The 70,924-nt window shown below is 47.8% G+C and overlaps 3 protein-coding genes and 1 pseudogene across 4 annotated transcripts; 1 reads left to right on the top strand and 3 right to left on the bottom strand.

Moving 5' to 3' along the window:
- Window positions 1-4,465: 4,465 nt before the first annotated feature.
- Window positions 4,466-30,608, bottom strand: LOC8033016 (BSD domain-containing protein 1). Of its 2 annotated transcripts, XM_029977421.3 has the most exons (8): window positions 30,533-30,608; window positions 30,322-30,379; window positions 25,454-25,570; window positions 18,137-18,292; window positions 15,325-15,625; window positions 9,740-10,186; window positions 6,486-6,586; window positions 4,466-4,680 (listed from the first exon to the last, which is right to left on the bottom strand). In XM_029977421.3, the coding sequence occupies exons 1-8, from the start codon at window positions 30,544-30,546 to the stop codon at window positions 4,651-4,653; spliced, it is 1,224 nt and encodes a 407-aa protein (XP_029833281.3). In that variant the 5' UTR covers window positions 30,547-30,608; the 3' UTR covers window positions 4,466-4,650. The 2 variants fall into 2 exon arrangements, with proteins under 2 accessions (XP_029833281.3, XP_042142856.1); XM_042286922.1 differs by lacking the exon at window positions 6,486-6,586 and having other exon boundaries at window positions 30,533-30,600.
- A 6,627-nt stretch (window positions 30,609-37,235) lies between these two features.
- LOC8033015 lies at window positions 37,236-58,105 on the bottom strand. The gene is made up of 3 exons (XM_040210692.3): window positions 57,586-58,105; window positions 51,583-51,892; window positions 37,236-38,386 (listed from the first exon to the last, which is right to left on the bottom strand). Exons 1-3 carry the CDS (start codon window positions 57,936-57,938, stop codon window positions 38,030-38,032), a joined length of 1,020 nt encoding a protein of 339 aa, XP_040066626.3. The 5' UTR covers window positions 57,939-58,105; the 3' UTR covers window positions 37,236-38,029.
- Window positions 58,106-60,446: 2,341 nt separating this feature from the next.
- LOC121046604 lies at window positions 60,447-67,435 on the bottom strand. The gene has a single exon (XM_042286909.1). The coding sequence runs from the start codon at window positions 62,687-62,689 to the stop codon at window positions 61,613-61,615; it is 1,077 nt and encodes a 358-aa protein (XP_042142843.1). The 5' UTR covers window positions 62,690-67,435; the 3' UTR covers window positions 60,447-61,612.
- LOC8033014 lies at window positions 61,039-69,984 on the top strand (annotated as a pseudogene).
- The last annotated feature ends 940 nt before the right edge of the window (window positions 69,985-70,924 follow it).

Raw genomic sequence — 70,924 nt, 5'->3', positions numbered from 1 at the left:
TGGAAAAGGCGGCGCATACTAAGAAGGTGTAGTGGGATCAGGCACTGACGAGCGGCAAGCGTAGAAAGGTCCCGGATTTACGCGGCGGCGCTGCGGTCGTAAACGTGCTCGAGGATCCGATTGGTTCCGAGCGTTCTGAAGGCCTTCGGCAAGTAAGTTTGGCTAGCGGTTTGGCCAGTTGGCGGTATGGCAGCGCGAAGTGGCTCCCATTCTGAACTGATCTTTACTCTGTGTTTATCGTCGCTTGTAACCAATCAAGTGTCATGACCAAAATAGCGTTTAATCACGCAGCAAATGCGATGCGAGCTGCCCTGGCTGCCCGCTTCATACAGCCTATCCAGAACATGCTTTAGTGGTGCCCTCTTGGGCCGTCAACATAAAGTGCGGCAGCCATGAGCGCTTGTTGAGCTCACTACCCCTCCTCTAGTTCACGGCCACTAAAGCAAGTAATGGCAAATTCGCGTGGTCAATCGTCGGCAACTTATTTTGCCGGAAAACCGGCAATAGTGTTCGCGTGGTCAGTTTCCGGCCGGCGCGCACCGTTCGGGTGGTGGTTCTCCGGCAAGCACCGGCACATCCGAAATGAGAGAGAAGGTCAGTGAGAAAAAAAAATAAACGAAAGAACGAAACTGATCTGAAGTAACTTTAGCAGCCGCTACGAAAGTCAATCCAAGTCGTTGGGACATGAGTGACGGCGGCGACAGGCTCTCGCTAGCGGTGTCGCGCGGGCAAGAGGCGAAGTAAACTGCCACCGTCTGGCGTTTCGTGTTCGGGTGGTGAGGGTCACGTGGTGTGCCGCCAGCGCGTTTCTGGTTGCCGGTTCCGCCGGCTCGTTCTCGCCGGCGACTGACCACCCGAATTCGCCATAAGGACCTCACAAAGGAGGTTATTTTTTGCCTGTTATTCTAATTTTAATTTGCTTATAACTAGGGTTCGGAGTTTTCGGTTCAAACTGTTTAAAGTACACCGAATCCATTTTCGGAAATTCGGTTTTAACTGAAAAAGGTCAGTTTGTAGTTTCGGCGTTTTCGGTTTAGACTGCTAAAAGTATGTCTAATCCGTTTTCTAAAATTCGGTTTTAACCTAAAAGGTCAGTTTTTTAGGGCCGCGTCGAGGTGGGGTGGAGGGGGAAGAGAGAGGGCTTTACAAGGTTCGACATTGTGCGACGTCTTCATAATTTCCCTCTTCCAAGGTTTAACATGCAAAAAAAGAGTTCTTGGATTGGCCTTCGCGGGACATCTGTGTCCTTTCTGTGATCGGGCTTAGCAAGTCAAGTTCCCAGTCCTAAAAGAAAAGTTTGGATGTCGGCTAGTATAAGGTTTTTCGCTTCATGCACTTCAGAGGACATCAAGGAAAGCCATTAATACCTTTCTTAACACTCTCTCTCAAACTTCCCTGTGGTTGAGAACATAAATACAATTGATTTTTTTTCCCATTCCGCTGGTCACTGTACGGTCATCACCTCAGACGGTCACATCGTCAGAATGGAGGGAAAAGAAGTGCGCTCAAAATTATGCCCGCAAATTCCGCGATTTTGAGGCGTGTCCTCACGGAAGTTGTAGCAAACTCGACGCATGTATATGTGTCGTTATTTGAGTGATCACAAATGTCACAGCTACAAGGATCATCTGATCCGGTGTCCGATTGTGTTTCTTTCATATTCACCGAAAAAAAAAACGGTAAACTTTTTTGGGAATAAATATACACCGAAAAAAAAACGAAAATTGAATTTTAAAGTAAACACCGAAAAAAGTATGCCGAATTTTGAAGAAATAAAAACCGAAAATGCGGAACCCTACCTATAACTTTTAAAATAAAGCGAAATTCGAGAAAAGAAATGTTTCATTAAGTTACTACGTTCAGTGCGCTCAGGTTCGGTACAAATTAAAAACCAGTAAAAAAGTCCATGCAGGGCCCTTTTAATGAGACGCAGCTCTACGGCATCAGTATGCAGTCTTTGGAGAGGGTGCTCGCATTCGACTGTCCTCATCAACTGAAAACACACTCCCAATAAGCACTAGACTATGCTGACAAGTAAATACTATGTGGTTTGTGAAGTGCCAAGAAACGATTGTGGGATTAATCTCCGACAAGTGTGAACAATGAACACTCACAATCGTCTGCACGCAGCAAGCTCTGAAGTTTCTCTTATGCACATGGCAGTTAGAAAATGATGTTTAGACTACTTTGATTTCCGCTATAAATCGAGCCACTCAACAGCCGCAATTGAAAACTGCACGTCTCAAAACTCGTGCTGAACTACATTCTGCGAAGTGTACAGAGTGCAGCACAGCAATCCATCATTTGCCTTTTTCTTTCAACTGAAGGAACGTCATCGAAACTACCAGTGTGGTGGCATGTGTTCATCCTGAACAGTAAATTGCACGGCTGAATTTGGTGACTTCATAAAGGAAAGTGTAAATGTTGCATTTGCGCTAACTCGTCGTGCAGCATACGTCATGACCAGAAGGCTTTTCTTGCTGCGCATGCCTCAAGTTGACAGTCTGTGATTGACAGTAAACTCTTTAAAACAATACTAACTTTGTATGGGAACCCTGCACAGATGTTGAGTGCTTGTGTTGGTTGTGCGAAAACAAGCGAGGCTATGAAAGTGTTGGCAATGACGCGCAGCCGTTGGTTTGGCATCGTGGCGCAAGGAACCAATGGCGTGCCGTGCTAAGCGGGGGGGGAGCCATACGCTAACAGTCCCCCCCCCCCCCCCCCCCCTTCCTCTGCTTCGTGGCTGCAGGGTAGGAACTCTGTATTAGTAGAATAATCTAGAGCAAGGGTCTCCAAACTTTTTGACTAAGAGGCCAGATCGGAAACCTTTCTCAACTTAGAGTGCCGGAAAATAGTTAAGACAACATAAATGAGAAGATACTAAATAACTAAGCCACAAATATACATTTAAGTACAAAAATTTAATCTAGGGCCAAGATTAAAAAAAAGAAATGCAAGATGAATACATATACCTTCTTTTTAAATGTAATATGTTGCTGACTATGACATTAGAAAATTGTAACCCAGAGAACTTGCCAGACATAAATCGAAGCGCATCGGAACTTTGGCATATTAAAACGGGGCAGAAGACTAGAAAGAATGGAAGGTCTGGTGATGACAATGTGAAAGAGTTATGACACAGGACACTAAGCCCGAAATTCATGAGAAACGCTAAGGAATTTTGTCATACAGTTACACAGACCAGGGAACTTGAATAGTAATAGACGCTTTCCGAAATTCAATATGGCCACTTGGATCACTATCATCATCTGTGGAACGGAGTCTGTGCCATACCAATAGTGGCCTTCTAGTTACTGATAAAGGAAGATGTTGAAGATTCTCCCAAGCGGATGATGTGAGGCCTGTATATTCGGGGGTTAGTACGATGCGACGTTTGAATGGAACGTAAGAGCTATGCAAGGGTTCATTTCTAACTCAGATTCAGTAAATCTGTGGGCAGCCTACGATCGGCTAGAAAGCCCTTTGGTGTATACCATTTTATCGAGGTGTCTGTTTGGGTTGAAGCTTTTTTTCTCACTGTAGGGTCTTGGTCGCCATTGAACTGAAAGTGATCGAGAAAGAACTCGCATTGAACTAATCCTTGCCTGCCGTTGACTTGCGAAAGTGGCGGTGTCCGATGAAATACAAGCTCATTTGCACCATTGGTATGGCAAGACCCAAACTCCTATACAAACAACCAGATGGCACTGAATTTTGGAAAGGGTCTATTCTGGGGACGATGATGTACATAAAATATTATGGAGAGATCTCGTATTTTGATGCAGTTTTCTCTCGAGCTTTTTCATTTCTTCGTTAGCCCTTTTAATGCGCGTTGTAGAGCCTTTTTCTTTTTTTTACACATTTAGTTTTGCGTTGGTAGAGCGGGTTGGGTGTCAATGGAAAGACCGTGTCCATTCGCCTCCACGAGCCGAGGTTTGGAGAATCCTGATCTAGAGGATTTGGAGGCATTTTACGGTCAAACTGTATGCGTGGACGCATATATGTCATGACATCCAATTAATCTTCCAGCGAAGTGACTATAGAAGAGAATAAAGTGCTTTATACAATCACAATTCCTTTGTGATACGTCATGCTGAATCATCATTTCGACAGAAAGAACTGCGCATTCAAATCCCCATCACATGCTGTCGTAACTTCACTGCAGTAGACCCTCTTCAAAAGTCGATCTGCTCACCCTTTTAGAGCCAAACCCAATGCTCTAATGGAGGCATAGCACGGCTTCTCAACATAAGGGAAAGCAAACGTCTTTGAAGCCATGGGGCAGAAAGCGAGGAATGGATTCTAGTAGGTCCGTAGTGTCGTCTTCGATTCACCAAGTCGAGGTTGCTCGACTTACTTTGGTCACCACCATTAAAGCGGCAGTATTGGAGCTTTTTAGGCCGCCTCTAGATGGCTCCGAGTTTTGAGAGGGGTTGACTGATGAAACATCTCGGCCAGGCGGCTCTTTTTTTTTTTTTTTGTCTTCAACTTTATTAAACACTTAAATTTTCTCTCTTCTTGGCTGGAAAGGGGGATGGTACAGGCACTCTGCCATGGAAACAACAACAGCCTGCGTGTATGGTACAATTTTCCGTGTTGGCTTAAATAAGGATATACGTCTTCCGCTTCACGCTTTCCAAAGTGACGTCCTCATTCCCACTTTTCCCAGTCGTCTTCAGCCTGAGGACAAGAACACAGACAAAAATTCGGTAACTGTGATCGGTGTTTGGGCGGCATCTAAAGCTTCGGCGTGCTGTGCGACGTAAGAACAGTTAGGACAATACCTCCTATATAATGAGGCCACAGTGCTGAATTTTTTGCGTCGCCTGCAAGGCGACGCAAAATCTTGAAGTTTGTGCTCCGCTGTATGCGACGCAGAAAATACAACGCTATCGCCTCAATAACTAAGTGCTGTCTAGAAACACAATCTCGCTTACCGTACGCTAACTGCAACTGCTTGGCTGTAACTGAGATCTCCCTCTTAACAAGGCCTTAGTCATGCACTTCTGGCCACTTGGAACAACCGCCGACGACAATTGAAAGCTTTTTGTGCCACCAATCGTTGCAGACGCCATGAAAGCGTCGTCTACCTTTCGTGCAGCTAGCTCAAAAACAACCATGCTGGGTCCAGGCTTCTCCCCGGACTCTAGGACAACCACGACACGCAGCGTGCAGGGGCGTACAGAGGTCCACCTGGTTCGGCTCCGAGCCAGTCGGGGGTGGCGGTGATTCGGGGTGTGGTGGGCCACGAGAGGCAGACGAAGACGGTGCGGCCGGCTCCTAGACAACGACACCATAGTGCTGGATTCTCCATGTCGCCTACTGACGGTGGCCAAAGTCGGGCAGAGGTCGGATGCGAGTACTGCGTCGACCGGGATTCGTGTCCTCGCCGACCGAACACAAGTCTCGGCCGAATGCCAACGCAGTGCTTACGATGCCTAAAACGCGTCTTTGAACAGTGTGTTCAACGTCCCATCTCGCCCGCAATGCAAGTGGTTCTGAAGGGGAAATAAATAAATGGCGCCGTAAGAGCCGACGTGCGGTGCCATTGGACATCGCGGTCCCGGTGGTTGATTGTAGAATTGCTGGCAAAAAAAAACCCGTTGCAGCAGATACAATTAGCATCTACCGCATTCATCTGCATTGGTGCGCCACTGTCGGGATGGCAGTGGGCAAGAGCACGACGCTTCTCAGAGGTCATTGGGCAGAGGTCGAGGGACCACTTTTGAGGACGCGGTAAACACCGGTCGGGATACGCTCCGGGGGTTCGATTTCGGGCGCCGCGAGAACGAGTGCGACATGTAATTTGCCTCTTGCGTGCGAGCAAAGGTGGCGTTCTTAGACAATTCGTCTACCGTGAAGCGTGCCATTCTTGGATGAAATTACGTCGTGTGCTAACAAACCGGGAAGAAAGTTTATCGTCTGCTACGAACCGAGCGCCATGGCGAAGTGAGATCGGAAGCGAGCTGAAACTGCGATCGTCCGCTATTTCACACCAGAAGCCCTCGAAGACCTGAGCTTCGTTCGCAAACCTCGAGCTGTTCCGCTGCCGTGCACAAGCCGACAAAGACCGGTGGAAGAAACGGCACTCAGCGCAGGCACGTCGGAGGCTGCGAGACCCTTCTCACTACTTGTACGACGGTGGGACGTCGTCACCAAAATACTGACTGACTGCAAACCTGCGAGAAGCTCTGAAATGTCTCGTCGGTCGATCATGCGCGAGCTGTGGTGCCACGTCCACAGCTCGCAATCGCACAGCTCGTATGCCGGCAACCATTGAAGCTCTCGCCTCGACCGAAACCAAAACCCCCGGGCTCCGTGCTTTCGTCCCATCCGTGCCCCACATTGGCTCCCGGTAGACGACGTAAAATATCCAGCACCGTGGCCGCATTGTCGAGGAGGCGAAGGTGCAGCTCCACAAAAGCGACAGAGGGAAAAAGGCTGGGTGGGGGGAGGGGGGGGATTTGTGGGTGGGCGTGGTTTACCTCCGACGACGGCGGTTTAGAAACCGGCCTGGCAACGGCGGTGGCGATGCTCGCGTCCTCGGCTCCCAACTCAAGCTCAAACTCCTCCCAGTCGCTAAGATCTGCTCGAGGCAAAGCACACGGTTTGGGGGAGGGGAAGGAGGAGGTGCCGGAGGAGAGAGGGGGGAAGGCCAATCTTAGAACTGGTGCCGGTCGCCGCCCCCTTCGTCCGCTCGACTCCGGCTCGCCTGTGGGGCGTTATACGTTTGTGGCAGTTTGATTGGTTATTCTCGCAATCTAGTTCCAGACGGAATTGCTAGAGTCGTCGACAGAATTAAGACGGCAGAGGGGGCCTTCGGTCGTCCCATCTCGAGCACAAGCTACCTGCCTTCAATGATGCTTTGGCGTCCTGCAAACTTCGAGCTCGCATGCACGCGCCTCCGAATCACAACAGAAGGCAACGAGCACGTGCTGGAGGTCGGGCACCTGAAAGACGCGCCCTGCTGTTCGTGACTATTGCGCCCCATCTACTCCAACAGGCGTAATGATATGTACAGGGTGCTTTTTCCAAGAGTGACACTAATTTTAAAAAAAGAAAGCAGTGAAAGCTACTTGTATGCGTTTTGTGCAGGTGAGTTATACAGCAAGGGGGACATAATGTTCGAGGCTAGTCATAACGATCGGTCGGCTAACTCAGTAAAATTTGTTAATTAACTTTTTCATTGCTGAAAATAGACATTTGGTTCCAGTTAGAAACCAGCTGATTGTGATTTAAGACCACTAAATTGGTCATACCTAAAATATTAGAGAATGTGCTAAAGGTACCGCTCACGCAACGGACACAAGGCTGGGGCCGTGGTGAGAGACGGGTAGATTGTGCAGGCGCCTTATCGCACCGCTAGCCTTGCTCCTGCTGCACGAGTGGAACCTTTAGTTAACTACTGCGCTTTTCACGTGCTTCAAGTCTTTGTGGAAATTACTGATTTAGTGGTTTTCAAAGACATGCAGCAAGTTTCTAAATGGAACCTTGTCTATTCTCACTCATTAAAATGTTAAATAACAAATTTTACTGAATTGGCCAACTAATCGTTACAATTAGTCCTCTACACTATGTCCCCCTGGATGTATTACTCATCTGCACAAACAACAAAAATGTAGCGTTCACATCTTTTTTTTTGTAATTAGTGTCACTTTTAGAAAAAAAGAAAACGCCCTGTATATATAGTCTAATTAATGGCTGAAGTGTGCTGCCTTGATCTGACCTGGGAATAGAAAAATCACAGCGACTAGGGAAGCAGAAAGGAGTTTTGTACTTGTAAACCTAGGTTTTACGATTTTCTCCCAACCGCCGAGGGCGCACATTAAAAACAATGCCGAGATGAGTCGCATTCGAAAAGTGACAATCTGGTACTGTAATTCGAGGGTCAGTAGTTCAGCCCTGGCACTGTGCTCTTTTGGGAAGCATTACTTCCTGCCGCAAAGACACAGAACTTGACTGACCTCCCTTGTGGTCTACACTGCACTGACATACCAAGACAAACGTTCGATGTGAACTCTAGGCTTCCGCGTGGAAGACTGCACGAGAGGTGTGAGGGTCATGATTCAAGTACAGGCACCGAGTACCGCAGCCAGGGCCACAATGCACGGGAGCACACACAACACAGAAGTGGAGGGAAACATTGACAGCGGTTAGTACCACGAAGAACGTCCCAACAAAGAACTTCGAAACAGGTGGTTGCCCCCAACCGAGGGAACTGCTCGAGATCTTTGGTATACAAAAGTTTCTGCTGACATACGAGGGTTTTCGTGGGGGCTGTATGTGACGCCGTGTCGGAAACTGGAGCAAAGCTGAAAAGTCGGTGCTACACCCGGATCAAGTGTGGGTTACTCCTTGGTCCTTAGATCTGGTCCGGAAACACCGTTGACTCGTGCCTTGGAAAATGTTTTCTCCACAAAGTTCACTGACACCCGGGGACACGGCTTGAGACTATAATGTGCATATAGGGAGGCAAAGTAGTCTCAAAAGAAAAATTCAACAGTTTTTTTTCTTAAGGTTTGCTTATAACAGTACAAACACACATTACTTGTACCAGGAGGCATTTCAGCACTTTTAATAGCTAGAGGTTGCAGCGATAGCCAAGACAGTCAGTCTACCATTGTCGCAAATTCCCGATTTCGACATCCGCTTGCTAGGATCGTTAGCCTTCATCTTTGGCCAGTGGCATCCAGCGGCAATTGTTTTGCGCGCATCAGCGGCCTCGGATGCATTTCTGTCGACACTATTTCACAAAACACTGGAGAAGCCACAAAGCCTTATTGAATGCTCTGCAAGATTTTGAACCAGGTACATATGAACGCCTCTCTAGTTTCCCTTTTAGGCCACCTAAGGCAATCGATTCCTTCTACCATCGACGGCGAGCCTCCGACATTCAGGTTTGTCCAAAAGAAAAGCTCTTTCATACCGAAGAGATAGAAGACATCTATCACACAAGAGACATTGGAGACATCTAAGACAGCTACCATACCAAAGGCACCTAGGGCATCTACCCTACAGGACACATCTACCATACAGAGTCATCGGAGACATCTCCAATACCAGACATTGGAGAAATCCAATACATTTACCATACTGGAGACATAAGAGAGATCTTCCATAGACACCAAAGATACCTTCCACAAACACCGGAGAATCTTCCATAGACACTGGAGACATTGATTATACAGGAGACATAGGAGACACCTTGCATAGACACCAGAGGCATCTATTATACTGGAGACGTAGGAGACTGTAGGAGGGTAGTGTGCTAGGCTAGATGGTATGATGACATGTTAAACATAACAGTGCACAAAGTACAGGGACAAAGGAAAGGAACACACACGGCACATGGGTTTCTCAACGCTTGTGTGTTTCTTTCCTTTGTCCTCGTCCATTGTACGTTGTTATGTCTAACATGACATAGAAGGCATCTTCCAAATACACCGGAGAATCTTTCATAGACATTAGAGACATCTATCATATTGGAGACATAGGAGACACCTTCCATAGACACCGGAGACATCTACCATACCAGAGACATCTAAGACCTCTACCATACTGGAGAAATGTTCCATAGACACAAGAGATACCTTCCACAGAAATTAAAGAATCTTCCCTAGACACTGGAGACATCTATGACACTGGAGACATAGGAGACACCTAAAGAAACTGGAGACATCTAGGGACTGTGTTTACACTAAAGATGCCAGTCTATGAAACAAGCAAACAAATCACCCACCTCTCCCGCTGGACTCCTCTCCTGAAGATGGCGACCCCGTGCCTCCACTGCCCCGGACCTCCGTCACCGTCGCACCTCTCGCATTCGTCTCCTCCACGGAGCACTTTGCGCCATCACTCCCCGCACCCTTCGCCACGGCACTGCTGCCCTCGCCTCTGGTGCACATGGTTGCCCGGATTCCCGTAGCCAGAGACGTCGCGAGGGCAGCACCCGTTGCCGTCGCGACCTCTCCCTCCTCGGGGGTGGAAGATCCGTGGGCGGGACTCGCGGTGTCGCACCCCGCGTCCCCCGCGGGGGACGGGGTAGCCTTGGAGGGGGTCGGGGAGTTGGAGCCGCTCTGCTCTGCCGACGGGGCGTTGGGGGTGTTGGGCGGGACCACCATTGGTCGGCTGCCCAGGAACTTGCTGCCGGGGTCGCTCAGGGAGTCCAGCAGCTGGTCAGAGTCCACTGGGTGATGATGATGATTAGGCATTGAATGGCACAAAATGCAACACAAACCATGCTGCACCAAAAAAAAAAAATTAAATGGTATATTTTAAACTGTGCAGATGATCTCTAACTGGTGTGATGTAGATCTAAACCAAAATAAGATATGAAGGTTCACCTCCCAGCATAAAGGCTGGATGAGTTTACTGGGATAGAATGGACGCAGGTCAAAGTTACCGGACGAGCAACACAAACTCATCGAGCACTCGTTGCTTGTTACATGCAAGCTGTCGAACATCATCCAACACGGGTTTTCAGACTTTCCTACCCCAAGGAACCTGGCTTGAAAGGCAGCTGAAGAACACCTCCCAGTCTCACATCGATGAAACAAAGGTCTGTAGGCTTCTGCAGTGCTTTAGTACAGGGAGTTCCCGAGAAAAGAGAACAGTGTTCTTCGGCCTGGGTAAATAAACTACCGTATTTGCACGAATATAACGAGAGTTCTTTTTTAGAAAAGTTCACCTAAAAACGCGCCCTGTGCTATAATTGGAATCAAGATCGGTCGTGCGTGAGGTACGGAGGAAAGCCGACCTTCGGGTGTCATTGGGGAATGGAGAGAGTCAGACGAAAACGGACAAGCGGGGAAGGAAGTTGCAGCACTCGTTAAAGGAGGAGGAGGATTCGCGTGCGAACGTATGGCGGCATGTTTCGCCATAAGCAACCGGAGATGTGGGAGAAGGAGAGGACCAACTTGAGAGAAAAAGCTCATGAGAAATGCGAGGAGAGGCGAGGTGTGCGGGGGAGCGAGCTGTTTTTTTTCTACTGTGGTGAGGAGCGGAGCAGGGCTTCAAGGACGTAATGCTCGAAGCTTGCTGAATCACGCCGGATTTGGTTTCCCTTGTTCCGTTGCCTGTTCTGGTTTCGCTTGTTCTGAGGCGCCATAACTCTTGCTGTCTGCTCGGAAGTCTCTCCTGGCATTTGTGTTACGATGGAGAAAAGGACGCATTACACCGCATCCTTCAAGAAACAGGCAATTACCTTGTTTGAAGCAGGGTGTCGAACCGGAACCGAACCGAACCGAAAACCGGAACCGAACCGGTATTTTTTTCGGAACTGAACTCGAACCCGAACCGTTATATTGTTATCGCGATGAACCCGAACCGGAACTGAACCGGAAAAAAAATAACGGTTACCGGCTCATGTCAAAACGGTTCGGCCACGCGCTGTTGACAATGAATGTGCTATCAATGCCATTTGTTTTTTAAGTGCCGTCAACTGACACACACCTCGCTTACATATTTTTCTTCTCCACCCAGTCTTAGGAATATAAACGCTGCATCCATGAATCTTGACAAACGCTTCATCCATGAATCTTGACATAGTTCTACTTGTAAGTGGGTTTGTAAGGAGGTCGCGGATTTTACAGCTACTGCGTCGGACCCAATTAGATGAATTCCGAATGCGTAAACGTCGGTGAGAAACCATTCCGGGTAGAAATCCCTGAGCCTTACACTATGATGTATCTCGTTTCGTATGTGCTGATTTCAGATGTTTTATTTGTAATTTATTTTGATGTTGCAATTTGTCATTCATAATTTCCAAACCGGTTCGCGAACCGGTTTAGCACCCCGAACCAGTTCGCGAACTTGTTCGCGGATCGAATTAATCGAACCGGAACTGAACCGGAACAAAATAAATTTACCTGAACCTGAACCGTAACCGGACCCATATTTTTTTCGGTTCGACACACTGGTTTGAAGACATTGGAAATTCGAGCGCGGCCCGACGTCTAGGGATCAACGAGTCTACCATTCGAGGGTAGTGGAAGAACCGTGACCAGATTTTTCGAGCAGCGCCTACCCGGAAAGCCTTCCGTGGGCCGAAGCATGATTGTCACTCTAAGCTGGAGAAGAATCTAGCAGATTTCATCAAAGAACTTCGTGGCCAGTTTTTGCCGGTCAATGCCGAAGTGATCCAACTAAAACCGAGAGAGCTCGCACGGGAAGCTGGCCTGTCTCGCAACACTTTTAAGGCGAGTCGCTCGAGGATGCAAAAGTTTATGCTTCGCGCTGGATTCTCGCTTCGCCTGAAGACCTCCATCTGCCAAAAACTCCCAGCAGATTAAGAGGAGAAACTCCTAGCATTCCAGCTTCGCGTCATTTCCCAGCGCAAGAACCGAAACTACCTCATCGGTCAAATCGGGAACGCCGACGAGACTCCATATTTTTGGACATGCCATCCAACTACGTCATGGATGTTCGCAGCTCTAAGGAAGTGCGTCTTCGTTCAACAGGAAATGAAAAAAATCGGGTGACGGCGATGCTGGCATGTACAGCCGATGGTCATAAGCCGCCACCTTTCCTTATTTTTAAAAGGAAAACACTTCCGAAAAATAAACATTTTCCTGCCCGGATGCACATCAGGTGTAATGAAAAAGGATGGATGGATAGTGCAATGATGCGCGAGTGGATCCCGGTCGTGTGGGACAACCGACCAGGTGCGCCCTTCAAAATCCCCTAGATGCTTGTGCTCGATACTTTCAGGGGGGCACTTGACGGACGAGGTCAAGAACGCCATCAGGGAGGCAAAGAGTGACCTTGTTGTCATACCTGGAGGAATGACGTCGCAGCTCCAGCCCCTGAATGTGTGTATTAACAAGCCCTTCAAAGACCGGGTGCAAAGAAAACACGAGGAGTGGCTCGCGGACAATAACAAGGAGCTGACGCCAGCGGGTCGCGTTAAGCGGGCCTCCACCTCGCAAGTCGCGAAGTGGATATACGCCTCGCAAGTGGGCTCATTTTCGTCTTCTGCGCATAAGAAAGGAAGTAGCGGTGACGTCAGAACGCCGAACTCTCATTGGCTGATCGCGACCCCCTATCTGAGCGTCGTCTGCTCCTTTGCAACGTCGTCTGCTCGCAACGTCGTCTGCGTCTGTCTTACCTTTCCTGCGACTTTCGGAGCGAACTCGACCTCGCCTTTAAGAGAGGGCAGACGAAATAACTCGAGCGGTACGTTGTTTTTGTCTAACAACTAGCAGACGCGCATCAAGGAGGGAAGTCAAAGGACTCACCGGCGAGGTGTCCCGGGGCGCCGAGGTTTTTTTTCTTAGAACCGAGGCAAGTTCCCTCCCAAATACTTTTTCCCTCCATTCGTGTGCGGCGAGGGCGCAGTTAACGTCGTCTGCTTTACGTCTGCTAGTCAAAGCGGTCAAAGCGATGGCTGCTTTACCTTTGCTGCGTCTGTCGGAGATTCACCGCTTTTTCATCGGCGAGAGTCACCGTTGCCTCGGGAAACCAGGAGATAACAAGAGGAAGAAATTGACCCCTTAATCGAAAATTGAGGTCAGCAATCAAAATATTATACGGGAAGGGTTCACAAGGGTCGCGCGGGCATATTCCACTCAGCACGCCAGCCGGTCGTGGGCAGACGGTCGCCGAGTCGCGGAGAGCCTGCTAGGCCTAACTGCCCAGCTCGTTTGGTCGCGTTCGGTGGGATCGTGGCCGTGGGAGCTTTGCCCGGGTGTTTGTGGATCCAGCGTTCTTGTTCGTCGTGGTCTGTTTCAAGTACTTTTTACTTTTTTCTTGCTGCTTGAAGTTGGGACGCGTCAGAACCGCACGTGAAAAAATAAACGTCCGTGGGCCGTCGCGACCGCGACGTTGTCGGCCATGCTGATTTGATCGTAAGAAGTGCGTAAGACAGCTTCGGAGCTGTCGTAGGATTTCGTCGTAACCTGCGCAAAACTTACGAAAATTTCGTTTCGTGAATACGAATTTGTTCTTAAGTTTTGTCTTACGCACATTTTTGGCGTAAGATCGTTTCGTGAATCTGGCCTCTGCACTTCCGAAAGTCGCAGGAAAGATAAGACAGACGCAGACGACGTTGCGAGCAGACGACGCTCAGATAGGGGGGCGCGATCAGCCAATCAGGGCTCGGCGTTCTGACGTCACCGCTACCCCCTGCGCGAGAAGCAGACGAACTTGCCCTCCACATTGAATGCATGGCAGGCCATGCCACGCTCAATTGTGTCGCGTGCGTTTCTCAAGTGTTGTTTGTAAAATAGCATGGACGGCACGGATGATGAAGTGATGTTCGCAGACAGCGACCGGGAGCTGAGCAGCGATGATGAGTAAAATAAAAATGAAAGGGTGGAACACGTATCCGTAAAAGGAACCGAAAATTGGACGGGATTCAGAGCGTTCGGAAAGTGAGTATTTAAAAATATATATATATATATATATATATATATATATATATATATACAACTACGCATATCTAATGCACACAAAAAAAAGCAAACATGGTTAAAAAGCATTTACACGGCAAGTTTTTGCGCATGTCGAAAATAGCGTGAAACCAGTTTCACGTGCTCAATTTCCGCCGATATTCGGCTCACCTTTTAGCATATGTGTTCCGCTCTTCATACCAGTTTTCTACCAATGTTTGTTCCCTTTTCATTTATTATGGTATGTCCTCGAGCGCGGCGGACTTACGCAGCGGTGGGCCTCGGCTCGCGTTATTAATAATTTTTTTTTTTTTAACGACCTCAAAATGGTTTTTTTTTTGCGTTATTTTCGTGCAAATACGGTATGCATCGCGGAATGTTCAAACTCCGTGAAAATGTGACGCTAGCGTTTGGAATAGAATGCGAAAGTTTGAAAACATGACGCTACCTGGACCAAAAGAAAAATTGATAAAAACAAACTCTCTCTATGGGCTGACATCCACCTAAGCCCAGTTTTGTCACAACAAAAAATGAGATTGTGGGTGCCTGTAGCATTTATTTCCGCAAAACAAACTTACCAACAAGGAAGAAGACAATATTCCTTTCCTTGCTGACAAGTCTCTTTTACTGATGTAAATCCCATGAGTGTTCACAGTATCATTCATTGCGTTGACAATATTAGACTTAGGTGGACGTCGGCTCGTAGACAAGTTTCGTTTTTCTCGGTTATCTTTTAATCCAGGCACAGCCATCTTCTCAAGCTTTTACATTCTAGTCCAACCGCTAGCTTCACGCACCCACGGAGTTTGAGCTTTCCGAAATGCACAGCTCGTTGATCCGGGCCGCAAAACGCCGTCCTTTTTCCTCGGGAACTCCCCGTACATCAATGCTTAAACTAGGACAACGACGCGCACGGGGTCAACTGTGCACCGCTCACCCCCACTGACGGAGAGGCGCTCGCTCGACTGCTGCACGCTGTTCACGAGCTCCTCCTCGGCCTGCCAGAGCTGGAAGGCGCGGAAGAAGTAGCGCTGCCAGAACTCCTCGTGCGAGACCGCCCGGGGCACCAGCTCGTCGTAGTAGCGCTGCACCTCGGCGTAGTTGAGCAGCAGCTCGGCAACCTCGTCCCGGTGCTCGCCCAGGGAGAATGTTTCCAGCCAGCTCTCGTACACCTCGGGAGGGCAGTCCGGCTCGTGGCAGTATGTGTTGCGGTCCACTAAGATCGAGTGCAGGCAGGCCTGGGAGAGGGAGGGCGGGGTAATATGCAACCACCACCGCATGTTTTCACTACGCCGCGGGCATGTTGCGGGTATAATACAATGCAACCCACTTGTAACGATCAGTTTCCAGAGTTTCTAGACTGGAAATGATCAGTTTCTAGTCCAGATACAACGATAATCGGTCACAACGACTGAAATTTTGGGTCTTCTGATTATCGTTATAACTGGGTTGCACTGTATCGTTGAATTCTTTCCTTCGTCTAAAGCTGAGCGGTACTCGATTTATTTCGTGCCTCCTCCTCCCGTACATTTCGTGTCGTTTATAGTTTAGATTTTTTATCTTTCTTTTTACCCCCTTCCCTTTACTTAATTCTCTACATGAGCCTGCGAGATATTGCTAATAAAAAAAACAAATAAATAAAGGGCCAGCAGACAAAGACTGCTGCCAAGCCAAATTCACCCCCGACGACAGCCAAATCGGCTCTGCCCACATGCCCTGCCCTGACGGATGGACAAACAAACACGCTTTAAAATGGGAGACTGCTGGAATTCCTTTCTTCGAAACCGGAGCATATACATTTAGCCCATAGCCACCAACCGGATGAAAAGGGCGGGACATCTCTTACGAAAATGACTTGCTGCAAAAGCGTGCGTTCATCGAATTCCGCTGTGCTTTGGCTGTGCATGCACCCTCGAGACTCCCTAGATGCCAGAACACTGCCGAAGGCGTCTCCATCTCCTCGCTCGCCCTCTCACGGCGGAAACGGGAAACACTCTAGCTAGGGTACCCTGGTTCTCCCGCTTGCCAAGCACAGCGAAACTGCTCGCGATCGGGGCTCGCAAAAAGCCATTTCTGAATGTAATCAACGCCCTTTACTGTCCCGATGTAGTGCTGCAGCTGGTATGAGCTTGTACCTTATTAAAGAGTTTTAATGCTGCGTATAGAAGCAAACGCAAACGCCGTGCATTTGTGTTAGAGTTGAGTGCTCCACGCTGCGCATGCGTGTCGTTGCCATGCTCCAATCTGAGACCGCAATTTTGGGTTTTGTGCGCATAGTGTGGAACGCGCAAAGCTAACGCAAACACACGGTGCTTGCGTTCACTAGTACTATACGCAATACTAAAACTTGCTGCTGTTTCACCGATTTCCGACGCCAACGGAACATGCTGCAGGGAGCAGACGTGCATGCGGGTGCGCGTTATCTCTAACTGGAAAGGCCGAAATCGGCAAAGCGACGGCGCGTAAAAATTAAAGAAACTAAATGTTCTAAAAAGATTGGTAAATAATTTTTCAAAAAAAGTCGAGAGTTGCGACTTTGATGGCACGATATGCTTCACCCACAATTAATTTAACTTTACGTGGATTTCTCAGATTACCTAGAACGTTTTTATTGATTCTAAACCATTTTTATTTTAAACTCGTTAATGAAAAATGCTGCAAATGGCACCAGTGATTATAATTTGCACACTTTTGATTGCCATACTTGCTTGAGCATTTGAAATTAGCTCATAAGCTACAAATTACATTAGAGCTTGAGAAACTATGCATTAAAATATCATAATTGTAATATTATTATTAATAGAAATTGTGGCAATGTAGGCCCCCAATAAAAGCCGCAATCATAAAAATATGCCAATTAACCATAATAGTCTTTCCAGAAAGGTATCATTTTGTTTTCTTTTTACCATGTGAAAAGCTCCGTCATCAAGATAGACAAACAGTCAAACACTGGATGAAATATAAAGTCCTACGAGTGTGTGTGTGCTTTAGAACAACACAGACACTCCAGCTGTCTCACTCGGATCACATCTTTGGGTCGTTGTAGTGAGAACAGTGTTTCTTAATTTAAATGTTTTGTGAACATATTCTAAACTCATCACCCGTGGCAGTATGTTGTAAAATTTGGATCGATTCTATTATTCTTACGCTAGGAATAATGTTAAAGCTATCAAATCATCTGAATACCCTAAAACCGATTAAGAAGCCTGCACTTCATTATTTCACATGACAATTATAGTTGCAAAAAGAGGAAGCAAGAACACAAATATCACCGCAGATCTTTTCAACAAATACAATATTCTAACCTAAATTATTTTGAAGTGCCTGGGTCGGACGCATGTCACAAAATAAAGTTTCCGTGAAAGTCTTTATCTCAATAATTACACTGCGAGACACATCTTGAGTGATGAAAGAATCTGAAATTAACACCTATACCGAAAAATTATATCTAAAATGGAGTTTAGTTTCGGTTGCGTTCCAGAATTAAAAGGTAGCTACTGGCGTAAATTTTATGCTAAACAGTTTTTGTTTTCAGGATAAAGAGGTGACCCGCGTGTATAACACCCTAGCTTCCTCGTATAAATGGGAATAATTTGTGCCGCTCAGTGAAGCCGGCACACTGGAGAGGATCAGCAACTGGTACACCGGCAAGCATCACCGACCCCACCTATAACCACCATTTTAGAAAGCGAGTGGCGCCACCTGTGCTGGATTGGAGCTTTGAATAGTCACCGGCAAGCCACCCTCACCTGCCACCTGTCCACGGGGTGGACCTCGTTGTTGCGTATCACCGACAGCTCGTCGTCTGCAGGGTCCCAGGACGGGGAGAAGGCCTCGCTGAGGGTCCCCAGCAGGGTCGAGAAGCCCTCCTTGGCCTTGGTCGTGACCGACGCGTCCCCATCCAGCTGCGTCGAGAACATGCGTCGCGCGAGGGCAACGTAAACGCCATTGTCGCCGCTGCACGGACTTGACAGCGTGCTCGCACAAGACCACGACTCAGAGCCGCTTCCGGCTCGGAATCTCCGCCAGAATTCGGGTCGGCGAGTTTCGTCTGTCTTTGTCCCACGTCGGTTGCGTCTTTATGTGCACGGAAGCAGCGCTTCCCAAACCGCTCGAGCTCTTTCGCGTCGCGATCGATGGCATTGGCCAACATGGTTAGAAATGTAAAAGGGCATCGCTCGGTACTAGATTTTGATACGGGGCTGCCTCTACCTGGATTTCGGACGAGCTGGCGAGAGAGAAGCTTGCTCGTGGGGGAGGGGCAAAATGGTGCCGGGGAAGTCACGGGGTGGCTCCGAAGACGAAAGAAGTCTCGAATTTAAGCGTCCCAACATACATCCCCAATTATACTTCTCGGGTTCAGTCGTCGATTGAGTCGTCTGCTCGCTTCCACGTTCCACCGACGCCAAACACAAAGCTAACGAAGAATCGCTTGTGTGCGTGCGCATAGGGAAAACGGCGGAAGGCGTCGCCGGCAGGATTGTTGACGCTGGACATCTTAGTTTCCGAGCACATTGTTTGTGACGTGTCCGAAAGTGACGTCAAGTGCAGGAGCCCCGTGGACCAATCTCACTAAGCGTTCCACGCATGCTTGACGCCGCTTGTGCTCGCTTACGACGGAAAAACACAATTCCGGTCTGCGTGCAAGGTTTTGAAGTATTTGCGAGACATCCATACACAACTGATGAGAAATGGTGGCTTATAATAAGGATCTCGTGTTTTCAGAGCTTTTTATTTCTGGGAATTCAGAGGGTGTTTTTTTAGTATATCTTCAGCCGTAAATTCTGGGTTTATCGGAGTTTATTTTTGTTTGGTTCCCAATTCTCATGAATTAGAAATTAAATTTTACTCCATTCAAAATTTTTTTTAAATTCAAAATAAAGATAAATAATTTTGGACCAAATGCACCCCTAAGCTGATAAAAGTTAGTACTCCCATTTGGAACGGCGATTCGAAGTACTAACTGTCCCACAACAAATCTTACAAACAAGTGTTGCTCCAATAAACGTCAGTACCTTGAAATAGCCAAACTCCTTTTCACTGTTATAAAAAAAAGAAAAGCTCCTTTATCGAAGAAGCACAAATAGTATGGTGCAAACTGGAGATCGGAACAGTGGCGTGTGTCGCGGCCGTACACACTTTGACGAAAAGAACCAAAAGCTCAAACTTGTCATAAACCTGAGATAAAAAAAAAATTACTAAGTGGCTTTTTGAGACCCCTAACATCGTGCTCGACGGCCTTTATTCGTAAAGGACCGTCTTTCTTACTTTTTATTTAGCCATTGTTCCGCCGAAATTCATGCTTTGGATTAATCCGAAAACACGGAACCCCTACTCATAACGTTGGCAGAATTATTTCGGGCCCACGGTAAAAGAATGGTGGGAAAAGATATGCCACGAGAAGCGTTCGTGTTTCTCATTCATAAGCAGTTACGAGCGAGCAGAACAGACTCCATCACCCTCAAACGTGAATGTGCGAACCAGCCTCGAGAGGTTGTCTGCTCCACGCATGCGACGACGGGCCGCAAAGTGGCGTCACGTCTACGAGTGGCCCACAACAATCCGTTTCACCTTAGGTGCGAGCGAAGCGGAAGCTACGGAAGCGAGCTGCGGGCTTTCGGCGCACCTGACAGGCACTAGCGCTTGTGCACTGCATGCGTCGTTGGGATCGACCGCGCGCTTGCATCCTCAACTTTGTTCGCACACGAAGCGAAACGAGCTATACGAAATGTGACTTACTTCCGCACGAAAGCCGCCGGTCAAGGACTGAGCATTCAAGTCTTCCCTCGCACTTCAAAGTGTTGCTTCTAAGCTCCGGGTAATCTAAGGCGCATCTCATTTATAGAAATAATGAAAAACAAAACAGGATCATTATATATGACCTCTGGAACACCAAAAGCACGTTACTTTAAAGGGCAACTCCGGTCCATACTTTCGGTTTTGGGATTGTGACTGTTTTTAGTGCAGTCAGCGTCCCTGAATTGCAAGGTATAATTTTTTTGTCGTCATTGCGGGTGGTTTCAAAGATATCGACACCTCAATGTTTTGTTTGGGGTGCGGCCAACAAAACCGAAACTAGCCGCTTGAGGTTCCATCAATACTGGAAAACAGCTGCCATGTGAATGTGACGTCAGGATCATTCTCAATCAACGAGTACGCAGGCCGCGCGGCACCTACCTCTTTTGCGCTAGCCGTCTAAAGATGGGAGGTAAACTGATTTTGTTTTAATTGTGTATACATGGTAGTTATCCAGCATACGTAGCAAGAGTCAGTGGCGTCACAAAGGGTGGGGGGTGGGTTCGCCCCGGTGCAAGGCTCAGGGGGGTGTCGCAGCGCCACAAGAGCGGGGGGGGGGGGGGGTGTGTGCGGCGGGCTACCGCTTCGGGTGCCGCCGCTGGCAAGAGTTAGTGCGTCTACCCAAAAGCTAGTGACTGGAAAACCCGTGAACTTGTACGGTGTCGCACTCGGCGGCCGCTGCCGAGCCTGCGCTGTGCCATGCTCGTCACTTGAATACACAAACTCATCTCTGTGACGTCACGGCGCGGTGGTGGCGCGTCGGTCGCACTTCTGGTCTGGGGCTGTGGGCAGAAGTCCCTATGCCAGACGTGTATTCCTGTGTTGTTTTGGAAGGAACCAGACAAAAACCTGCCTTCTTGTCAAAACGCCGCGACTGGGGCCATACCAAAAGTGTCGAGAAAGGTTTGAAGGTCAGTTTTCACGTGCTCGGTTCGTCCGAGAATCTGGATATGTGCCGTGAAAAGAGAAAAGCAGACGCCACCGGACCACGATTGCTTGGGCGAGAAGCACTTTTGGGCTGAATTCACGGATACTTGAGGTCATCAGATTTATTTGTTTTGTTCCAACATGAACGCCAGAAAACTCAAGTTGTGCGGACCACCTGTCTACGTTCAGTGCGTCTTCAAGTTCAAACGGCCGCCTGATTGTTCCAATTGTCGTCTGCTCTTTCAAACGTCTCTGCTTGTCGTCTGCTCTCTTAGACGACGCCGGTCCGTAGACCAAATGTTGGCCCGATACTTGCGATAAGAAGTAAGTGCAGGCCTCAAAAGACTTAAATTTGAAGGTTGGTAAGCAGGCTCGATGTAAACAGAAGATACAAGGAGACTTTGGTCATTGTTACCAGTGACCAACACCGACTTGTTATGCCTAATTCAGTTGGTCCGATTCTGCTTGCGATTTTCAGTATCGTCGTCGACCATCTCAGCTACGGTTCACGCTTTTGCAGCCCGAGCGGCGTCGTGACTGAAAATTCCGAGCGAAATCTCATCGTGCGAATCAGGCTTTAGCGTACAATCTGCGGCATCCACGCGGAATGAATCGCCACCTGTCACATTAATTACGCGAATTTTTGCGGTGTAACGAGCCTTGGTAATTTCGCTGACGCCACTCAAGATAGTTAGACATCGCCAGGAAGACGTAGAACCAACAATTTGAACGCGAAAAAGGGCAGGGGGACTCACACCGACGCCGACAACATCGCATTTCAATGGTTTGTTTATGGGCGACGGCGAGATTCTTGCCCACACCCCCATCGCGCATGCGCGGTGCCGGTGGCGTCCGCTAGGGGCGCTCCGGTTTGTTTGTAAACATGAGTTGGTGTATACCCAAAAGTTAGCGACTGGAAAACGAGTGAACTTGTTCAGTGCCGTACTTGGTGGCTGTCGGCGTGTGTGCGGTCTTCCGTACTCGTCACTAGGCCTAAATTGTCGTCGGGGCTCCGTGGATGGAGCGGCGGTGCTCTAAGCTGCGTTGCCAGTGACGTACAGTACTGGGGGCCCTCTCACTTTCGCGCTGCGGGTCAGTCCCAGCCACAAAGCTTTGAGGCTCTCCGGCGCGGGTCGAGGCACCTGAACACGTGTGCTGGGCTGTACACGTCTGTTTTTTTGTGTTTTTCTTTTTCTTCCTTGGGAGCGTAAAAGCCAAAGTCCTAAGTCCACTCGTCGAACAGCGTTCACCAACACGTTCTCAAATTTTCGGTCCGTTGGAGACTTGTGAAAAAGCACATCCGTGTTGTGCAGCGGGTTGTTTGAGCAGCCCACAGCGCTACAAGTCGCACTGGGCATCTTTCGAGGAACAGCTGGGCAGTATTGGGCGCACTGAACCATGGTTAAAAGCGCTAAAAAGATGTACAAAAGATAGAACACAAACACGGGCACAATATTCTATCTTGTGTACATCTTTTTAGCGCTTTTAACCATGGTTCAATACAGTCAACACCAACTAGCCCAACAACAAGTTCTTTTACAGTATTGGGCGCACCGAGTTGCTCGCTAAAACGAGTCTTGGAGTCCTCACAAGCAAATAAACAAAAGGCTATACCGAAGCTAACGGGCTACAGATAGAAGTAACGGCTAAACACACCAATCACAAGCCGAAGTAGCTGCGGTAGCGGCTCAAAGAAGCACACTCTGCGCAACGCACGGACCGGAGGAAAAAAAGAGAATGATACTGACACCACGGCCCAATGTCGCTTTACCAATCGGCAACCCGCTGGCCGTTTGCTAAGGAGCAGCGACTTGCGGCGGGTCGCATTTTATTATCGGCATTAGTTGAGAATGTGGCGTCCCACGGTCGTAATATTTTGGCTGGGGTCGTATTTTGTGCAACTACAGCGATACCAGTAATTTATTTCATTTTGAGTTTTGGCCGGAGTTGCCCTTTAAAGGAGGAGCTTTGGCAAAATATTGATGATCGTTGATTTTTTACAAAAATTATAACCACATACTAATTATCCGCCAAATAAATATGTCTACCGAATATTTAATTAAGATACTGTAAACGACCTATTTTTCGCGGGCTCAATATTTCGCAATATAGGTCAAAGCTGAAGTTTTCGAATAATTTGTGGGTTATAATTTTCGCGAAGCGGTGGGATCTCCATATAGATTTCAATGTGCTTACATTTTACCGGAATTGTTCGCAGGACCTATTTTTTTGCTAATTGTAGGCAATTTGCACAAAAATTGGGTTTTTGCAAAAATTATGTTGTTCACAGTATTTGTTTTCTTTCGAGAAAATGAACTTTGGAGTTTAGGCGATAGGGTGCACCCGAATCGCTTGTTGCCGCTCTGCTGGCAACGAAGAGTGGGGGGCCGCTCATGATGCCCAATGCTGTATCCGAGAGCAGACGACGCTCTCTGCCGTGTGTGTTGTGCGTCGTAGCGAAGGCGAGCATCAGTGGTTTTGCTAACTGCGTCTGGTTTAGGCTGCCTGCGGCGTGCATCGGAGGGTGGAGAGAATGTGAGTGGCTGTGGGGTCCAATCACACCGCGAGAAAGTGCGGCAGAGTGACGTCTCGTCGGTTTCTGACCGAGCGGTCTCTGCAATGGAAGTGGATCCGAGCAGGTCTTGCTTCTAGCTCGCAACTCCTGGCTAGCGTTCACGTCGTGCTAGAGAACAGTTCACGCCTTGCTGATAAACAAAACTTTGCGTGCCATTCTGCTGTGAAGTGTCATCTGGATACACACGCCGGCATATCGCGAATGCGGCCCGCACATGAGGTCCTCTCAGAGGCGGTGCCGTCAGATCGAATGCAAACAACGAATTGTCTGAAATCTCGAGCTGAAAATCTTAAACATTTGCTGGTCACTGCATGATTAAGACAAGCTCGATGAATCATAGTTTATTACTTCCCACGGGCAATTGCGACAACCTTCCGACTGCTTCCGATGCCAGGCAATCGTGGCTAAAGCGGCCCACGTGCTGATGTTTATACAACGTCTGACGTCGCAACAAGATGGCAGACAAGCAGAGTTGCAGGTTAGTTTCGGTTTCAATTATATCATATTTTTACGATTAAAATTATTTAAAACATCTTGCTCTAGGCGGAGTTCCTTGTGCTCTTTCTAAAATATGTTATTGAAAACGTTCTAAATTGATGCTACAGCTCCCCTTTAACCCATTCGCTACTAAAGCCGGCAAGCCGCTGGGCGTGCCGTCAGGGGCAATACTGCCAAAGCTGGCGATTCGCCGGTCTGCATGAATTTCTGTTTTAGAGAGCTATTCATAGATGGCGCACTATGTGGACTTGGGGTAGTGTAGTTAGATACATTGTTAACAGATGGCGAGGGTCGTACTGTTTGCAGTTTGTTTGAGCTTGTTCTTTTGTGCGTCGTCTTTGCCGCTCCATCGCTGCCTGCTTGGAGAAGATGGCAGCGTCTAGCGTAACGTGTGACTTTTCCGAAGATGAAATCATAGATATCCTCTTTGACAGCGATGATGACAGCTCGTCTGCTGAGGATAGTGAGTTTTCAGAGTCTTCTGTCGACAACGGGAGCGATTCCGACAGCGGTTCTGAGTATGAATCACGACAAGAGTGCACTAGTTCTGCAACGCCTAGGCGACCGAGAATGGAATGCTTCGAGGCCACTCATACGAGGAAGAACCTTTGAAGGCCTATTGACATAAAGGCTTGAACAAACCACTTGAGCATGTAAATAAACATGTTTTCTTGTTTTCTGCACGGAAGTTTACTGTAAAAGCCCATTATACAAGCAAAACAGTAACACCTAGTGTGGCCCTGTTTTAGGGGAAAAACATGCAATACGGACGACCCGGCAGCGCGCGAAGCATGCAGTAGCAAATGGGTCAAAGAGACTTTGAGCCCGCAGTCTCCCAAAGGCTATGCTAGCTCACAATTCCCGTGCATTCTGGCATCATAGTGTCCCATTTGTACTTCTTGGTTAATAAATGACTCGACGGGTACAAAATTAATTTTGGATGGTGGCTGGACACTACCATTTCAGCAATGGCTTTGAAGAGGGTGCTACAATTGATAGCAGCCCACTATGCAAAGTCGTTCGTTCACTGACATCCGAGGCAGTGAAAAGCCCGCTGCCCCCAACAGGCCATCAGGGATGGTGGCTCCACAGCTGAATGAATGGAAGGCCCCACCACGAACAAACTTCGGCAAAGCGAGAACCGCATTGTAGAGCGATTTTTGGCATAAGATTGAATGGCTTGATTGATGATACGAGCTGTGCCTATTGGCACCGGGTGGTAGCTTGCGCCACCTATTGTAGAGTAATGGCGCTGGGATTGCCAACCCACCTTCAGCTTGTCTCGAACAAAGGCAGCAGTCGAGGAGACTGCCTGTGCCGTGTCCTGCTGCACTGTACTGGAAAATTCCGTCAGGTCCTTCTTGAAAAACTCGTACGCCGTTGTCGACTGGAACGAAGCACGCCGAAATGCACAGGCAAACTTTTATGCTCGCACACACAGCGTGCACACCAAAACACATAGGCAAACTTTTATCCTGACAAACAGCACACTAAAAGACATAGGCAAACTTTTCTACTATTAGAACCACAGCACACCAAAAAAACACGCGCAACCGCTTACTCTGAAACACAGCACGCCAAGACATACGTAAGCTTTTACTGACAAAATACCTACCGTAATATTTTGAGCAAATGCTCACCTCTTCACAGGAGATAATTGGGGGGAAAAAGGCAAGTGGACAAATCTCGTTGCTTGCACACACGCGATGAACACCGCCTATCGGTATACGGCCCAAACGCTTCTTCTGTGAAAGCATGTTTCTAAAACCGGTATCCGCGAGGGAAGCGGCGTTTGACCTTTTGTAGCAAGTTCTGTAGCAGGCAAAATATTGTTTTGAGCAGATGACAACACCCATTAGCACATCACCTGAAGAAAAAAAAAAGGTTAATGCATCTCTATTTGCATTTTTATTTGATTGAGGGTTCCTCTTTGATACTGGAGCATATTACTTATTACATTTTTGTAATAAGAATAGATAGATGCAAAAGGAACATAGCCTTCTTTTTAGGAATAAGGCTTGGTCAGAGCAGGTTCCATTTACAATAAGTACAAAAAATGCAACACTTCAGTTGGGATAAAGCCCATCCCACTTTTACATCCGGTAGTTTATTTAGCCTGTAAACATAATTTCTGTAAAATGCCAGCAAACACCAGCATATCCGCTAACATGTCTATCAATAAAAATGCGTCCACAAAGTTTTTTGAAATCTACCAAACTCAACTCTAATATTATAAACTGCAAAAACAACCACCCACAACTAGTATGAAAACCTACACTTGTGCTTCAAAAGTGACGCTGCTCTCAAAGCGGCATTGGAACCAGGGTGAAGTCAAATTTGGCTACTCTTTCAACCAACAACTGCAAGGAAACCCTGACTACCGGATTTACTCAAATGTAGACCCGCGTTTTGGTTTTTTTTCTCTTCCTGGACGCAGTGCTTTTCAAATTGGGGATCAACCTATGGTCAAGTTCGAAGAAGGCAGACATGTAACAGGTCAGAACATAATTTTTGAGCCTATCGTGCTAACCCATGTCGGCCGCTGCTTCTAGGACTCCGATGCAAAACGGTGAGGCTCGACGCGGGCACGCTGGTGAAAGGCAGCACAGAGCCATGCGGCACACACGATAATCAAGTGATCTCATCAGAAGTAGAAGATTCTGGTTCTGTCTTATAAATGTAATTGCCATCCTACCACTACTATGCAATGTTTTCTCGCAACTTTTAGCTCCAGACGTCGCGTAAAAATTTAGACGATGTCGGCGCTCAACCGGCCAGCGTGGTTCACGAGCAATATCATGCTTCGTTTCATCTTAATTCAAAGTGCAGTCAATGCTACGAGCCAATGGGACCCACCAAACGGTGTACATTCTCTTATGCGTTCCTCCACCGACTGAATCGATTGCAGCGGCGGATGTCCCGTGACTTGCACTTTTATAATGTGCGTGTTCGTGGTTGCATGTGTCTGAACCTTTGACCGTGCTCTAAACTAAATGAAACAAACTATACAGTTAGTCGATACTCGGTGAAACACATATTTGCACCATTTTCCTTTCTACCTGCTTCTCCAATTGTTAGGGCGGACCAACAATTAATTTTATTTCTTGCTCCACTTAAACTCATCTCGGCACAGGTGTGGCGCAATTCTTGGCAAAAATGGCACTTTGGCACGAGGTGTAGTGGGCTGTCGTTCGTGGCACAATTTGGCGCAAATGTTGTGGCACTTTCAACACTACTACATTCCCATCAATAGGTCTGTGGATTCTATCTGTAAAATAAAAAAAACAGATGGGGTAAAAGAAGAAACAAGAGAATAGAAAAACCAACCAGGTGTAACCAGCGAGTGGGCGAAAGAAGCGACGAAGAACGAAGCTGGAAAGGCGGTAAAGCCGGCGATCGTGTTGGCAAATACTCTGCCGTCGGGTGGACCATCCAACCACACAATGCCGGCTCTTGCATAACTTTCTTGTTTGGTGCATATGTGCGTGCGTCCGGAGACATCTAGAAAGTCTTGCCCAGGCGTCCCCAGTTCTTCGAAATCACTATTTTTAGAGGGTGCGCAATATATCAGGATTTTCTTTGATGTAGATATTTTGACATAAAAGGGGAGCCGGTCACATATGTAATGAGACATATACCTCATGTTTTGACTGTGTCATGACCACCAATAAATCAAATATGCAGGTGCACGAACGTAGCAAACTTGCCAAGAAAAATGTTTATGGACAGTACACAAATTGCAATCAAATTTCACAAAAAACGCTTCTTAAAAAAAAAAAAAAAAAAGAAACAGCTTGGAATAAAATTATTAGAAACCAAGCGTGTTGGTAAGGTTCATATACGCACGAAAGAATATGCACATAGGACGGAACACAGAGCACATCTCTCAACTGGCAACAAACAAGAATGAAAAAGAACCAGCCCCCAAAAGGCATCAACAAATTGTTGATGCCTTTTGAGGACTGATTCTTTTTCATTCTAGTTTGCTGCCAGTTGAAAGATGTGCTCTGTGGTCCATCCTATGCGTTTATTATTTCCCATGTATATGGAATACAATACATTGACACCTATGGAACTGGCACGGGCAAAGTTAAGCAAAATACCCCCTTACGGACAATGCAACCCAGAGACTTTCGGAACTGTGCCTGCATCGCGAACGAGATCGCAATTTCATTTGCCCGTGAAATACAAACGGGACAAGAACATAATCTCAAGGCGCCTTTGTTGCAAATAGAAACATGCAACAAAAAGGCAACAATAGATCCCCAAGCACCAAGTACAAATGGCAGAGTAGGCACAAACGTACACACAACATGCAAGTGTGTTACATACACCTTTTCCACATGGGTGCAGCCATCTTGAATGTCGTCATTTGTGGTATGCGTTAAAAGATTGTTTGGATCTCCACCCCGCTGAAAGGTGTCCACGAAAAATACACGATTGTCACACATTCTTGTTTCGCCTCATCTATATTTTCTTCCATTTCCAGGTTGAAATCTTTTTTTCTTTTTTTCGTCCCGCATACCAGATACAGAACCCATGTGACCAAGAACAGAAGGAAATAGAAAACGTCTGTATGCAGCTCTAGCTGTCCCCCAGCTAGCATTTCCTCCCAAACACGAAAACCACAAATGGCCAGAGCCTTCTCCATAAAGTTTGTTACCATTGTCCAGAACTAAAGACAGTTTTGCTCTCACCACCCTCTGCCCCCCCCCCCCCCCCCCCCTATAGAATATCATCCCGCCGGAATAACCTTTCTTTATTCTTTATTCAGGGAACTCCTGCAGCGCCTAGAAGGCATTATTGCAGGGGGCGAATAATAACGAAAAGAACATATCAACATTTGCAGCACAAACTATACATTCCTGTAAAGCGTTCCAGTCCTTGACCGTCCTCACAAAAAACGAATTTTTGCAGAGCTCCGTCCTAATACAGTATTCGCGTATCTTGTGCACATGATCATTACGTTTGGAAAAATAATTTGGTTTTAAGAGGTGATTGAGAGGTGTGTGATTAAACAAATTTCCGGCAAAACTAACACGTTCAACTAATCATTCCTTCCATATGTCATCCTCCATCGTTAGCACCACTGATGCAACAGTGTTTTACGATCTCTTACTAGCCCATTATGCATAACTTTTCCTGTTCTTATTTTTTGTGTGTTCTATTGTTTTATAGTTGTGTCTGCTATTTTATTCATTGTTATACTGCCCCCCTCCCCCTTATGTAATGCCCTAACCAGGTCTTATTGCGTCTGCTATTTTATTTATCGCAATACTGCCCCCCCCCCCCCTTATGTAATGTCCCAACTGGGCCTTTAAGGTTGAAATAAATTAAATAAAATGAAACACACAGCATGGCATGCACATTTCGCCCTGTAGTGACCAGTAGAAGATTAAGCTTTAAGAGTCGAAGCACCTGTCATTAGATTGTTTTTTTTTTTTGTTTTTTTTTTTATTGTGTATATGTGAGACTTTATAAAGAAAAATTTAGTTTTGCTGCCTGCAATAGTGCTGCACGTTAACTCGCGGAAACGAGGACAGCGTTCGGAAAGTTTTGGCTCCCACGCCGTGTCAATGTCCTCTTCGCTTTAGTACGCACAAAAACAAAACCTCAGCAAGTGCCAGCCGAAATTATTCCGAGAAACCGACTTCGCTACACCTCATATCTCGGTACATACCTTACCTACAATTCATAAACCGAGCTACCCAAAAGCTCCGTCCACAAACATCCGAAAACAGCGCATTGAAAAGCTAGCTGCGAGCAAGAAAACAAAAAACAAGACGCTCGATTTTTTTTTTTCTTTATTCGGAACGTGTTTTTTTAATTATAGTTAGATGTGTGTCATAACAAGGACAACACAAGTCCTTCCTCCGCTGCGACATCGCCAGTAACACAGGAACGAACCGAGAAACCAAATAAAGAAAATAAAAAGGACGTACCCACAATCGGGCCTCTCGAAAGCATACGTTCGAAAAACACAAATCGCCTCTGCAGACTTCACAGGCAGTGTCAGTGCAACCCTTCGAGAAACGCTAGTCATAGGAAGCGTGCGGATGATCTGGTCCACTGACTCGGCGATAATCACGCTAAACTAGACGAGAAAATGCAAAAGACCACGGCACGCGTATTGTTTACCTTGTCTTTGGCCGTCTGCAGCCAAGTGTTCCACCAAGGTGTAGTCGCTTCGTCAGAGCTGCGGCGAGAAATGCATTCCAGGTTACAGCGCACGCGGCACGAAGACGAAGTATGACGAGCGTCGCTCGCCGCGACGTCGTTTTGTTTTGGGGTCGTGACAAGAGAGGAAAAGGGATTTTAAAACGCTGCGATTTCAATCGGGGGTACTTACGTGCCCTCAGCCATCTTTACATCTTTACGCGAATCGAGGCGAGGGTTGCCACCTGGCAAGTTACGGGATCCGCCGAGAAGCCCTGCGCCCTCCTGTTCGACAAGATTCATAAAAAAAAAAACCGCTAATATTTGTTATAAAACTATAATAAAAGGAGAACTCTTGCAGACTAAAAACTTTTGAGCGTGGTTTTAAAAAATGGAGCTCAAAAATCAAACCTAACAAAGCGTTAGTTTCGTTTTTGGGCTTTGTGTACCGCTTCTAACGGCTAGCAGACGACAACCCTTCGACCGGCGTTTTTACTTTTCCGGAAAACTAATTGCATAACTCTACTGCTTGTCCTTGTGGCGTGTAACGTCGTACGATCAGTCAGTTTAGTTTTATAGTACAGTATTAAATATCAAAATGGGTGTTGACAAAAATGTTGTTACAACGAGGCTAACCATATAATATCGTTAGCCTCCAGTAAAAAAAAAAAAAAAAAATTAATTGACAACAGATCATTTTTTATTCACAAATATATTTGTTGTTTCTTTATCGACAACCCCAGCTTGTTTTTCAAAACCTTCCTGTCCCAACGACATAAAATCCTATGCCCAAAATCATGTGTTTAATCTGAGCTTTGCACTCTAACAGGCTTCTCTGTGGTAGGGAAGGGGAAAGGGGACAAAAAGACGATCAACAAAGGGTCAATGATGATGAGATGAAATGTTAAAATATTTACAGCCGAATTTGTTTGAATAAAGCAATGTTTGAATCAACGGGAGTTTCCTCCCACAGACACACATAGGATGCATGGGATCTGCATATGTTAGTTTGAATTATCCACAAGTTTGAATTAAGAGAGTTTGAATTAACGAGATCTGACTGTACATGCTATAGTGTCTAGAGAAAGGTGGGAAAAATAATTATAGCACTGTCAGCAATTGGTCAATGTCCTCGAGGAATTGAAAGACTCGATGTTTCTTATCGGGCCAAGGTCCGAAGAGTTTTGGCAGATCAAACAGTCCAGAGCATTCGTAGAGTTTTTGTAAGTTTAGCGTTTATTTTCATATGCTTGAAACGTGAGTAAAATGTGTCTGATGGTTTCCAGCGCACCGCATTTTTCACAATCCGGAGTTGTGCATTGTTTTATTTTAAAGTGATAGTTCTTTGTGTACACACAGTTGAGACGAAGTCTATGTATAAAAGTTTCTAAATTTCGTGGTACCTCGCTTGGTAGTCGTGTAGTCGTGTTGATAATAAAGGATCTACGTCATAGAGAAATCTGTAGTTAGAATCCATTGAGGATCAAAGCATCTCACATGCACTTTTTGCAATTTGTCTTGTCGGAGATGTACAATCACCTGGGAAGAAATAGAATACAAGTAATAGTATACATTGATTTCTTTCCAATAGGACTGAGCGACCGTAAAGCGCATTTTGAATCTGTAAATAAGGTCCATTGTTGTGGTGGTTGTTGGCATATATACTTGATTGCTTCCTTAATTCCGTGGAGCTCAGCGGCTGTTGATGATGGTTTATAGACGACAAGATCTGGCAAGAACTCGCGATGGAACGAAGAATGTTGACAATGAGGTCATTGTCATTCGTGAGCCATCGGTATATAGATGTGCGTTGTTTTAGAGTAACTCACAAGTTGTACCATAACTAACATTCTCTGTTGGCGTTTTGAATATACATTTTTCGAAGCGTCCCTGGAGGTATTTTGAAGTATTCAGTAAAAGTTGCCTGCTTCGGAATATTGTGAATATTTCGATCTAAAGCATCCCCATAGCTGGAGTTTAGGCGTTTTATGCGTATTTTAGAAAGATAGTGATTGTTCTGCTGAGTTTTATGGCATACATAAATGAATTCATACTATTTTTTTGTTTCTGTAATACTTCCAAAGGAAGGTGTCTGGCTTCTGCTACCGTGCCAGGTCCAGATGAACCTTGTAGACCAAGGGAGGGAGCTGTCGTTTACTCGTCAGGCTTATATTAGTTAGGTGTGGAATCGAGTATCTTAATATTATTATTTAAATATACTGTTAACCCCTCTTGGGGTCATTACAGGAGAGTCCCAGATCTGCTGAAGAGAATCAACCAGAGATTTCTACAGTAGAATCATTGACCTGCTGTTACATCCCCAAGCTGTTCCTGCGATACAGCGTAGAGCATTGGTTGCACCTGCGATTCGTTTTTTTAGAGAATTAACTTCTTCCGTCCACGAGAAATTTCAATGAACGTTGATCCCTAAAAATTTATGTACTGTGACGTAAGGAACCGTATGTCCACCTAAATAGATTGGATACTTTTTCATAGATTTCTTCGTAAAGGCCATGGCAACTGTTTTCTTGGGAGGTTTCTGTAGGCCTTTGGAACCTAGAAAACTCGCCATTATATGGAGAGCATATTGCAACCGTAGCTTTACAGTTAGTCTAAGTGGGAAGTAGACCACACGCAGATGTCAGATCTGCATATATGCTAATATATTAACTTCTCGGAGAAGTTGCTTTTTTAATTTTATCAGTGTGATGTTGAATAGAGTTGGACTTAGTATTGCACCCTGAGGTACCCCTTGAGAACATCAATAGTTGGAATTTCCTTCTGAAGTACCAATGTAAATTTTTCTGCAATTAAGATAATTGTATACCCATTTATAAATGCATCCTCCAAGTCCCAGATCTGATTGAGAGAATCAAATGCTGTTGTAATATCTAAGAACAGGACAGTGGCCGTGTGACCTTTGGCTCTATCTTCTTCGACACTCGTTGTAAGATCAATAACGCTCGGAAAAACATGTTTTGTTCTAAAAACCATGAAATTCTAAGTACCATTTTTTTCTATTAGCTTTCCTATTCAACTCAAAAGTGCAATTGGTCGGAAAGATTCGAGACAAGTGGGCAGCTTCAAAATTGGCACAATCTATGCAATTTTCCACTTTCGTGGTAAGGCTCCTTTGATCCAGGAATTGTTGTAGTGTGCAAGGAGTCCGAGCTTGGAATGTTGGGATAGGTGTGCTATGGCGTTATTCATAATGCCATCACTACCTGGTGTTGAATTAGTTTCACCTTGAATTGCTGCAAATTTAGCTCTTTAATAGCGAAAGACAAATTTAGACTCGTTTGTTGCAGCAGGTATGGTATGTCAATACACTTGCTGCAATGTACGGCAGACGAGGCATGGTAGGTTGTGAATAGGGTTTATTTCAGGCGCACAACAGAATGAAGATTATCAAGATGATAACTACAGCGACGAACGATTACAACGTGTCGTCGTGCGTCGCTTCCCTCCGATGATGCAGCATTCCTTCCCTTGTAGAGGAAATAATGCACTACAGTTTTTCTTGTACTGGTAGATCCGCGCAAGTCTTGCGGCTGCGTGACGGTTGGGGTTGATAAACGTTGGGCCCTTGGCCGCATCTTAGCAAACAGCGGATGGAGCTTCTTGCATACTCCTAGGTGCGGGGCGCTGGTGGTTCCCGAGGACAGACCTGGTCCGCGTGACGTTGTACCCAAGCAGCACAAATGTCATATGAAAGTCCACAGAACATTGCTGGAATGTTAGGACATCCTGAGGACATTCACAGAGCTAAGTGTAATACTAAGGTACTTCCCGCAGCGGCCACCGACACCATTCCTGCCCCAGTCGTTGTAGTTGCGGTTCGTGGTGACCACCTTTCCCCCTTCTCCACAGTTCCATGTCCAAACAGCATTCTCCAGCACAGAGCTTACATCCGGGTTCCTTCAAAGGCGTGGATGAAGTGAGAGCTGCAGGAGTCCAGGCGAGATCTAATTTTCCAGAAGACTGTGTGATGGCCAAGTGCCGGCTGGTAGGAGCGTTCTACGGCATGCAATTATTAATTTTGCCAGACGTGTCTAAGCCCCCTTGCTTTACTTTTCTGAGGCTGTCCTCAATCGTTCCAAAAGTTCTCTCCGCTAGGCCGCCAGACTGTGGGAGGTAGGGTACAGTGCGCAGGTGTTCTATGTTATTCTCCGAGAGGAACAGAGAGAATGATTCTGCAGTAAATTGGGCATCACTGTCTGTCATGACGGTACTGGGAATTCCGAGATGGCTTGACATTTCACACACAGCAGATATTGTGGAATCTACGGCGAAATATCTCATGGCAACAGTTCTATTCATTCAGAACGAGAGTCCACAGCAACCAATATCGTGGCTTCACCTATCGGCCCGTAAAGTCTAGGTAGACCCATGACCATTTTTTGCTAGTTGCCGGCCACTTTACAGGAGCGTTGGCAGAAGGCATTGACTAGGGCCAGGATGCACGAATTACAATGACGGTAAAGCCGTTCGATCTCACCATTAAGGCTTGGCCATTGGAATAGGGTCTGCGTAACCACCTTCATTGCCGAGGAATCAGTCCTTGGGCTGCCTGTGGCATGACAACTCAATATGTCCCAACAGATCATCGTCTACTATAGTTGCTTTGGCCACACCTGCAACCTGCAATACATAAACAGCAATGGTCCTCCGACGTCAATGCCTGCAGTCTCTGAACCGAAAGGCAGTCTTCTCTTCTCGAGTTGGTTTAGCGAGAGCATATTTGGATAACTCTTCGGCTTCTTTATCGGGAATGTTTCCTAGAAAGCAACTAAAGAGGAGAACATGTGAGCAATGAAAACGGGCATTGTGCGGCAATTCCCGTAGCCACCTGTGCTGGCGTCCCTACGTCACTGCGAGGTTCTCCTTGAGGCACTGCGGCGCACGGATATGGTCTGTCCAGAAAATGCAGCGCGGTGGACCTATAGTGGCGAGGGCCGTGCAGTGCTCAGTTTCACCGCCCGGCTTGTACTCCGTCTTGTACTGACATGTGCCTAACAGCAAAGCCCAACGTTCAGTTTTGGCTGCTGCCATCACAGGTGTTAGATGATCTTTTCTCAGCAATCCTACAAATGGTTAGTGATCAGTAGGAGCGTGAGCGGTCATCCCAACAAATGGTCTCTGAACTTTTTGCCACTCCGAAGACCGGGGGCTAATACTTTCTGCTCTAGTTACGAATGATTTCTTTCTGCTTTAGAAGGAGTGCAAGGCCCGAGTTGTATTAGTCTACGCTTTCAAGGCAGTGAGACTGCACCGCCCCAATACTACGAGGCGATGCGTCGCAACCTAGGTGCTACACTCTAGACGGGTCAAAATGTGCGTGTACGTCTGCTTTGCAAGGTACCTGCTTAGCCCTCCTGAGCGCATGCTTAAGGGACAGATGCGAAGAAAACAATCATTGTTTTTAAACAGCCAGGTTGGGAAAAGGAAGTCTTAAACGAATTTACAACGAAAAAGACAAATTGTTAGAGCTATATTTACGACGCTATACGAATTTGTAATTTGCGCCACGAGCGCCGCAGAAAAGTGGCCGCTATTTATCACGTGACTGGCCGCTATTTGCCATGTGGTGCTTGCGCTCTTTTGGAAGTTTCCTATGGTCTCGAAAAGTTACTTATTCATCTTCGTTTGAAGTGTAACAAAAAACGAAGATTGATAAGTAACTTTTAGAGCCCAAAGGAAGCTCCTAAAAAAGGGCAAGCAGATGTGATAAACCTGTCCGCCGGTCAGATGACGGCGGCGGCGCCCCGGAGCAGACAAACTTGCGTAGTGGCGGCGGCATGGAGAAACGCGTTGAACCGGCGGCGCAACATGCTCTGCGTGCGGCAGCGGCGCCGCACGACGGTGAACAGGTCTACCACGTGATCCGCGGCGGCTCCGACAATTTCGTTTTGCACTGTAAATATAGCTAAAATTTTTTTCTTCGTTGTAAATTTGTTTTATAATATTCTTTTTCCATCTAGGCTGTTTAAAAAAAATGTTTTTTTCCTTTGCATGTGTCCTTTAAGTTGATAGGACCCTTGCTTCCATTATGGCCGTCAGGTTCTTTTCGGTAGGAAGAAGGCAATCATCGTTGATGTGATGCCAGAGATAGAGGACCTCCTCCTGCCAGAAGTTGCATTTCCCTCTGGGCAGATCAACTCCACTCTCCTGGAAACACCGGAACGTCTGCTCGAGACGGTTTCCACTGTTAAACTCTTTCTCAGACAATAATGTCAAGGAGCAGTATTTTTATCTTGTGCTGGAAGATAGCGGGAGCGGATAAGATGCCAAATGGAAGCCGGTTGTAACCAAAACAAGGCACAATGGGTGTTGATTACCGTCAACTTCTTGGACTCTTTGTTCTGCGGCACTCAATCGTACGCATCCCGAAGGTCTAATACATCTCACCCTTGTCCAGTGACGCAAACAGGTCATCGATTTCTAGCAGTTGATACCATTCAGTCCTGCAGGCCAAGTTTACCGCCAGCTTAAAATCTCTGCAAATTACGACGGACACATTCTTTTTCGGCGAACAGGCAATGGGCTACGCCCATTCAGCGTGGGAGACCGGCAAGATAATCCTTTTAAAGCAGCCCGTCCAATTAGATTAACCCCTTGTCAAGCACCGTGCAAGGCAGGGACCTGGCCTCGAAAAACTTGAGTATAGTACCTTCCTTCGCACGAAGGTGCACTAAAGGCCCTTGGAACGACCCGAGCCTGTCACCGAGACACTCCTTGTGCTTGGAGAGCAGTTTCTATAGCTCTTCGATGGAAAGGCCCCTTCCATCGTCAAACTGAGGCACCTGGTAAGCCATGCTTGCGCAACAGAAGAGCGTCACTACACATGTCAACTCACTCACGTCGCCACTGCTACGACGTACTACAGGCGAGGCATGGTAGGTTGTGAACAAGGTTTATTATGAGCCACACGTGAATATAGGTTCCACCAAGTACAGAATAGAAGGATGATGATAAGGGTGATAATCACAGTGACAAATGATTACAAAGTGTCGCCTTGCGTTGCCCGCTTGCAATGATGCAGCGACACCCGTTCTCTTGACAAACATATTTCTGTTCATTTTGAGCCGGGACTATAGTCACATACTACATAAAGACAGTGCGAGGGGAAAAGGGCACGCATGAGAAAAGCCATGGTGGAAAGGAGATTGCTCCTCTCCACTTGTTTTCCTAGTTTCCACCCTTTTCCCCCTTGCATTGTCTGTCTTATGTTGTATCTGATTACAGCTTGATTTCAAAACTTTCCAGTCCAAGTGACAAAAAAATCACGGGCGCATAAAATATAAAATTTATTTACAGCATCATAAAACTGCAGTTTAAAACGGAATAAAACCGAGGAGTGCTAAAACAACTGAATAGCACAGTCAAACAACATTGGTGCTATGGTGGGCTAAAAGGGGGGGGGGGGGGGGGGAATTGATGATGGGGGGAGGCGAAAGAAGTGCTATAATTCAAGCCTCCAAAGTGAAACATAATCTCTATGTGGGAAGCAGTGCCACTTTGAACAGCTTCCCACAGATATTATAAACACCTAGAGTTGTGCTTTATAAGTGACACTGCACTCAAGCACAGTTCAAACCAAAAAGGAGTGTTCGCTGCCCTTTCGATTGACTGCTAGGCAGGTATGACGTCGTCGAAACGAACGTCCAGTATGACGTCGTCGAAACGAACGTCACTCATCGGTCCTTTTGACCACCACATATTCAAAGCTGTCGAGGGCGGGTTCGAGGAAGCAACCCACGCGGGTGAGGCATCCGAGCATGTAGAGTCTGCGCATGCTTTCCAGCACGTTGCCTCCGGTCACCCGCAGCCTCGCTCCGTCGCCCCCTTCTTCCACGACCTCGAAGCGATCCACTGGGTACCTCGTAGCCCCCTCGAAGATGACCGCCGCTTCTAGCTCCCGGTCGGCGGTCTCCTGAGACTTGATGTCAATGACTCCGGGCTCCGCCGTGCCGTCCTTGAGGCTGCCGTCTTCCTCGAAGGCGGACTCGCGGAGGAACAGCGGGGCTTCCGGCCCACCGTGGGTTTTCTGCAGAAGCATGGCCAATCTTCGTTAGCGGACGGTTCGTTTTAGGGGCGAACAATACGGACAGCAAACCCACCGACAGGCGTCTCTTTGTGCGTGGAAGAGCAAGCGATCGTGTGTGCGACGAATGCGACGAAGCTCCACCCTGCTCGCCGCCTCTTCGACGGTGGTGAGCAGACGACCATACCGCAATTTCCTCGTTCTTTCGAGAGCGTCTGGTAACTGTTCGTCAACACGAAACAACAAACCCTTCGACATAAAGCCTCCTCTCCCCTTCCTCAATGTCTAAGTCCTTGTTCGTAAAAAAACGCTGGATTTTCGAAAACTGTACAAAGGTTAGGATGCACAGTCATTACTGTTAGGACTAGCGGGTCCTAATAATGGCTGTCCGAGTGCAGACGCCGACGCTACCGTTCCCTCCGAATGAAAAGCAGATGACGCTCTTGGTCTCTCTGATTAGAGGAGAAAAAGGCAGCTAGCCTGTGTCTATCCACTATCCTTTCACTAGCCGTGACCTCGCTCCATCCGCTGCACAAGAAGCAGACAAACTTTCACACCGTATTTCTTTGTGGTCACTAATAGCCCCTTCCCCTAGCAAATAACGAGCGCTCGCAGATGCGGAACTTCAAGCATTCGGTCTCGGCAATCGAGTATCAGTGCAACAACTCTCAGGTGGGGTGCATAATGCAGCAGACGGCAGAGCCGCTGCACTCGCTCAAAGAGTCGCGCATTTTCTGGCAGTCCCATTGTGCAGCTGCCACCGCTGCTCCTACAATTCTGCCTACTTCTTGCATGGCAGGTAGAGTGACATCACGGTGGCAACCTCCGAGTGGAAGGATAGCAAGATGACACAAAGGCTAGATGCCTTGGTCTTCTCTAGCCACTGTATCCTCCAATCGGAGCGAGCAAGAGCGTCGCCTACTCCTCGTGCAGAGGTAGCAGTGCGTCAAGGTCGGCGTTCGGGCGCTGAACGCCGGCATCGTCTGCTAGTCCTAGCCACGGCTGTTCTATCCATCCCGTGGCTTTTAGAAATCCTACGATTCTTTACAAACAAGGACTTGGCCTTCAAAGAGGGAAGAGGAAATACCACCAATGGTATATTGTTTTTTGTCGATGCTCTAAAGAGCGAGGAAATCGCAGCCCAGATGTCGCCTGCTCCCCACCGCCGCCGAAGAGCAAACAACAGCTGCGGGGGCGGAGCTTGGTCATGTTCATCGCACACGTGATCACATGCTCTCCCATGTACGAAGGGGCACCTTTCGGTGTGCACGCTGTTTGTATAGACCTATTTATTAAAGCGCAAAAAGGAGGCACTGCTTTACTTTTTCGTCCCCGTGAACCTCCGGTTAGATGAGAGGATAAACAATCCCCACCACGGCATTACTTCTTGCAACATTCATGAAATATTTGGTGATTAGTTCTCCAGGTGGTTAGCTGAAGGATCGGTTAGCGAGATATTGGTTGGGGATTGTTTAATACTCCCGTAAGATGATCGATTCCCTCTGGTATCCTGAATAACACAGCAGAAGGACCTTGCCAAATCCCCGACTTTGTGATATCTGGAGAACTTCATTGTCTCAGGAATTGTGATGTCAACAGGCTCGGGAGGCGGCTGCTGAAATGGAGTGACCGGAAGTCTCTTGGGAAACAAGAGACGGCTTGTGTTTGTAAAGCAGAGAATGGGTCTATTGGGAAAATGAGAAAATGGGTTGGAGAAAATGGGCCCCAACGTTTTTAAGTGGCACAAACAAAATGCCACAAGTGAAGCCATTGCAATTTTTTCTCAAAACTAGGCACGCCACCGAGCTTTGGTGATCGCAGCTTGACTGCATTTTGCAGATGATGCAAAGTGCAGTTACGCGCACCACAAGAACCAAGCCTGCCCCGAAGGCAAGAAATGCAAGCAGTTCGGTAAACTCGACCACTTTGCAAGCGTCTGCCGGTCAAAGCCAAACAAAAGAGGCGCCGGACAGACGAAGACCCAAAAAGTTGACAGCCCGGAATGCGAAGAAAGCTACTTTCTGCATGCTGTCTCATCAAGCCACAGGCAAGAAGGTGGAGTTTGGAAAGCCAAGATTGACGTTGAAGACAAGCCAGTGGTCTGCAGCTCGGATAAAAACAAACTGTTCTGCGATTACACTCGAGCAACTAAAGACAGCAACACGGAGGAGTTGAAACCAACCAATGCACTAGTGAACACACTTTTCGGTCAGAAAGAAGACTGGAAGGTGATTGTGAGTGTCCGGCAAACACGGAGCTGCTCGGGCACGGTTTTTCGTTGTGCATGAATGCGACGCAGTTTGGGCTGGCTTGACTACACCTTGTGATTTGTGGTGCAGTTTCATGTGGTACACCGCCGCACGTAGCTCACCTAGGCCCTTGGAAGTCTTTTCGAACGGTCGTGCCGCACAGTAGGGTTGGCCCTCTTCGGCCACTGTGGCTACGGGTTGGATGAGGCTTAGTTCCTGGGACAGGTCACCACTGAGGGTTGCTTGCACAGTATCTACATGACAAGGTCAGGGCTGAAGTCAACCAGATGGAAGAAAAGCTATAGTGATGAACCCTATTACCGAACCGATTGAATGGGCCAATCAGGTGGTCGGTATGGTCGAGGAAGAGAAGACAAGAATGTGCTTGGATCCTGTCGACCTCGACAAAATAGCTCGAGAGAAAGCACTACCGCGTGCTGGCACTGGAGGACATTGTGATAAACGTCGACGGTGCCGAGCACTTCTTTACATTAGACGCTGCTGCAGAACTTCGGCAGATTCAGCTTGACAAGCCCAGCTTGTACTTGTACACGATAAGCACGCATTACGGAAGACAGTTTTTAATGCGAAAGCATGAGCCGTCTCATGGAGCGAACTGACGTCATCAGCTTTGAAGCCACGCCAAACAGCACCTTCCCCTGTCCCAATGTCGTCTGTAGCAGAAATATGATGGATAGGCTCCCACTGGCTGGCACATGTCATCAAGGAAGGAGGCCTCGTGTGGCGTAGTTCCAAAAAAGGCCACCAGAGAAGCCCTCTCCATGGCGGCGCAGCGCACGCAGCGACCCGGCCACCGCCGGTGGCGGTCGAACCCGTTCGGGCAAGCTCCAGAACGGGTGTATGGCCAAGCGCGGCGCGGCCACTTCACGAGAGCGCGCGCTTAACCGTCAGCAGGCGAAACGTGGCTGTCCGTGCCACTATGCCGCAGATGAACTAAGGAAGCGGAAGAACGACATTCATGCTTTTGCATTCACAACTCATAAGAAGTGCTTAGGTGTTTTCGAACTTTTTTTCGGAAAGCAATGCACCAGGTGCTCTAAGGTCTCGACAACATACAATCAAGTCCGGTAGCAGTGAATTCAACAGGAATTGGATACCACTTCGTTATACACGTTTCTTCATTATACCTGCAGGGGTGGGACAAACCAGACGGGTTTGGGAGCAGTTTTTGGAGCAGAAAAATCTGCATTTTGGTGCAGCTTAGGAACAGAAAGCCTACATTTTGGAGCAACTTCAAAGAAAAACAAAAACCTGCCCTTTAAAGCACTAAAGTACCAAAAAAAAATATTTTGGAGCACTTTAGGAGTAACTGTGACATCATTTTAAGAAATCAACGTAGCCAGTAATTGTACCATGTGTTACAATGCAAGCGAACCAGGTTTGTACTACAGGTGTTGGAAAGTATTGAATACGGAGAGCAAGTCTTACAAAAAGTGCATCGGAACGCAGGGAGGGGCACACCAATCAAAGGACAACAAAAAAAACGCACAGGGAATGCGCGATGACGAGGCAGAGAGATGACGAGGCTTCGGACCTCAACCTGAATGGTTGAGGTCCGAAGGAAACAAAAGCATGTGTGCGCATCTAGAAGGTAAACGCAAAGAGCAGACAGACTTGCACGCCACATGGAACTTTACTGTGAAATATCTGAAATCGTACACAGAAAGATGTCTACATACAGAAACAAATTTCGACTGAAAATGAAGGGGCACGACTAGGCAAAGTGATCGTTACATGCTAGGTGGCATCATTTCATACATTGCACATGTGAGATGAGTGATACATCGAATTCATCGGATAGATGGATGGACAGATATGGCTGAACCAAGGAATTGCCATTGCCATTGCCAGGCCACGGCTTGGGCCACCTGGCAATGGAATACAGTGAAATCCATTTAGAACGAACCGACGTACAGCGAATTATTGTCGATATCGAACTCACAGAAAATGTAAATAAAAATGCATGTAAAAATTACTTCTTATAACAAACAACATACTGGCTATATCGAACTTTTTCCCCTGGGAAGGCATCCAAAGACGCACAAACAATCGTCTTCTAGCCTGTCCCTTCCCTCTTCCCCCCCCCAATAAAAAAAAAAGAAAAGTAGGAAAGAAAGAAAATGACAAAAGCTCTAGCTGTGAACAAAATTGTGCGAAGAGAAGCGATTCATAAGGGGAGAAAGCTAAAAAGCACTGCACTCGCGGAGAGAGAGAGAAAAAAAAAAGAAAAGCTTTTCATCCCAAAGCAGTTGCCTACGAAGAGAAGAGACTAAAAAAAACAGATACCGTAAAATACCGAGCATGGGCCCATGTCACATTAAGGGCCCACCCCCTGTTTTTGAACGATTTCAAAAACAAACAGCGGACACATCAACCGCCCACCCCCCATTTTAGGCATATTTAAAAAAAAGAAATATATGCGAAGGACATGGCAAGCGCCCAGTCGCCACGGACAGCCGTTATCTCCTGAAGTTGAAGCGACCGGCACTATACTTCGTTTCAGCTTCGGTCCAGACGCAGCCGATGCTACAAGCGCGAGCATGTGGCCCAGAACAGTACCTGCACTGCACGAGCGCGCGTGCTTGGCAGGGATGCTGAAAGCCCGGAGCTCGCGCTTGTAGCTTTGGCTGCGTCTGGACCGAAGCTGAAACGAAGTATAGTTATGAGTCACGACAGCACAGGCGAAGGGGGCGAAGGGCACCGCGGGAATCGGGCAAAGGGCTCCGGCGCAACACGGCCACACTCTGGCATCGCGGGAATCGAGGTCAAATGGCAGAAATAACAAAAGATACAGGCGAGCTGGTGTACAAAGGAAGAGAGGAAATGGCACGGTGGCAAGAGTGAGGTAGTGAAGATACACTACGTTGGAAATGGAAAGGAGGATCTAGCGAATGGAAAGCCGCACAGAGCTTAGCGCGTGTGCTGCACACGTGCCGTGTGCCTGTGTGCCTCTGCCCTTCCGCTTCCGCTTGTTGTTCGGTAGTTCGGTTAGTTCCGTGTTCATCGCGTTGCATTGCTTGCGTTCGCTCGGTTCGCTTGTTTGGACGGTGCACTCGTATACGGTCGCTAGGAAAGTCGAAGTTGTTGAATGGCATAGGCGCCACGGAAAGTGTGTAAGGTTAACCATAAAGAGTGCGCGGAAGATCACGGCTGAAAGATCACGGCTGAGTGCAGAACCACGGAAGAACACGGCTGAAACGCAAGCTGAGTGACGGGGCGCCAGATGCTTTATCATCAAATGGTCGCCATTTTGAATTCGGCGGTCGGGCGAGCAAGGGCCCACCCGACTATGCCATCCTTCCGCGTTTTTGCTCTTGGACCTAACAAGCGCCCATCCCCGAGTTTTCCGCGATTATCCCATAATTTTGAGTGGGCGCTTGCTCGGTATTTTACGGTAGGCTAAAAAAAACAAAAAAACTGCACGCATGCAAAAAAAGGAAAAACTTTTTACCGCTTTGTTACAAGGTGGAGTCGAAGAGATGAGAAAGAAAGAGAAGCTCTTGCCTTACAACGAATGCATCGTGGAAGTTCTTTGTAAATGGTTTTTGCTATATCGAACTACTTGCTATATCAAACTGATCATAGCGTTTCCTGCTGTTCGTTACAAACACGTTTGACTGTAGCCATGGCTGTCAATCGAGCTTTCCCTTTCTGAAAAACCTAGCGTGACCGTAGGCTTTCGTGCAGCGTGGCGCAATTTTGGTGGATTTCACACTTTTGGCGTGCAGAAAATTCTGCATGTACCAAAATGGCGCAATTGGCGCAGCTGTCCCACCCCTGTATCTGGCCTCCATAAAACTGACACGCAAAAAAAGACGCTAACAAGGGCCACAACGGGCACATGTTTATCGTGCTTGCAGAAAGCGGATGAGGCTTCTTTGCGCACACTCTCTGCTAGGTTGAAGTCGCTTCTCTCCAACTGCAAGAAACTCAAATCGAGAAAAGATCCTGCGAGCCACGTACGGACCATGTCAACAGCTGCAACGGCCGCCGCGGAAGATGACCGCAACGGATGGCATTCTTAACATTTATGCACGTTGCGTTGAGGATGGCGACATGCTTTTGTTTCAAGGAGAGTGCCTTCGTCTTCCCTGTCAAGGTGCCGGGACTCACCATCATTGAGTAGCAATGAGTCATCAAATCGGTGCTTCAGCAAAAGCTGGCATTTCACGCAGAGAAATCAGACTAACCGGCGCCGCAGACAAGAAACATGAAGCCAACAAAGAAGCGCATACAGCACCGAGTTTGCATTCAAGTTTGTGTTTCGTTGGTACAGAGAGCCTAGATTTAAAGGGACAATGAAGACGATTTTATTTAATTTTCTTAAATGGTGTTTTATTGCTTCTTGGGAACATACCATGCCGCCCAATTTTTAGTAGACATATATTATGCGTATTTATGTGCCTACGAAAGAAGTAAAGAAACCGAAACTGAACCATCTCCAGTCTCGTTTCTGGGCCTCCGAAAACGGAGGTGACGTGGGAGTGACGTCAAGTGTGAATAGTCGGCATCGGTAGTATTTAGGAGATCGAGACTCTGGTTACCGCGGTGGGTTACAGCAGCGCGGTGGCGCGGCTCTGTCAACATGGACGAATGCCGCTCTCGCGAGCGAGTTCGAGCTTCCGTTCAGTGACCGAACACCAACGGAAGGGGAGTACGTGTGTGGTGGCCTCTGCCATCACCCTATGGAGACAGCCCAGCCGAAGGACGGACGCGGGGGAGATGCCGAAGGGAAAGCTGCAGCGATCCCGCCGTTCCGGGATCCGGTTCTTCCGCGGACTTCCTCTTTTCGTTGTCAAAGAACACGAACAGCAACCCACACGTGAAAACTAGCGTCGCCCGAATGAATACTGGTCTTCAGTCGATCGTTAGAACAGCCATCTACAGCTACCATTTTGCAAAGTCTTTCGAGTACCGTGTTCTTTTTTAGTTTTATTTTGTTGGCCCATAGTTGCCAGTTGCCGGTTTCACGTCCTGCGTAGCAAAGAAAAAAACAATGATGCTGCTTTATTTACGATTTAGTAATCATTTCCGATCCGATTTATACTTTTGATGGTTATTCAAGCGGAAATTAGAACAGTATTTCTAAAAATCGCGAACCAAAACGTGACCGAGGGCACGTTTCTCGTTTCGACCAATCGCTGACGCGTCTCTTGTGACGTCGCGCTCCTTGGCCCCGCATCGGTCACGTGAGCTCCGCTTCTCCTGGTTTCTCCCGCAACTCTTGGGGCGTCGCCCCAGTCGATCCCGGTACGATTATTACCTCGACCGTTTAATTGATTTGCGCGGCACACAAGAGCCGGTTTCGGCTGAAATTTGGGCAACGTAGCCTGAGATGTGCCTGGAACCCAGTTCAATGGCCAAAAAGATCTCCGAAATTGCCTTCATTGTCCCTTTAAAGGGGCCCTGCAAGGACTTTTTTACTGAGTTTTAATTTGCACCAAACCTGAGCGCACTGAATGTAGTAACTTAATTAAACATTTCTTTTCTCGAATTTGACTTTATTTCCAAAGTTATAGGCAAATTAAAATTACAAAAACAAGCAAAAAATAACCTCCTTCATGACGTCCTTGGTTGCTTCAGTGGCCGTGAACTAGAGGAGGGGTAGTGAGATCAGCAAGCGCTCACGGCTGCCGCACTCAGTGTTGACGGCTCGAGAGGTCACCACCAAAGCATGTTCTGGCTAGGCTGCATGAAGCGGGCAGCCAGGGCGGCTCGCATTTCATTTGCAGCGCGATTAAACACTAATTCGGCATGACACTTCATTGGCCACAAACGACAGCAAGCACAGGGTAAAGATCAGTTCAGAACGGGAGCCACTTTGCGCTGCCATACCGCCAAAAGGCCAAATTGCCAGCCAAAGCTGTTTGCCGAAGGCCTTGGGAATGCTCGGAACCGGTCGTATCCTCCAGCCCATATGACCGCAGTGCTACCGCGTACATCCAGGACCTTTCTACGCTTGCCACTAGTCGGCGCCTGATCCCACTACCCCTTTCTAGTATGCGCCGCCTTTTTTACCGCTTGGTGGCGGGTATGTCGACGGGTCATTTCTTGTTTTCGTACTTTCTAAACTGCACTTGTTTCTTTTCTGATCTAAAATAGTGAACAAAAACTACTTTCATAAATAATTGAAATGGTTCGCGCCACTTATATTTTGTATTTGACTAAAAAGAAGCTTTTATCGGCTCTAACCAGTAGTAAGCCCAGGACCAAAGACGTCACATATCGCGCGCTCTCGGCACCACGGGTCACCCCCGTAGGTGGAGGAGGTTTCCGCGTCGTCCGGTTAAAATATGATGCACTGAAATTTAGTTACTCTCTCTCTGCCCGCTGGCTTGTTCGAACCCCAAGAGACGTGGAAACCGCCAAAAAGGGTAGATGCTTAAATATGATTGCAGGGCCCCTTTCAGATAGGGGGCAACTACTCGATCAGGTTAAAACGGAGGTTCGGGCGAGTTGGTTGTTCATGACTGACAACGATTGTTTTGATTGTTTTGTTTTGTGATTGTTTTGAGGGTGCGCTGTTTCGTTGTCTGTTACTCGATCGGGGTCACATGGTTTGTGGGCCGCGTTTGCAAAACGAGCTGCAGCATGCAAGGAGTCAAAAGCGTTCACCGTCTGCAAACGTGTCCGCCTCTCAGCCCGGTTTCCTCACCGCGCTGGCCATGCGACAACCGAATGCAAGCGCACTTGTGCCAATCTGCCCAGGAGGCGCCTGCCATTAAACTGCGAATGCTCTCCATGGTGGGGGTTGCTCCCTCCCTTAAATCTAGGCACTCTCTCCGTTGTGTCCGTCGCTACGTCCGAGCTAGCGCTCCGAAAGCCCCTATCGACATGCCACTACAGCTTCTCTGCAGAGAGAGTGCTTCCCAGTTAAGGATTGGGGAACAGACGATACAGAGGCTGCCGCCAACAGCTTTTGCAGCCGCGGCCGCAAAGTGCAAAGGTCGAGAACTTTGTAAACTTTCCGAATACGACTTTTTTTTTTAATTACCACGAAATTTGTCTTTGCTAAATCCACGGGAGCCATTCAATTTCCTTTGCTAAAAACAGGAACAAATACATTGAAAAAGTGCAAACAGGAATGGGAAATCGTGATCGCTTCGCTATAGCCGCTATTTCACTATGACCGACTTCGTTATAAACGGGCGTGACAGTACTGGCACGGGGTTCAACAAAAGAACAGCGCGACAGACGTCTACAAAACGTCTTGCAACAGTGCCAAGAAGTAAACCTCATGCTGAACCTGGCCAAGTGCCACTTCTACAAAAGGGAGGTACGCTACCTCAGGTTTGTGCTAACCGTCAAAGGACTCTCGATCGACTCGAACAGAGCAGAGGACATCCCTGCAGTTCAAGTCCTAGAAAACGCAAAGGAACTGAAGACTTTTCCAAGAATGGTGAATTATGTTGCCAGGTTTATCCCAGATATGTCTGAGATACTAAGTGCATCTCTACGAGACTTGCTGAAAAAGGACAATGCTTGGGTCTGGACCGACTCTCAGCAAGAAAACTTTGAGCATCTTCGGAAAGCCCTATCACGAGCACCGGTTCTGGCATACCACGACAAGACGCATCCCCTTGTGTTGCAAGTAGATGCTAGCACACAAGGAGTAGGAGCTGTCATCCTGCAGAACGGACACCTTCAGGCCTATACTCTTCTCGTTCACTGACTCAAGTGGAATAGAGATGTGCACAAATTGAAAAAGAGACATTTGCCATCAAGCACTCGCTTCCACGACTACGTCTTCGCTCAGCCATACATCCTGGTGGAAAGTGACCAACGCCCTCTCGAGGTGATCTTCAGGAAATCACTTCACCAATGTCCGCTATATCTGCAAAGAGTGCATCTGGCTTTCCAGAAGTACTGACTTCAGATAAGGTACAGAGCCGGTCCACTTTTAAAGGGAACACCGGAACGGGTGGCCGGGGCTTTCCACTGCGCCGGCTGCTGGCACCATGGAAGCTTGGCACAGTGAACAACAAAGGCGGTGCAGGCAGCGCGTCGTCTGCTGCTACACCGCTTTTTTGCTCACTGTGGCTGTGCCGTAGCGTGCAGTAGCAGACGACGCACAGCACGCACCGCCTCTGATGCTCACTGCGTGTGTGCCAAGCTTCCACGGGTGCCAATAGCCGGCGTAACGCGGAGCGCCGGCCACGCATTCAGGAGTTCCCTTTAAAAGTGGACTGCTCTGTACAAGCCTGGAAATAAGATGTTCATCGCAGACACTGTCTCGGTTTTCATCGAGAAGGTGCCAGAAAAAGAACACTTTCAAGTAAACGTCATTCAAGAGGTGACAATCTCTGCAGAAAGTCTACAGCAGATCAAGCGGGCAACGAACCAAGATGAGACTCTCCATACCCTAAGGGAGTATGCAAGCATGAAGGGGCCAGGAGACAAAAACGCCGTCCCCCCAAAAATTCGAGCCTATTGGCCGTACTGCGATGAGATCCGTGCTGAGGGCAACGTCTTCCAGTCAAACAGACTGATCCATCCCAGCATCATAAGGAACGAAGTCCTAGACCTGCTGCACGCAGCCCAGGGGGGTACAGGAAAGATGAAACGACGTGCCAGAGACGTCATGTTTTGGCCTGGTATGTCAGCAGACATCCAAGAGAAAGTGAGAAGACGTGCGCTCTGCAGACAAAACAAGCACAAGAACTAAAAGTTGCCTACAATGAGCCACTATGTCCCAGAACTACCCTGGCAGACAGCTGGCATGGACATTGTCTACCAAGCAGGAGAGGAGTAAGCGATCATCATGGACTTTTATTTGTTTTATTTTAAACTTTGACGCTCGAATCGCACAACGGCAGAAGTTGTCATAAAATTCTGCCAAGAGGTCTTCATTGCGCATGGTTTTCCCCAAAGGCTGATCAGTGACAATGGGCCACCGTTTAACAGTCACAAGTTTGCCGAATTCATGGAACGCTGCGACATCACCCACGTAACAAACATAGAGTCCACACTACTGTCATTCAAACAGAATGAGCCGTCATTCAAACGGAATGGCGGAGCGAGCCTTCCGGGAGGCAACGAAGCTTCCGTGCAAAACGCTTTACGATGCGGCAGAATTCTACGGCGCCCTATTAGAATGAAGGAATATGCCAAGAGACAGGCCCCTGGAGTCCATAGTCCGGCGTCTGATGGAAGAAGGACGAAGATGCAGCTGGCCTACGCACAGCAAGCCTTTAGAACCCGAGACAGTGCCAGCAAAGGAAAAAAACTTTGTTTTTAAACAGGCTAGATGGAAAAAGAATATTATAAAAAGAATTTACAACGAAGGGAAAAAAAATGTAGAGCTATATTTACGGCGCAAAACAATTTGTAGTTGGCGCCCGCGGGAGCCGCCGCTGGTCGCGTGCTAGGCCCGTACGCCGCCGCGCTGCGTCGCCTTTGCCGCACGCTGAGCATTCTGCGACACCGCTTCAACGCGTTTCTCTACGCCGCCATCGCCACTGCCGCACAAGTTCGTCTGCTTCGGGGCGCCGCCACCGTCATCTGACCGGCACACAGGCCTATTACGTCTGCTTCCGCTTATTCAGGAGTTTCCTTTGGGCTCTAAAAGTTACTTATTAATCTTAGTATTTTGTTATACTTCAAAAAAAGATGAATAAGTTACTTTTAGACGCCATAGGAAGTTTCTGAAAGAGCGCAAACACCACGTGATAAATAAGGGCCAGTCACGTGATAAATAAGAGCCACTTTTCCGCAGCGCTCGGGTGCGCCAACTATAGCTTCGTACAGCGCCGTAAATATAGCTCTAGAAATTTTTTTTCTTCATTGTAAAATTGTTTTATAATGTAGGGACTGGACACACCGACAAGCGAGTTCAGTCTCGGCACTGGAAAAAGAAAAAAAGATGCGCTCAAGAAGAGCAGTTCCTGACGAGACATCACTGAAATAGAACATTGTTTTTAAACGTCTGTCTCCTGCCTGTTTCTTTCACCACAATAACATCCTTTTTCCGTCTAAGCTGTTTAAAAAAAAATGTTTTTTTCCTTTGCATGTGTCCTTTAAGGAGATATGCCAGTGCCAACAGACGTACAACCGAGGTACAAGAGATCTGGAGTATCTGCATCACAGTTCGACGGTCTTAATGTTTGAGAGTCGGACCTCTCAGTGGTCTACAGTGGTCGCATTAACAGAACGACCCAGCACACGGATCATACAGTGGCAAACGAAGAAGGAAAACAGCTTCGTCACAACAGAGAGCATATCCGCTCCCACAGCTCCACAACAACAGCGGCAACGAGGCCAGTCAACGGGACACCAACCTGTGGCACTAACAAGCTCGAGACAGTGCCGCAAGCCACGTCGCTACACAGAGCATGACAAGCACTAGTTCCAGACTTGTCCTTTATTAAAGAAAGGAAGACATGGCCAGCGTCATCGTCGTATCCATTGCCAACACAAGCGGTGCCGCCAGCCCCCTGTGGTTGCAATTAAAAATGCGGCAATAAACGTCTTTTGTTTCTCGGCAATCACCGTGTGCGGTCGTGTCCGTACCAGCGGTCCACACTAGGTACCTATCACCGATGCCTTGCCGTTTACGAAGTAGTTGACCGTATATAAGGGCTTGTAGGTTTTAAGTAGCTCTTGGGTATAATGACCAGGCGGCTCGAATAGGTAATTCTGAAGATGCGTTTATGATGTGTCCGGTAGATTCGTCATTTCTTTGAGGAACAAGCCCTCATTCTTATCGCCCAAGCAATCAGAAAGGCGTGTCGATCCAGCAAAAGTACAATTCCGAAGGTACTGCGGTTGGCCCTCAGCAGCGAGGCTTTCAATGTATGCACTACTTACTGCGAATCCCCAAAACTAAAGTATAAACAATGGCCAACCGGAAGCAACATACTCCCGCATGAAGCTTGGCCACGTTTGTTTCTGTTCACCGTTCCAGACTGTGGACCGCCTTTCTGCACTCACCGAGACGCCCACGCTGCGCAGAGCGTCCTGGAACGCGCACGCAAGCGTGGTGTGTGGCACCTTCACCCTCTTGACTTCGAACGTGCACAGGGCGCGGTCCAGCGCCATGGCCAGGGGAACGAACATGGCAGTCCGGGACACGCAGGCCGCCAGGAGCGGCAGGCCGGGACAGTGGACCAGGTACACCGCGTGGTGGGCGTGCAGATGCAGGACCTCAAACAGGTCCTGCATCAGGAAGCAGGCGTAGACGGCACCACGCTGCAACTTCCACCGGAGCTCGACGTCGCAGCTGCACTCCTCTTTGAGGAACCTGAGAGGACAGTGCGTCCAAAGTAAATAATAAAGCTGAAGTCAGAGCATCGCCTTCCTTTTCCTTTTGCGCCAAAAGAGTCCACGACGCTTGCAGGAAAGCGGCCTTGAGGGGCATTGAGTTTAGGTGCAGGACATATTAGAGCAAGAAATGCTTCTTAACGGTGCCCGCTAATCCCAAAAAGTTTGTCTGTCTGCTTGTCCGTCCATTTTCCCGCTAAATTTAGTGGAAAAATTCACCCCAGGTGACCATTATACCGATCCAGTTTCTCTACTAAATTTAGTGTAGAAATTGATGTTACAGGACCTAAAACCATAAAACCTATAACAGGATCATAAAACCTCGGGCAAGCACCCACTCAAAATTTTGAGATAATCACTCCTTAGGTTAACAATATGTAAAGAAAATGAAAGACATTCACAAATCTCTGTAATGCGAAAGTAGAGTGCACCTGTTGAGGAGGAGAAGAGGAGGGTATGGCCCCTCTTCCTCCTCCGTACCCTCCCCCCTCCTCCTCTCACTGAATTTGTTCATGGGTGATGTGACATGAAGTCATGTGATGTCATTTTCCCCACTAAAATTAGCGGGTTAAGCTTCCCTGCTAAATTTAGCGGGAAAATTGACGTCACCTGACTTCAACACCAATTCAATTTCCCGCTAAATTTAGTGGGGTGATTGCGCCGACAGCGATGCCGCGAAACGCGGAAATGGGTGCCTAAGAGCTGCGCTCTAATACATCTTTTGTGTATTTTTCTAATGTAACTATTATGTAACAAAATTCAGGAGTGGGCGCTTATTGTGGAATGGGCAGGTGCTCAGTATTTTACGGTAGTCTCATGATATAGCTTACAATGTTTGCTAACCAGTTTGCCTGAGTACTTTAGCTCCTCGAAAAGTTCAAATAATTTCAACTATTTTCGCGTCTTACAAAAGTGCCGTCACAAAGGTGAAAATAATTGAACTATTTATTTTAATGGCGAATGTCAAAGTAGTCGTGACTGATACACCTGACAAAAAAATTTGCCGCTTCCATTCTATGTACCTTTATGTTTATCCTTTTGCCACTGGGAATTTAAAAATTTCAATGTTACAGACATGGTTGCGTGTTTTCCTTTTCCAACACAACCATTCATCAATTGATGATAAGACTGTGATGGCACAGGCGAGCTGGTGTAGACTTACTATTTTCTTGAACTACCTGAGACTAAGTGGAGAACTAGAAGAACCAAAGTGGAAGGGAGAGAAACAGAAAGACAGAAGGCGTCGTCTCAAACTCAGCTGAAAGTTTATTAGTAACACTTCCACATATACCCAAAACCTCCCACGTCACCAACCAATCACTAGACTCAAAAAACCCAAACTTCAGGTCCAAAGCCTAACAAAAGACATGACCTATTTCCTGGATTTGTCATCGTCCAAGTACACGCAAACGCTCTTGCCTTATCTGCCGGCAGTACAAGCTCCTACAGACACAAAGAACCCCCCCCCCCCCCCACCACACACACTTTTCGACCCCGACCGAACGTGCTGGACAGACGACCAATAAACATCCTTGCTTGGAAAAAACAAAAAAACATTGTTAAGACAGTTTACTTCCAAAGCAAAAAAAAACCACACACAACAACCAACCACATTACACATGCAAAAAAGGACTTGGAAGTGGGACACAGAACCAGCGATGCCTGACTTATGCAGTTGCCTATAGAATCAATCCTCACCGTCTCTTTCACTACCCTTTTTGACATCGTTCACCTCTCTACACATGACCACTCTGCCGTGCAGTTGTAACACTCTGGTATATGTTTTTATATGTGAATTGGCCGCTTTGGTCTTTACATTTCCCTTATGCTCTGTTATTCTGAGGTTTGCCCAACGTATTTGCCCAACGTATTTGAGGTTTGCCCAACGTATCTAGAGGTTTGCCCGACGTATTTGAATCCACACACTAACGGTATCTTGTACGCCACTGGTGTACGAGATACTGTTAACGTGTGGATTCAAATACAGTCATCTTTACTTCGTTGCCCCTCACCACGATAACAAGCAAGCTTGGAAGGGACGCATCATCTAAAAATAATATTCTCTTCAACTTTTTTTGATTGTACATCGAAAATTCGCCCACTCTACATTTCGACCCGATTTGCTCTTTACTTTAGTTGGGCTATCTCTTGGGATGTTACGGCAACCGGATTCGTACAACATATCTTTAAGAAAATCCACAAGACCCATCCACGCGCCTTTAAGCAAATCGATTGAGTACATCCAAGATACTTTTCAACGAGGAGGGGCCTTAGACCGATAAAATGGCAGTTGAAAGTGACTCCGCCGCCATGTTGTGCAATTTTGACCACTAGACCCGTGACCGTACCAAATCCCAAGGCTTTTACGCAAAACTGAGCCGAGATTTGCGTTGTGATCGCTGTAAAAAAACATGATCAACTATTTTTGCAATATTGGTAGCCCCGGATATCAGTGTCTAGCTCCAATAAAAACCCAAAATACAGCACTACGGCTAAAGGCATCTAGCGGAGCCATTGTGAAGCTGCCCGAGATTTTGTTGTAAAAGCATATTTTGGACTTGAAACAAACGAAGCATAACTTATCTTGTCAGCAGTGTTATTAAAGATAAAGAAACAATTATTTGTGTGCGGTTCTTCGTTAAAATCAAGACGTAAAACTATAAAGTCACGTGTCTAGTGGTAAAAAATGTGCAACATGGCGGCGGCCAACTAGGGGTCCCCTTCAGGTGCTGGTTTATCATTTTAAGGCTCTGTCCCTCGTTGCTCCGAGGTAGCCCGTGCACCAACAGATCCCTGGTCTGCAGGCTTAAAATTCAACCAAGGCGCTTTGCTGAGAGTGTCCTTCAGAGCATTAATTGTTTTTGAACGCAAGTCCCTCGATTTCCTAGCATTAAGGAAAGGCGCACGCAAAGAAAAACGCTAATGCACTACAGTGAACGCTGAATCAGTGCCTACCTTATTATTATTAGTAACCGGCTGCATTTTAGAGCGGCTAATATCTGCACTAATCGAACAAGAAAAGTTCCAGGCAGCGGAAATATGGTTAGCCCGCTAACAAAACGGATGTGACCTGATCAGCTGTATTAAGCCGAGTGGTCCCCAATTAAGGCTGGTTGCATTCTCATTACCCTTGACTTGAGTCAGGAGCTGTGCCTGTGTTCTCTCTGTCCAACGGGTCATCTTGCCGAAAATAAACGCCCAGAGAAACTAAACATTTTCGGGAAGCCTGGATGCCTTTCATGTGAATGCATTGTCCTGCATGCTTGTTTCATAAGTTACGACAAGTAACGGGTAATAAAGGTAGTACCGCCGGTACCACAGCACTGAGAAGGAAGGAGTATATTCACGGCGTAAAAGAAATGGGCTACATTTTCAGTAAACTTTGTAGCACATTTCGCAATTTTTTTTTTTAGATTAATACTAGTGATGGGACTGAACTTTTGCCGAATCGAAAGTTTGGCGCTGAATCTTAGGATTCGGCAAAGCCGAACTTTTCTAAAGATTCGGCAAAGATTCTGCAAAAATACATTGTTACCAGACTTAACGTTGATATTTGTTTTTTTCTGGCGAAAAAAGGTTTTATGTATCTTTTTTCTTAACTTAAATGCAACGTTTAATGCATATTGACGTAGTTATTACTGAATAAGGTGATATTCTACAAGATAAATGTATCGGTGTTGTTTTCGTGTGTTTACTGGCACTTTTAGAGACCCCTTGCAGAAGTGGCGTGACAATGAGGTTGGGTAGGAGCGAGCGTGGTGCAGTCAAGAATCACGCTACGAGTTTTGGTTTTGAGGCATCATCAGCGCAAGCCTGCATGTGTGTATACCATTGGTGTGTACATTTTTAAAACGAGGCAATGATGCTCCATTCTTCCTTTCTCCGAGTCACCGTTTTGTGCACGAAAACGAATGCAACGGTTGCTGAGCCTTCACCAGAAGAGATAATAATATTAATGTAAATATGCATGTTTCTCGATTTGAGTCACTTGACGTCAGCTTTGCATGAAAGTGTGCGTCCCATATTTGCAGCGTCTCGTTTTTAACCTTTAAATGCCAGTTTCTGGTGTTAGGACACACACAAACGTTTCGGAAGATAGGGAGAGTTAGGAATGTCGAATGTGCAACGTCGAGCATTATAGTTCTGTGTTCAGTTTTATGCAGATATATGAAAATCGCGAAATAACACTAATTGAAAAAGCAATATTATTTTGTTTTGGAACACACTGCTCCCGAGCTGAAGAGAGAATTGTTCTAATTGCGAGGAGTGCTTTAAAGTAATTGTCGGCCAATGTTTCAACTACCTCGCTGCATCACTGGAAATGTCAAATGAAAATCACGTTATCCAGAATGCACCGCATCATTTGTCACTTGCGCAGTGGACTGCATAAATTACTGGTCGATCTTCTATTCTTGAGGAAGAAAGATTGAAGAGAACCACACTCGCTTGCGAACGCACAGTTACCGTGTTGCCTACTCCACACCTCGCAATAACCACTGGTTGTACTGCACTGCACGATGGTAACCGCACAACTGCACGGCGTCCATTTGCAATCCATGATGCCGTCGCGTTCTCGCGCGTGCGCAGACATTTGCCGAATTTTTGCCGAATCTTTGCCAAACTTTTCTTCAAAAGTTCGGCATTTGCCAAAGTTGCCGAATCTGAAGTTCGGCAGATTCAGCCTTTCACTAATTAATACATAAAAACTTAGTTTGAAACTGCAGAATTAGATTTCCATCTGCAAAATTCAGACTTGGAACTTAAAATCGAAACTTTTGAACTGTTCAACCTAGTACCTAAAAAAAATTTGAAATATTCGATCTTTCAAACTTGAATAAATTATAAACATTCTCATTTTTCGACCGATCTATAAAACAGAATTCAATCTCTTCGACTTCGAACTTACAAAAACCTTAACATTTTCAAATTATTCGATTTAGAACCTCAGCGGGGTTCTAAGGTTGCAAACTTTTCAAACTCAAACCTTGCGAGGTGCCAGCATTTCAAAACCTTTCGAAGTCGAACTTCTGGAGGTTCGCAACATCCCTACTTTAGACCCGGCTTTGAGTTGATGTTTATCGGTGTTCTCGGTGAAGACCAGAAAGCCCACGGCCCGAGCTATAGTCTGTTGCAGGCCAAGAGTAGCGGGACAAGCTCCTCCTGCAAACACCTCTTCAGCGCTAATATCTCATGCGAGAAATGCGAGTACTGAGGAAGGGGCGCGGGCACGGGGGTCTGAGTGCCGCTGCTCAGAAGGCGTCCCATCAGCCTCCTATATAGTGACAAAGCCTGGCAGATCGCCACGAGAAACGGCCGCCGAAATGGAAAAGGTAGAGTGGCAGACAACGGATGAGAGGAGAGCCCTGTGACTGGCGCCCCGCTGCGGCGAGACGCCAAAACACAATTCTCCCGAGCGAACAAGTGTGTTTCGGGTCCTCGACACTGCGAAAGCCGCGCGCTGACGTCCAGGTTCCCCGAGAAATGATTCTTTGATGCTCCGTGCTACCAGATCCTCGCGCTCCACATCTGCGACCGGGCACTCTATGGCCGCTATGGCTCCGACGTCGAACTGCCAGGCTTTGTGAGCATAGAGGAGGCTATGGTCCCGCACAGCCCAATATACAAAAATAACAGCGCGCAGAAAAGTTTTTTTTTAAAAAAAAAGGACCTTACCGTGCGACGCTCTCTATGAAGATTCTGTTGTTGAAGAGGACGTCGTCCGTTACCGTAGCATCCGTGGAGACCTTGAACAGGGACCACGGCATCATCTTGTCCGCCCTAGTCCGCAGGAAGAAGCAGTGGACGGACGCCAGCGCCTGCAGCCGGAGTTGGGGCTCCTGCAGAGCCGAGATGGCGTCGGCAACGGCATCCGCTCGCGTCGGTCGCTGCCTCGCCCCGGGACGTTGCTTCGGCGCATGGTCGACGATGAGATCCGGTAAATCCTGCCTGAGCAAGTCGTTCAGTTCGAAGGAGCTAAAACCGTTTAAGATTCGTCGCGCTTTCGCGATGTCCACGGAATCTGCCATGACTCTTTCCAAATTCCAAGCTTCCCGCGCGCCCGCGAGCTGTGAAACGGCTCTTTTGTTGTTGTTGTTGTTGTTGTGGTCTTGTAACGGGCGGTAGCTTGCGCCACCTAGCCTAAAACAAATCAGCGGGCGGTGTGACCGGATGGCTCTCAGAGCTCGTGAGACAGCGCCGAGAGGGCAGAGAGTAAACGTTGCTGACGTCACCCATTACGCTAGCCCCAAGTAGAGCACTATATAGCTCCTACGGAGCAGAGTAGCGCAATCTAGAACGCCGCCTCTCGGCGACTAGCGGCGAACGCCCGGAGGTTCCAACTGTGGTCAGAAATGCATGGAGAACGTGAGAAAATCGTTGTTTCTTCAGTATTGTGGGGTTGTACGGAATAGCAATTATTTTTGACATAATAATGGAACATTTTAGAATAATTTGTGCTAAGTTTTGTGCCCCGCAAGGACGTGACTTTTTTTAAAAAATTGCCTGAGCGGCATCATGCAGCAGACGACACGGCGACGTCACACCATTCACGTGACCCGCTCCGGCCAACCCGAAAAGCCCATCTCCGCTGCGAGCAAAAATCGTCTGCTTCAAACGCCATTGCCTTGGAAATTGCCTTCTCAAAATTTGCACACGCATCCGATATTATTAAAACTTTGATAAATGGTTTAGTGCTGTACTAACTTCACGACAAACTAGTTTTGAAAAGTGTGAACTCGCCGTTCATTTTTTAATCAGCCGTGTTCTGTCGATCTCCATGTATTCTCCCATAGGGCGGGCCGCCTCCTGGAACCCTGAGCACCACGTGACTCGCGCCGAGCCATCTATGCGCCGAGCCGCTCTGTCGGCCATGTTGTCGGCAAAACACGGGGTTCAAAGGATTGCGCTACTCTGCTCCGTAGGAGCTATATAGTGCTCTAGCCCCAAGTGCCCCAAGTCTGTCGTCTCGCACGCACGGTATGATCTCCATGGCCGCACGGCACCTCCGGCTACAGGCCCGCGCACTCCAGGGTGACGTGGTGCTGCAGCGTTTCCTCAGCCCCCTGCACAGGGTGCATCGCACGTCGGTGTCGGTGTACTTGGCTCGAAGCACCCGCGTTCGCAGCATGCCTCCCCGGGCGTCGAACAGAAGTCCGCTGCCCCTGCCGTTGTCCATGAATTCCACATTCCTGACTTCCTGTTTTTCCCTGGTGTACAGGGCAAGTGCCGGCTTCTGTCCCGCCTTCTCCGCCCATCGTTCAGTCTCGGTCTCGGCGACTCTCGTGCGGATGCTTTGCAGTTGTTGTTCTGGAGTCGGGTAGAGTAGAGGGCTGTTTATGCGATACCGGAGGGCCAGCTGGCGCGTCCGTCGCACCCACCTAGTTGAGAGGCTCTTGAGGTGGATGTACTTGAAAGCCTGTCTTGCCCACCGCCCTTCCTGCATTTGGCAGAGGCGTCGTTCGAAGCTCAGCTTGGAACGGGCCTCTCTGGCATCGAAACTGGACCGCCCCATGTCCCCCTGAACTGCCTCGTTAGGTGTTCCTCGGCTGGCCCCCTGTGGCCGCCCGTCCCACTTCTCTCTGGCGCACCTCTAGGCACTCGCGCGTGCGAGATGACAGACACAGGACTCCGTTTCCGAAAGTGAGACCCGGCACTGCCACCATCTTCCACACCGCCCGGGAGATCTCGAAGCGGTTGTAACCCCAGAGGGCTCTGGCAGTCGATATCCCCTTGGACCTCCTGCTCTTAGCTTGGAGCCTGGTCTCATGGTCTTCGAGGTAGTTGTGACCCTCCTGGATGTGGATTCCCAAGTACTTGTATTGCGTTACCCACGGTACTTGTTCCCCACTGGATCTTCAGGTCATCTGCCTCGGTGTCTCCTCTGTCCCCGAAGGCCATCAAGGCCGACTTCTTAGCACTGAAACTCAGCCCCAGTGCCGTCCCCATTGTGTTGCACTCATTCATAAGGCCCGCTTCAGACGCGGCAATTTCGCCCAGCAACTTGACGTCGCAACTCCAGCAACACGGGCCGCCCGCGTTCACACGCAGCAACCGAATTGCTACGACTTGCCATCATCATCATGAAATTCGATTTTTCTAACACTATTTAGACGCGTAACTACGCGCTAAAAACGTGTTTTTATATCTTTGAATGGTGTTGAGAATATTAACTCATCCTTCTGAAAAGGTTTGTTTCCAAAAACGATCCATTTCAAACTAGAACCAAGTTTATAGCTGTCATCATCACCACCACAGGGGTGTCACGTGAAAATATCGCGTCCCTGATTGGCTGCAGCCGTTTCAAACGTCTTCGAATTGCTCCGCGTTGCTCGCTCGTTCGAGCCGGACCCGATCTCAGCAATTCGTGTCGATCTAGGGAAAGCTAGGGAACAACCCGCCAGCAACACCGAAATTGCTGAAAAAGTTGCCCCATCTGAAGCGGGCCTAAGGGCTTGCAGGCCCTCCAGGGAGTCTGCCATCAGGACGATATTGTCGGCATAGATTAGCCCAGGGATTTTTCCTCCCCCACTGGTTCCCGTCTCCGTATATCCCAGGGTGAAGCCCTCGGCGCAGTCCTGCAGTCTTTTCGAAGCCTGCTATGTAGAGCGTAAACAGCAGTGGCGACAGTGGGCATCCCTGTCTCAGACCCTTGGTGATGGCTACTGGATGCGTCATCTCTTCTTGGCACTGTGCCACCATAGTCGTCTCCTTGTAAATTTCCTTCAGCAGGTTGATCCACTCCCCTCCGAGCCCCCCTTTGCTAGCTGCCTCCACAGCTCCTCATGGTCGACTGAGTCGTAGGCCCGGCTGATGTCGAGGAAACGGAGGTAAAGTGGACGCATCTTTCTCTGCGCGATCTCTATGGCCTGCATCAGCAATCTGTTGTGATCGCTTCCCAAGCTCTTGTTGCCTTCCTCGTCTATCTCCATGTAGTTCAGTGTTCCATACAGGTCCAGGGACGTCAGGCAATAATCAATTGTAGAGCTCATCCCTCTGGCCGTCCATGTCATCTTTCCTATGCATTTATCTTGTGTGTTGACGATTACCATGTCCAGGTGTTCCGCCATGTCCTGCAGCAGCTTTTCATTACCGTCTGTTCTCCCATCGAACTCCTCTAGGTGTGCGTTGAAGTCGCCTACCATAATGGTAGGTCTCCCAATGTTGTGATAGTCTTTTTCAATGCACTTGATTAGCTCGATGTTTGTCTCCCTGCTGTCTGCCCCCGTCCACAGGTACATCACTGCCACCTCTCTCCCCGCCAGTATCCCCGTCAACCACATGTTCTCTTTGCACTCTGGGCTTTCTCTCTGCCAGCCTGGCCCACTAAAGCATCCTACCCCCCCTCCCCTTCTCTCACTGCCCTCTCTGTTTACCCCATCCCAAAAAAGCCCTTCGCAATCCAGGGGTCTTTCTTCATCCCTAAGGTGGGTTTCTGTGACTGCGAACATTCCACTCTTATCATCTTGTAACATCTGAAAGGCCTCTTCCCATTTTCCTGCTTTCCTTCCTCCCTGCAGGTTTAGAAAGGCAATCTTCACCTCCCTCTATTTCTTTTTTGCTCGTCTGTTTTTCCTTGTTTCCTGGTCTGGTGCCTTTTTGTGTTTTCCGCCTCTCGTGTTGTTGCAGGCACCATCTCTTCTACTTTCTCTTTTTAGTGGGCATGTCCCTGTGGGGGACACATCCTCTGGAGTTGTTCCTCGAGTCACTGTGGTCCCTGGTCCAGTGTCAGCCTGCCTTCCATTCTTTCCTGTCGCCTTTTCATCGGTGTCGTGCTTTTCCCCTTGCATTTCAGTCCTAAAAAACTCTTTAGTCTGTTTCCCAGTGCTTTTCCCTCTTCAATTGCCGCATCTCTATTGTAACAGCCATCTTCCATGCCATTTCCCGTTCCTGTGTTCTTTACCACCTCCACCCTCGGTCCCAGCTGCTGGCTGATCTCTCTTGGTAGCCTGTTCCACTTGGCGCACCTCTCTCTAAGTGGGTCCCCCTTCTCTTTGATTTCTGGGACTTCATACACCATAAAAGAGTGTTTCGGGGCTCTCGTGGTCCAGTCCTCAAGCCGTTTCCCTAGCTCCGCTGCCGTTTCTTCCACCGACTCTTTGCCTTGCACATCTGTCACTCCCGCATGTATGACCACCATCCCTGCCTCTGCATTCCATATTTTCCCATCCCTCTCTGCTCTTTCCAGTGACTCTCTCAGTTGTGCTCCCGGCTTAGTCGCAAAGTGAACTTTCTTGTCGTAATCTACCATCTTCAGCATGGCTCTCTTTATCTTGAAGGCATTAGTGTCCCCTACCACTAAGACTCTCTTGTCCACCATCTTCTCTTTGTCCTGTTTTTTTTTCCCGCCATCTGGGTCTGCCCTCTGCCTCATGAGGGCCTCCTTGTAGTTCCTGTGCTGGCCTCTTTGTGTTTGGCCTCCAGTCGTCTGTCCCTCCTGCTCCTTATCCAGATCTCCACTTCCAGTCCGTTCTTGGGAAAAGCTATCTGTCTCTTTCCCGTCTGTGTGGTATGTCTTCTTTTCTTTGACCCCGTTTCCCGGCTCCAGCTGTTGCGGCGTGTTTTCTACCCCGTTTACCGTCATTTGCACTGGTTCACATGACTTCATCCAGTCATTAAACACCTCCTTTAATTTTTCTCTCTTGTTCCTTTGCTCCCGCATTATTGCTTTCAGTTTTTCTTCCGCCGCTATTCTCAAAGTCCTCTCTTCTTCGAGCTTCGCCAACATCCTACTTTCTATGGCCGCTCTCTCTGTCTTGGCCTCCTCCAGCTTCACTCCCATTGCCTCTTTCAAGGCATTAACTTGCCGTTCGGGGATTGCGTTTAGCTCAATGTTGGCTACGCCTACGCCGTGGCCTTGACTGCGCTGTTAGTTAGCCGATTTCGGCAACTTGGCGTGTGGTCTCCCTTGGAGGTGATACTGAAGAGGTCTGCATTGTTTAAGATTCTGCATGCGGCAAAGACATCGACGTGTGACACATTCAAAACTTTCGCCAAGGACTAATACATCCACACGGCGTCAATTTTTGATGGTATCGGGTCCATGTCACATGAGCGAATGACTTTTTAGCGAACAGCGACATTTGAGCGAATCGACGTTTTAGCGAATAACGAGGCACGCATTAACCCATCCGCTGCGCCTACGCCGCTTCGTTAGCTTCGCGGCGACAGTCTGCGGCAGCGTGTGAATCCATTTGGCCCACCCGAAAACGCCGCCTCACGGCGTCCGACTATTCGCTAAAGTGTGATTCGGTGAAATGTGGGCGTTTGCTAAAACGATCATTCGATCAAGTGAGTGCCTCCCCCGGTTACACAAGGTTTTGAAAAGCTTCTTCGGTGAATGAGCAGAAAATGTGTCTTTAGCACGCTGCCGCCCAGCGACCCAGCCTCTGCAACACGCCAAAAGGTCAACTTCGCGCACACAGTGGCCATACTCACGCTTCAACCAGACCGGACGGTGTGTGAACGACCGGCTACGAGAGCACAATCTCTCTCTAAAGTCTACGGTGGGGGGGCCATCTACCCCTTCACTGTAAATCCTGTAATTGTACGCCATCCTTAGCGAAAACCAAGATAATAGGCAGGTACCGAGAAAAAAACACCAGAGAGATTTTTGAAGCTTTCATTATCCTAAGCATGGGCGAGCGATGTGTTAGCTTTCCGTCTGTTTCATTAACAGAGGAGGAAATTGCCTTTTTAAAATCATTTTCGTGTGGGTAATTTTAACAGTCCCCCTCGAGCCCTTGGGCCTGTGGTCCCTCGTGCCTGTGTGGCCAACGCTTGAGCGGATTCTGCGTTCTGTACCACTTTCTTCTTTCGTTAATACATGAGTTGTGAGTGTGCGCTTGTCTGTCGTCTACGTGTTCCTCTTCTCTGGCCTTGTCCCTGTGTGCGCAACTGTCACGATGTTCAATAACTACCAACTCGCCCAACTGTCTACTCTACTTCAACCTTTAGCCACTCTAGCAACCAAGCGTAGATGCACGATGTTGCTAATGCCAGTAATGCCACAGTAATGCTCGCGGCAAATATGTTGTTCTGTTGTTGTTGAAGTTTATCATTATTAAACGTCTGTGTTATTTTCAATCGCTGCAACGATGCAATCCAATCCCGGTAACTTCATTTAAAGATGGCAGCTGCTGATGAGTGTGGTGTAACACCGATTACTGGCGAGACTGCTTTGACTGGTTTGGACGTGGTAGAGTAGGAGGGCTGCATGACCTAAGCTCTATCTTCTGTGGCTTAATGCGTTGTCATAGTGACTGCATGGTTACGTTTGTTATAGCGTTTCTCGTGTTTGCTTGTGCTGTCGCAAAGGTCCGTCATCGTCTGCAACCGACCTCGCTGCAAGCAGCTTTCTCCTGCACTCCAAGAGTTACCCAGATATGCTCCGTTTCACCTTGACTGACCACAGCAGACGCTACAAGCCATCCCAGCCAATCCAGCGCTGTGAGCATGTCACGTGACTACGCGCACCGGGCGTTTCTACACCCATCCCGATGGTGACATGACACTCGCACGGCATAAGGTTGGCTCTTGAGAGCTTAGGCTAGGGTCCATCTCAAACCATGGGGAGCGTTTGCAATTTAATGGAGGATGCCTCCCATGACGATTGGTCGCAAGCGCGCATGCACTGCGTTGTCGCGTGGCGAGAAGGAAAGCAAGTGGGGGCGGAGCCGTATATTGGGAGAGTTCGGCCGATAGGCGGAAGGAGCAAAGGCCGCCACCAGTGCCGAATATTCCCCCCGCGGTTAGAGCATAAACTAAATATGCGACAACGCATCGACCAATCAGCAAACCGGGACGGCACAATATTGGAAACGACATTTAAAGCGTGAAAAACAGCATTCAATCACGTAGCAGCACGACGATGACGACAATGAGGATGCCGCCCCGGGTGTCGGCGGTGCCTCAATCTAAGCCTTGGGCCTCGGTACCTCGGAGGCGGCAGCTTTTTGCTTTGATTGGGCTACCCCCATGGAGCCTGATGCTTCGACCCCAGTGAGCGACAGCACCATCATGCTCCTGAGGCTCCTTTGTGCAACCGTGCACAGATCGAATGACAGGCTGCAGATTTCCTTGGCCCGCTGCTGACCTGCCTCAACGAAATGTGGACATCTTCAAATCAGACTCGCATCCTCTCAAATAGCAACAATCCGTCTGGTTATCTTGCATGTATATACTCATCGCATTAGCATGTTCATTAGACGCGGCACCACGGTACGGGCTGTTGCCTCTCCAGAGCCGAATAAAGACATTACATTACACTAGCAATGATTGCAACTACGCAGTTTGCTTTGGTTCGAAACACGCGTTCGTTTATTTTACCATTAAATATGGACTTGACGAAAACCTCGCACGCGCCGAGTTTTCAGTCACCAAGAGTTGCCTTTTTTACTCTAGTGACGCTAAAACGGCTGACATTCGTCGCATTTTTAGAGCTCGCAAGCATCGCTGGGGGCTGTTTTGCGGCCTGTGGTTGGCCACGAGATGCTCGCCTATTCAAACCAATGAATGGCCAAACTCTCTTAATAAACGGCTCTGGGCAGGGGCGCTTGCAGGCAATGAACGAGGTCGCCTCCTCGCTGCTCATATTGCAAACCTACTCCATAAGCCATGCGACTCCGATCGAGCGGTTGGACACTCTGTAATACTGGCTCTCTAATTGGCTTCAATGGCTCGTAGTGTTCTCAGTGGTCTATTGTAAGATGCAGTGGAGTATAGTTGTAAACAGCGGTGGCCTCGAACCACGTTTCATAAGGCTGCTGAATTCTCTGAGTGTGAAACCATAGCCTCCTCTGTACTCGCAAAGCCTGGCAGTTCGACGACGGAGCCATAGAGTGCTTGGTCGCAGATTTGGAGCGCGAGGATCTGGTAGCTCTGAGCATTTCTCGGGGAACCTGGTCGTCGGCGCATAGCTTTGGCAGCAGCGAGGACACGATTTTCAAACCCGATGAGAAAAGAAGCGGTAGCGCGAGGATCACGAGCAGACATTTCATAGCTTGTGAAAACTGTGTTATGGCGTCTCACCGCAGCAGGGCCCCCGTCACCTGGCTCTCTCATCCGTTGTGTGCCGCTCTACCTTTTCTATTTCGGCGGTCGCGTCTCGTGGCGATCTGCCGGGCTTTGTCAGTATAGAGAAGGCATGGTGAAACAAGTTGAACTAAAGAAGCACGATAAACCAATAGCAACAAAAGCGCTTTTAAAAAAAAGAAAATAATGCAGCTTTGCTTCGCATTAATGGGGGACACTACCCAGAAAAAAAATTTTCTCCAAAAAAAGTTGAGTTTCAGAAATGTCATATTTACATCCACCAGCATCTGAAGGGTATTTCCAGAAAGTTTCATTAGTTTACACCGCATAGTTAATTTTTTATAAATTATTTTCGGTTCATTGAAGCTAAAAAAAAGGTAGGGGTTGGAACACTTTGAGCACATTTTTCTCTGTTCCACATTTTGGCATAAATTTCATTTTAGGAAAACTATTGTTTGTTAATGGGACTAGAGGAAAGACTCACTTATTGTTTTTCCCAAGTGGAATTTTATGGGCAGTGCAACTATGGAATTGTTTTTTTGACTTTGGTGGATGTCTTTTATAAAAGATGTTAAGATTTTGTGCTTGACATAAAAGGCAAAAAAATTTATTTGATTTTTCACTGCGATGTTAGCATGATGTAAATTCCTTTGGAAATTTTCTTTTCACAGCTGCACTCTGTAGGCATTCTGCTGCAGATCTGGAGTAGAAAAATGTTCAGTATTTTATTAGTTTCCCAACGATAGTTTTCCTAAACAAAGTCAATGTGTTCCTGATAAAAATGACTACAAGTTATTTTACAACGCATGTACACTGATGAAACTTTGCACTGCATTCTGCCTTGCAACTTCCTGTATATACTCTAAATTTCATTCATATTAAGCCATAGGTTAAAAAGTTAACCCTATTGGGTGGTGTCCCCCCTTAAGATGGGTGTCTTTAAAGCGCTTGGCTTGAAGGTTTCACCCCTTTAACGTATTGCAGAACGGAAACTCGGCCATCAGGAAGCTGGTACATTTGCAAGAACAAAAAAAAAAAACGGCATCTGGAGAAATTAGAATAGAGCATTGATTCACGTACCATTGACAGAATGGCAGACTTTCTGTGGTAACAAGCCCTGTTGCACCTTCAAGTTCCAACTTCTTCATTACATTGAATAGTTTTAACAGTACCTCTTGCAACGATCGATGCCAGTATCGATATTGTGGCAATTGTTGAGAAGCAAACGTCAACGTTATACATGCACTGTTTGATTGTTAGATAGCGTTCCCCTAATATCGGTCTCTTTACGTGAATGACCACTGATGCAGAACACTAATCATCGCTCTCAAAGGATGAGATGGAAGTACTGTGAAATACTGCAGAAGCACCCACTTTGAACCGCCCACTGTTAGCAGACTTTGGAATTCTGAAAATTATGTGTTAAAGGGCTACTGAACCGAAATTTCGAGCTCACTAAACAAGGCCGGGCGAATAGGCGGAAAGCTGAAAAATAAAAAAATATCACTCGTACGGCGATATATCTAACGGATCGCCGTATTTTTCCGAAAAGAAGTCCGCGATTGAACTTGGCCGACGAGACAAGGCACGTCACGATTCCCATTCTCTCTCCTCCTCGCTACGTCCCGTCAAGCTGGTGAACCGAAGCGAGGAGGAGAGAAGCGAGGCCGCTTCTTCTCATTCTCAAATTCTCCCGGAGGACAGTTACGTCAAAGAACTCGCTTGATCGCGCCCTTCTCTTCCAAAAGTGCGGCCATCCGTTTGAGCTATCGATGTACGAGTGATGTTTTGGAGTTCGTAGCGTCCGGTTCAACACTTCTGCAGCCTTACTTTGCGAAATTTAAATTTCGGTTCAGTATCCCTTTAAGAGCCCACCCCCTCCAAAGCGCCGGCATCAGCCGAAAATATTCACCCCATTGCAGTGGCCACAGGACCGCGAACAGCGATGACGGGGATATAAATGTGCTTTCTCCTATTCTGTTCACCCTGCCTTCAAAGCTCTTTATTGGCCACCATCTTGGTTTTAGTGATTTGACCGGGCAAACGCCCGTGTCGAGATTAATCCAGTTTTCAGCAAAAAGGGGGGGGGGGGGGGGGGGGCACTTCCCCAGTATATTATAGTAAAGACTTATTTTCTGAACTGTATACCACAAAAGATATTTGCTTTCAGTTTGCTTGTTTCTGCTGTACCTCTATTTTCCACCCTGTCAGGATGACGTTACAGTTCTCCTTTTCTTTTTCAGGGGAACCAAATGAGGAGGAAGTTGGAGAGTGAATGCGTCATAAACAGTCCATGTCAAAAGGATCCCTTTTTTTTTTTTTTTTTGGAAAGGCCGATTTGTTGTATAAATGTCTTGTAATGTCTTTATACGTTGAAAGTCGGTATTAATCTGTTGTGCCCGGTCAGGGCCGGCCCTAGGTGTGGGCGACTTGGGCGGTTGCCCATGATACCATCAAAATTGAATTCATTTTTAGCTCTTCAATTTATTTGAACACGGCGCCCGACACGACGCTATATGCTCGATTGCCGTTCGTTTTTGGAATGCGGTTCTCGTCTGACAAAATGCTGGTGTTGGGCCGTTACTCGCACGTTTACTAACGTGATGTCGTACCTAGTGGATAGAGGCTTGTAAAAAGGGGGGGGAAGCCACATTGGAGTTCGCCCAGGACGCTTGATGGTGCAGGGCCGGCCCTGTGCCCAGCGTCTGGTTGTCTTCTGACAGGTGGATTTTGCAAAGGTGTCTCAACTCGTGCTACTTTAATCTGGTACGCGTACTTCTAGGAGGCCCGTAAAATTGCAGGCTGTCAATTGCAGTGGACTGTACACCCACGATTTAATCGAAAGTGAATGTACACATTTTTCAAATTCATACCAAGACCACCGGGAATGAAGGGAGATGGGTAAACTACAGCGGTAGTGCAGGCTTAAATGCGACGACCGGTTGTTGCAAAATACTTGAGCCGAGTAAGATTGACACTTCTACGTCCAAGTCAAAAACCGATCTGTGGTGTTCGGCCTCGCACATGGGGGATGTATGCATCGAGCCCTTGTGTAAAGATGTAAAATGCGTTGTTGCAACCTATAACATACTTTAGCTGACTTCTGCATATCAATGATTTAGTTTGCATACCTCGTATTTAAATCCTTTAGCCTCGCAGGTTTCCTGTGATGTCCGTGCTTTCGCCATGTTCTTTTTATGGTCGCTGACAGGATGAGATTAGTAGGGAGGCCTTCAGTCGTCCCACGTTCAGCACAAACTTCCTACTTTCTATTGCACTTTGCCATCTCTCGAACGAGCGTGCGTGCATAGCCAAAGCACGTCAGAAGGCATGGTCGCCCGTCCTTCTCATCCTGTTGGCAAGTACCTATATTTTCTGTATTAACGTAGCGTGCAATCTCGTCTTTTTTCTCAGCCGTGGGAGGCCAAGCACCGATGCACGCGCTCGTTCGCATCGGGGGAGCCACAGTGGAGAGAGCGTTGACGTGCCAGCACTGCTCGCTGTCGTTCCCGGACGAGGCGCGCCTGGGACGCCACGTCCGGATGCACTCGTACGACCGGCCCTTCAGGTGCCAGTTCTGCGCAGTGAGCTGCCTGACCAGGCAGCACTTGGTGCACCACGAACGCACACACACCGGAGAGAGGCCGTACAAGTGCCCGTACTGCCCCAACGCGTTCTCGAGCAAGACTAACCTGACAAGGCATGTGCGCAGCCACACGGGGGAGCGCCCGTACCGCTGCCACCGCTGCTCTATCGCGTTCACGCAGAAGACCCACCTCATCACGCACAGCCGGATCCACACTGGCGAGAGGCCCCACAGGTGCGACCGGTGCAGCTGCGCGTTCTCCCTCAAGTGTGCGCTCTTGAGGCACATGAAGACCCATGAAGGGCGGTAAGGTGTGCTCGAGTGCGGCGCCGGGGAACGCGTCTTTGACCGCGTGTGCTTCGAGAGCAGTCTCGAGGTGGCGACAAACTGCAATGGAGCGGTCGTGCTAAACGTGTCGCACTCCAATTCGTGATAATAAAGATAGATATCTCATCTTCTGCATGTCCAAGCTCAAAGATAACCTACAACAATGGCCCGTTACTAAAGTAAGATCTCCCGTCTATGCTCCACCCCCCGTGCCAGGCTTTCTACCTTCGATAATACTTTGGCATCTTGCGAGCGTGCAGAGCGAAAGCGAGGATGAAAAACGACCGCACGTTGGAGGCAGAGCTTCTCCTGCAGGTCTTGAGTTGCACTGACTAGAACCATTAGAGAGTATCGACACCCTGCTCCTCGATTGTTTTATGGGTGCCGCCATTTTCGAGCTTGTGCAAGGCACACTGCATGATATACGAGGTCTGATAAAAAAGTTCCGAAACTGATTTTGTAGCGTAGGTGACGGTGGCACAGTGATACACCCGCAGCAGTCGAAGGCAGGTACCTTCCTGCGTCGTTATGCCAAAGGGCATCGCTCTGTGAACATTTGGAACTGCGCTACACAAGTTTGACCACGTGCACGAGCATAATGGCGATCCCTCCATAGACTAAAAACCAAAACAAGAGTGAACATCAATTTTACTTTAAACATGAGAAATGAAAAACGCATACCTTTGAAATGATTTAGAAGGGTTATGTCAAAAAGCAACGAGCTGTGCGAGGTGCTCTGAGTGGCACTTGCACCTCAAGAATGGCAGACTGTCGCTGAAGTAAAGGAGAGGTCGCATGAGGCTGCCCTGCCGGTCTTCAGTCTTCCAGCAACGTTCTGTGCCCTTCCCGAAGCGTGAGTGCCACTTAAGACACTTCACTAAATTCACCGCTTTTTGACACAAGCCTGCTGAATCATTTCACAGGTCTCTGTTTTATATTTTACGAGTTTGACGCAGATTTGATGTTCGCTCTCGCTCTGGTTTGCAGTCTATGGTAAAATCACCATTGTGCCCGTGCACATGGTCACAAAAACCGTGTAGCGCAGCTCCGAATGTTCACAGAGCAACGCCC

The sequence above is a fragment of the Ixodes scapularis genome, unplaced genomic scaffold (assembly GCF_016920785.2).
Source record: "Ixodes scapularis isolate PalLabHiFi unplaced genomic scaffold, ASM1692078v2 PGA_scaffold8__174_contigs__length_109621045, whole genome shotgun sequence".
NCBI lineage: Eukaryota > Metazoa > Arthropoda > Arachnida > Ixodida > Ixodidae > Ixodes > Ixodes scapularis.
This window is presented reverse-complemented; position numbering and strand designations above follow the sequence as displayed.

Coding starts and splice junctions, on each gene's coding strand:
- LOC8033016 (XM_029977421.3), bottom strand. Junction 18,293..25,453: donor TTGTTCGAGACAAGCTGAAG/GTGGGTTGGCAA, acceptor TTCTCGACGCAG/CTGGATGGGGACGCGTCGGT. Junction 15,626..18,136: donor ACCCCGTGGACAGGTGGCAG/GTGAGGGTGGCT, acceptor TCCCTCTCCCAG/GCCTGCCTGCACTCGATCTT.
- LOC121046604 (XM_042286909.1), bottom strand. CDS start 62,689: ATGGGAGTGAAGCTGGAGGAGGCCAAGACAGAGAGAGCGGCCATAGAA.
- LOC8033015 (XM_040210692.3), bottom strand. CDS start 57,938: ATGGCAGATTCCGTGGACATCGCGAAAGCGCGACGAATCTTAAACGGT. Junction 51,893..57,585: donor TTCATAGAGAGCGTCGCACG/GTAAGGTCCTTT, acceptor CTGTCCTCTCAG/GTTCCTCAAAGAGGAGTGCA. Junction 38,387..51,582: donor TGCGCAGCGTGGGCGTCTCG/GTGAGTGCAGAA, acceptor ATGCTTCTGCAG/AAAACCCACGGTGGGCCGGA.